Source organism: Scyliorhinus torazame, chromosome 14 (assembly GCF_047496885.1).
Source record: "Scyliorhinus torazame isolate Kashiwa2021f chromosome 14, sScyTor2.1, whole genome shotgun sequence".
Taxonomy (NCBI): domain Eukaryota; kingdom Metazoa; phylum Chordata; class Chondrichthyes; order Carcharhiniformes; family Scyliorhinidae; genus Scyliorhinus; species Scyliorhinus torazame.
This window is the reverse complement of record NC_092720.1, coordinates 200386247-200457958: the sequence shown is the minus strand read 5'-3', so window position 1 is coordinate 200457958 and position 71712 is coordinate 200386247. Positions and strand designations below refer to the sequence as shown.

The window sequence follows — 71712 nt, the reverse complement described above, 5'->3', positions numbered from 1 at the left end:
CTGTAATTCACACCTTGATGGTTCTTATTCAGGATTAACCATTGGAATCACTTTATAATGTTTATTTGTAACTCACTCCCACAGACCCAATATTCCATCAAATTATTGAGCCGGCAGTGAGCTGTTATTATTTGTTAGTCGTACTGGATGCAAATTGTTTTCCTCTATCCCAGTGGACAGAGACCGGGAAACTGGGATTGTAAACGTTGTTTATTCCGTTCTGTATTCAATCTGTTCCAGGCTGAAGTTGACAGACTGAGAAATGAAATCAACAGTGAATTTGAAAAGATGCACAAGTTCCTGGTTGAGAAGGAGGAGCTGCTGAAAGCAGAGTTGGAGAGAAAAAGCAATAAAATAATAGAGGAAATGGAGCAGAACTTAACCAAAACCATGGCTGAAATGTCTTCTCTTGAAGGAGCAATAAGAGATCTAAAATCGAGGCTGGAGGTACAAGAGGCCCCAAAGTTCCTCAAGGTACAAAATCTCTTTGTCTTGTCCAGTGAAACATTCCAGAGACTGAGGGCGGGCACTCTGACCTTTAACCTCTGGGATTGGGCAAGGCCTCAGTCTGATTGGTTGGGTGATTGTTTCTTTCTGCTGTCTGTAAGGGTCCAATGGGGAATGAGGTGAGACAATCTCAGTGTGATTCCTATACTCAGTGTAACCACGGCACTGATTGATGATTGGACTCAGAGAGAGCTGGGCTGGGAACTGGAGACGTTTACACTGCTGCCCATGGAGTTCTACTGAGGTCGGGGTTAAGATGCGTTGTTAAAGTGGAGTCGGTAGATCTTTATTGAGTTGTGGGTTTTGCTGTTCCTGATCCTGCGAACGCTGGATTCAAATGAAGCCTCAGCCAGCAATAGTGTTGGGATTAATATTGGGGATGGACAAGAGACACAAATTAGAGGATGTCTCGGAGGGTTGTGGAGCTGGAGGAGATTACAGAGATAGGGAGGAGTGAGGCCATGGAGGAATTTGAAAACAAGGATGAGAATTTTCAACATCAATACGTTGTTGAACCGGGAGCCAATGTAGTTCACCAACCACAGGGGTGATGGGGGCTACGGTTAGAGAGATAAGAGTGGGAACTGGTGCGGGCAGAACACCCAGCTGGACAACAGTGAGAGGCGGTGGAGGAGGATGGTGTGATCGACTGTGTCAAAGGTTGCAGACTGATCGAGAATAATGAGGAGGTGAGAGGGGTGAAGATGTGGATTTAAAGGAGAGACAATCCCAGCTAACATGGGGACCAGCAGGGGAGTTTGGGAGATCAGTAATTTGGGGAAGAGGATGGAGGGGATGACCATCTGATGACCAGGATGAGTTCAGAGAGGGAATGAAAGGAAAAAGTAAAAGTTATTTTCTATCTGATTCCTTGTCTCGATTCTGTCCCTCTTCATAATTTCTACTCGGGATTTACAGCAACAAGAACTCTTTAATCTGACTCAATCATATCTATTCTGTTTCTTTCCCCTCAGGATATTCAGGACCTGTTGATGAGGTAAGCAGGTTTAAAGAAACAGTTTTGTGATGTGATCACTGCTGTCTCTCTAACACACACTGATTTCCAGACCTGTTTTTACAGGAGTCAGATGGAGTTTGGCAAGCCTGGAACTGTCTCCACTCAGTTACCTGCGGATATCGCTGGTGAACCAGTCAAATACATCAATGTGTGGAGGGAAATGAGGGCAGTGATTTCTCCAGGTATCATTCTCTGTATATTACCGTCTCCCTGCTGTTATCCAAGTGATTAATGAGGTTTGACACACTGATGAAATGATCAGAAGGAATAAGAACAGGAGTGGTCCAGCCCAGTGAACCTGCTCTGATTTTTGATCAGATCATGTCTGATCGAATTGTGGCCTTTACTCCACTTTCCTGCCTGTCCCAGATGACCCTTAACCCCCTTGTTTTTAAAAAAATATATATTTTTATTCTCCTCCATTTTTCACGTTTTCTCCCACATTTACATCCATCAACAATAAACAATAATCAGCAAGATATGTCAGTCCCCATAATAACAACGATCCCATCCGCCCACCAACCCCCAAACCTCAACCCGCCTGTTTACATAAACAAACGACAAAAAGAAATCAGGGATTACCCGTAGTCACCCTTAATCTTACACAGCTCCCACCCCCCCCCTCCCCCCCACCCCCCTCTCCCCCCCCCACCGCAGGTCTCCAGCTCCTCCCGTCCACTGCCTCTTGTTAAACTCCTCCTCCCAACCTTGGTTCCTTCCCCCCAACTTTCCACCCCGGCTAGACCACTCGGACCCTGCTCTGCCAGGCACCGATGGCCGCAGCCCCTCCCCCCACCTCCCGTTCACTGGCCGGCTTAAACCGGCCAGCATGGAGGCCCCCGCCCGGGTCCCTTTCCCACTTGCCCGGCCCCAGGAAAGCCCAAAGATCCCCTTTTTGCACACAAACCCCGCATATCCACCTACACCCCAAAGAACTCTCATTTCGAGTGAAAGTCCCGTCCCTTCCGTTGTCCAAATACCACTTTGGCTCCTTTAATCTCTACACCCGCGTACTACTACTCCAGTGATACAAAAAAGAAGAAAATACAGTCATGAGGTTACATCGGCACATTGTCATTCCTCAATTTGTCAGTTCTGCCACAGTCTTTCTGCTTTCGCAAACTCCTCCGCTGCTTCCGCCGTTCCAAAATAAAAGTCCCTGAGCTTGTAAGTCACCCTCAGCTTAGCTGGATATACAATGCCGCACCACACCTTGCTAATGTACAGTGCCCTCTTCACCCGGTTGAAGGCAGCCCGCCTCCTTGCCAGCTCCACCGTAAAGTCCTGGTATACACTTATACCAGCTCCAGCCCACTGCACCACCCGCTTCTGCTTGGCCCAACTCAGGACCTTCTCCTTCACCCTGTACCTACGGAAGCACCTTGGCGGCTCACTCGCCTTTGGTACAGGCCTCCACGACCGATGAGCCCAATCCAGTTCATATCGGGAGGAATCCTCCCCCTCCCCCAATAGTTTCGCCAGCATCGCGGCAAAATACTCAGTCAGCTTCGGTCCTTCAACTCCTTCGGGCAGCCCCACAATCCTCAAATTCTGTCGCCTGGATCTGTTTTCCAGGTCTTCCATTTTTCCTCACAGATACTTGTTAATGTCCATCACCTTCCGCATCTCTTTCCCCATCGAGGCAAGTTGATCACCGTGCTGCAATACCGTCTCCTCCACTTCCTTCAGCGCCTCCCCTTGCTCTCGCACCTCCGCCACTGCGCTCGCCACCTCCGTCCTCACCGGGGAAACCGCCTCCTCCACCAGCACACTCAAAACCTCCCTCATCTCCTTCCTCACCGTCTCCATGCATTTCGCAATCTGCGCCAACTACTTTTCAAATTCCGCAGCCATCGCCTTAGTTATTTCTTCAGCCGTAAGCAGTGGGGCCTTCCCTGGTGCTCCAGCCTCCATTTTTCCTGGTGACCCCGCGGTGACCTTTCCACTCCCCGACGGACCTCCAGCTGTTTTTTTTCCGGCCGTTTTCTTTCTCACCCTCGACATTTTTCTTTGTTCTTTTTTTCCTCCTGTGTCTTCACTGTGCCTCCTCTGTGCCTTCTCCCTGCTTCTGCCGCCTCCGCGGACCCTGGGACCGGGCTTAAAGCCCCGAAAATGCCGTTGCCGAACGGGAGCACTCCATTGTGCGGCCGCCTCCCGCCCGCCATCACCGCAAGTCCCTTAACCCCCTTGTTGATCAACAATCTATCAAACTCGGTCATGAATCAATGACCCAGCCTCTGCTGGTCTCTGTGGTAGAGAATTCCAAAGACTAATAACCCTCTCCGAGAAGGAATTCCTCCTCATCTCTGTCTTCAGTAGAGGCCCCTTCATTTGATGCTGTGTCACCAACACCTCGCTTACCCCAGAGATCAAACATCCTCCCAGCATCTACCCTGACGAAGGAATCCCCTCAGAATGTTATGTTTCAATAAGATAACCTCTTATTCTTCTAAACTCCAGTGAGTACAGACCAACCTGCTCAACCTTTCCTCATAGAATAATCCCTTCACCAGGAATCAGCCCAGTGAACCTTCTCTGAACTGTGTCCAATGAGAGTCTCTCCCTCCTGATGTAAGGAGATCAGACCTGAACACAGTACTCAAGCTGCAGTCTCACCAATCCCCTGTAAAGTTGTAGCAAGTCTTCCCTACTCTACACTCCATCCCTTTTCCAATAAAGGCCAACATTCCATTTGTTTTCCTCATTCCTTGCTGTACCTGGACATTAACTTTTAGTGATTCATGGTCAAGGTCCCCCAGATCCCTCTGTACTACAGCATTCTGAGTCTCTTTCTATTGAAATAAATTGCTGCTTTTTCTATTCTTCCTGCCAAGGTGGACAACCTCACATTTTCCCACTTTATACTCCGTCTGCTAAATCTTTGTCCACTCACTCAACTGGTCTATATCCCTCCGCAGAACCTTTGTATCCTCCTCACAACTTCAAGACCTAACTTTGTGGCATCAGACAATTTAGCTCCAGTATATTCGGTTTCTTCATCCAATCAGGAATATTGATCATAAATAGTTGTATCCCCATCATTGATCAGTAATCTCGGGAATTTGCAAAGATTACAACCAATGCATCCACTTTCTCTCCAGCCCCTCCTTTAAAATCCTGGGATGCAGGACATCAGGTCCAGGGGACAAGTTGCATTAAATCCCATTAGTTTTCCAGATACTTTTTCTCTGGTGATCATGATTGTTTTATGTTTATCCCTCCCTTTTCCCTCCTGCTTTTCCCCAACACTGGACGACCCCAAGTGTTATTCTCTGTATATTGTTGGGTATTTTTCTTTCCCCAGGTTATAAGAAAACATTTATTTAACGATATTCTGTAATTTCTAAGGGACATTGCCAGACCTCCGCACAGAGCGCTGATTGGTCCCCACATGCCCTGTTGTCAACACTGATACACTCGGGCAACACGATGGCACAGTGGTTAGCATTGCTGCCTGACGGCGCCGAGGTCCCAGGTTCGATCCCGGCTCTCGGTCACTGTCCGCGTGGAGTTTTTACATTCTCCCAGTGTTTGCATGGGTTTCGCCCCCACAACCCAAAATATGTGCAGGGTAGGTGGATTGGCTACGCTAAATTGCCCCTCAATAAAAAAAACAAAAAACACTGATACACTTCCCCTCACTCCGTATACCAATCACCATGACTACATTCTGTCCCCTTCTGTGACCAAGGACAGGAACTCCCAACTTAGGCAGACTTCACCTTCTGTCTCTTCCTCAGGATTTTGTCTTGTCGTAAATGGAATTTGGATCAGAGAAGTGTGAGGTTAATGTATTGGGAGGGGGAAGATCTGGCAAGGGAATAGACAGTAAGTGGTAAGGTAGTAAGAGGTGTGGAGGAACCGGGGGAGCTTTGAGTTTATGTCCACAGGTTCAGGACAGGTGGATAAAGTTGTGAAGATAACACAACGGATATTTTCCTCTACTGACCTCGGAATAGAAAATAAGAGCAGAGAGGTAATGTAGGAACTTTATTAAACACTAGTTAGTCTACAACTAGAGTACTTTGTATCTTTCTGGTCAGTGTGCTGGAGAGGTTACCGAGGAGATTTATGATGGTGTTGGATGGGTCAGAGAACTTGAGTTCTGCGTTATGATTGGATGGATTGGGATTGTTTTCATTGGATCAGAGAAGGCTGAGGGGAGATTTAATTGATGTGTATAAAATTAGGAATGTCCTGATTGGAAAAGCCCCGAGTTCCATTGTCTCGGTGTCCATGATCATAGAGAGTAGATACAGGGTAAGAGGGAGGAGGGTGAAAGGGGATTATTTTCACTCAGGGTGTGGTCTGGATCTGGGAAAGGAAGAGTGAGGCAGAAACCCTCGTCACATTTATAAAGTAATCAGATCAACACTCCAGGTGCCGTAACCGACAGGGTTACGGAGCAGGAACTGGAAACCGGGATTGGGCTGGAGAATTCATTTGCAGCCGAATCAGGTTGGTCTGGAATGGTCTCTTTCTGTGAATCCCAGAATGTTTACAAAACAGGAGGAAACCAATCGGCCCATTGTGTTCCTGCTAGCTCGTTGCAAGATCAACTCCCCAGGGCCGTTCCTTCACCTTTTCTCTGTAACTCTGCAGATTATATAGATACATAGATACATAGAAGATAGGAGCAGGAGGAGGCCTTTTGGCCCTTCAAGCCTGCTCCGCCATTCATCACGATCATGGCTGATCATCCAACTCAATAGCCTAATCCTGCTTTCTCCCCATCGCCTTTGAACCCATTATCCTCAAGTGCTATATCCAGCCGCCTCTTGAATATATTCAATATTTTAGCATCAATTACTTCCTGTGGTAATGAATTCCACAGGCTCACCACTCTGGGTGAAGAATTGTCTCCTTAGCCATGTCCGAAATGATTTATCCTGAATCTTCAGACTGTGGCCCCTGGTTCTGGACACACCCATCATTGGTAACATCTTCCCTGCATCTACCCTGTCTAGTCCTGTTCGAATTTTATAAGTCTCTATGAGATCCCCCCTCATTCTTCTGAACTCCAGCGAAAACAATCCCAACCTCGTCAATCCCTCCTCATATGACAGTCCCGCCATCCCTGAAATCAGTCTGGTAAACCTTTGTTACACTCCCTCGAGACCAGAACATCCTACCTCAAAGAAGACCAAAACTGCACACAATACCCAGGTGTGGCCTCACCAAGGCCCTGTACAATTGCAGCAACACATCCCTGCTTCTGTACTCGAAATCTCTCGCAATGAAGGCCAACATACCATTAGCCTTCTTTACCGCCTGCTGTACCTGCATGCTTACCTTCAGCGACTGGTGCACAAGGACATCCAGGTCCCGCTGCACACTCCCCTCTCCCAATTTACAAGCATTCAGGGAGTAATCTGCCTTCCTGTTTTTGCTTCCAAAGTGAATAACATCAGACATATCCAAATTACACTCCATCTGCCATTGATTTGCCCATTTGCCCAACCTGTCCAGATCTTGCTGTAGCATCCCTGAATCGTCGTCACAGTTCACAGTTTGAAGAATAAAGGGTTATGGTGTTTGGGTGGAAAATTGGAGCTGAGTCCACAAAAGATCAGCCATGATCTCATTGAATAACGGAGCAGGCTCGAAGGGCCAGGTGGCCTACTCCTGCTCCTAGTTCTTATGTTATGTTCACCCTCCCACCCAACTTGATATTGTCTTGAAACTTTGAGATGTTACATTTTGTTCCCTCATCTAAATCATTCATATATATTGTGAATAGCTGCGATCCCAGCACCGATCCCTGTGGTACCCCAGGAGTTACTGCCTGCCAATTTGAAAAGGACCCATTAATCCCCACTCTTTGTTTCCTCACTGCCAACCAGTTTTCTATCCACGTCAATAGATTTCCCCCAATCCCATGCGCTTTAATTTTGCACAATAAACTCTTATACGGGACTTTGTCAAACGCCTTCTGAAAGTCCAAATGTACCACATCAACTGCCTCCCCCTTGTCAACTGTACTGGTTACATCTTCAAAGAATTCCAGTAGATTTGTCAAGCATGATTTTCCCTTCATAACTCCACGCTGACTCTGCCTGATCCTGACGTTGATTGTTCCTCTTCAGTTAATGATTCAATTCCATATGAAAGCTGTGATTCAATCTGATTCCATCACAGTACATTCCTGACCCTAAACACTCGCTGTGTGAAAAGGTTTTCCCTCACGCTAAAAGGGCTACTTTTTGTTGATCTGCTTAAATTCTGTGTCCTCTGGTTCTCTTCTCTCAGTGGAACCACCTCAGCTTCACTAATCTGTGTCCGTAACTGAAGTTCCTCCTCCCAGGAATCATTGTGGTGAATGTTCCCTGCACTCTCTCTAATGCCCTCACATCCTCCCTCAAGTGTGTTGCCCAGAACAGAGTTGAGGATTAACCAGTGTTTTGTACAGATATAATTTTGTCACTCTATTCTGCGTTAATAAAGCCTAAGATGCTGCATTCTTATTAATCGCTCTCTCAACTTGTTCTGTCACCCGCTAATTGTGAACTGATGTTCTGTACATTAAGGTTTAGGTCATTAAGTTACACAGGAAGAGTCAGGGTGTGAACACTGACCCCTGTGAACACTAATGTATATCTATGTCCAGTCTGAACAACCAACAACTGTCATTCACCCCATTCCATATCCATGTTGCTACTGTCCTCGTTATTCTGGACATTTTCTAGGTTTCTGTCTGTTAGGGCCATGTTGCCATGGAGACAGGGAACATACGAGGAGATTAAAGAACAAAACCGTGCATTGAGATAACTGAAGTAACTTCTCCGTCATTTAGATGTGAATTTTCCACTGGGATCACTCCTTCCGACTGTGAATGGAATTCCCAGTGGGAATGTTGTCCGTGTTATCCCATCACTGAGTCAGAAAGCTGTAGATTTCTGTCCCATGCCAGAATCTGGAGCAGAAATATATATTGGGGCAGCACGGTAGCATTGTGGTTAGCACAATTGCTTCACAGCTCCAGGGTCCCAGGTTCGATTCCGGCTTGGGTCACTGTCTGTGCGGAGTCTGCACATCCTCCCCGTGTGTGCGTGGGTTTCCTCCGGGTGCTCCGGTTTCCTCCCACAGTCCAAAGATGTGCCGGTTAGGTGGATTGGCCATGATAAATTGCCCTTAGTGTCCAAAATTGCCCTTAGTGTTGGGTGGGGTTACTGGGTTATGGGGACAGGGTGGAGGTGTTGACCTTGGGTAGGGTGCTCTTTCCAAGAGCCGGTGCAGACTCGATGGGCCGAATGGCCTCCTTCTGCACTGTAAATTCTATGATAATCTATGAAAGTGCAGACTGACAATCCCAGCGCGGTACTGAGGAAGTGCTGCAGTGTTGGAGGAGCCTCTTTCAGGTGAGACTTTACCCCTTCTCAGCTGGGGGTCAATGATTCCGTGGCAGGAGTTTGAAGAGGAGGAGGAGAGCTCACCCCCTTGTCCTGACTGAGATCTCGGAGGGGGTTGTAGGGCTGGAGGAGGAGAGCTCACCCCCTTGTCCTGACTGAGATCTCGGAGGGGGTTGTAGGGCTGGAGGAGGAGAGTCACCCCCTTGTCCTGACTGAGATCTCGGAGGGGGTTGTAGGGTTGAAGGAGGTGACAGACGTACAGAGTGTGGGGAGGCCGTGTAGACATTTAATTTTGAGACATCCCTGTGTCAGAAGCCGATGAGGGTCAGTGAGAGTGCGCTCGGGGGAGTGGGAAAGGTGAGGGGGGGCACGTGTGGTTGGTGATGGGTGTCTGGGTCTTGGTGGAAGTTAGACGGTGGGCACAGAATTTGGATGAGCTCGAGTTTCCGTTTCTGGTTCTGCGTTGAAAATAAATGAACATCTGGACTCCCCCTTGACTGATGTGTACAGGAATGTGAGAGAGTTAATGCTTCAATCCCATTCACACGTTGAAAAATGCGTCAACACTGTCCACAAAAGTTCACAACAGGCTGGACTCAGAGCGGTGACCGAGTTCCCACAACTTGTCTTAACCGAGGTCTTGTATTGGAGAGAGATCTTTATTCTCAGTGAATTGATGCTGATCTGAGCCGAGTGAATGGAGCTGAGGGAAGGGGGAGAAATTTCTTCACACACTCTGTCCCTGAGCTTCCACAGTTCCTGGGCTGAGGAAAGTGGTGATGTCCCATCACCGTCTGTACACGTCTCGTCATTCACTCCTGTTTTTCTCACAGTAACAGCTTCCCAATCATGTTTTCTTCCAGTTCCAGCATCTCTCACCCTGGACCCGGTGACAGCAAACAACCAGCTCATCATTTCCCAGGATCTGACTATTGTGAAGTTCGGAAATGAACAGCAAAGTCGATTTTATAATCCGGAAAGATTTAGTACATATATGTATGTGTTGAGCTCCCAGAGTTTCACATCAGGGAGACACTACTGGGAGGTGGGTCTTGGACACAAGCCTTACTGGGTTGTGGGTGTCTGCAGAGAGTCTGTCAACAGGAAAGCAAACATCACACATTCACCTGAGAATGGATTCTGGGTCATCGCCCGGTTGGCAGACTGCAAATCATTGAAAATCCCGGATGTCATCACCCAGCGGAAAGTGAAACCCCGGAAGTTGGGAATTTACCTGGATTATGAGGGTGGACAGGTGTCATTTTACGATGCTGAGGACATGTCTCACCTGTACACCTTCACTGACACATTCACCGAGAAACTCTACCCCGCCTTCAATCCCTGTCGTAATAACTCTGACCCACTGACCCTGCTCACTGGGTAACACAGTGGGACACGTTTTGGGAGGTCGGAGTTTTAGTGAGAAGCCTGATTCACTGTCTGAACAGCTCATGTTGTCCTGATTCTCTGCTGTGTGCTGTCAGGGGGTGAGTGTGTTTCTGTATTGTTTATTCTGTAAATTTAACTCAGATTCTCCACCCATCCCACTGTCCCTCTCTGAATCTAATGGGACCCATAAACACTGGACTGGTATAGAATGAAGCAAAATCTCCTGAATTGTGGTAACTGTGCCCAGCTCTCGAACAATTCATTGTGAATCTTTATTTTGTTTCCTCCCTTGAATAAATATTTTATTTGAAGACGGGACTGACACCTGGTGTGATGATTATTGATCCAGTGAATGAGCAGAAAGGATGTTTTCTCTCCTGTCTGGGATGTGGATGTCGCTGGCTGAGCCCTCGTTGCCCATCCCTAATTGCCCTTGAGAAGGTGGTGTAGGTACACCCACAGTGCTGTTAGGGAGGGAGTTCCAGGATTCTGACCCAGTGACAGTGAAGGAACGGCCGATATGTTTCCCAGTCGGGATGGTGAGTGACTGGAAGGGAACCTCCAGGTGGTGGTATCAGGAATGAGAATATCAGAATAGGTTCCGGAGTAGGACATGTGACCATTCAGTAAGATCCTGTCTGAACATCAACACCGACTCCACTTTCCCCTCCTATCCCTTCATTCTCTTTGCACTCATGAATATACCGATCTCTGTGTGGAATATACTCACTGACATCTCGCCGAGGGAGAGAATCCCAAAGATTCACAACTCTCTCTGAGGGAAGGAATTTCTCCTCATCTCAGTCTTAAATGGACGACCCTTTATCCTGATTCTGTGACCCCCTCGTTCTAGACCAGTGTCAGCATCTATCCTTAGAGAATTGTATATGTTTCAATAAGATCACCCATTATTCTTTTAAACCTCAAAGAATATAGATCGATCCAACTCAATCCTTCCTCATATCAGAAAACCCTTTCATCCCAAGTATCAATTCCGAGAACCTTCATTGCTCCCTCTAAGGTAAGTACATGTTTCCTCAGGTATGGAGACTAAAACTGTCCAAAATCCTCCAGCTGTGACCACACTCAATCCCTGTTACTTTGCAGCAAGACTTATAGTCTTATACTTCAGCCCCGTTGTAGTAAAGGCTAAGATACCATTTACCTTCCTAATAGTTCACTGTATCTGCTTGCTAACTTTCTCTGTTTCAGCTAATTTAGGGGGGTTGCCTTTTAGGGTAGGTAGGGATAGGTTTAGGTATCTGGGGGTCCAGGTGACAGGGGAGTGGGCGACACTGCATAAGTGGAACTTAACAAAGTTGGTGGAGTAGATAAAGGAGGACTTTAGGAGGTGGGATACACAGATGATGGCGGGAGGGGTCCAAGTGGTTAAGATGAATGTCTTGCCAAGGTTTTTATTTGTATTTCAGATGCTCCCGATTATTATTCCGAAGGCCTTCTTCCGGAATTTGGTCAACGTAATTTCGGAGTTTATTCGGGCGGGGAAGGTGAAAGGGGGAAGTGGGCTGTGATACAGAGGCAGGGAGAGAAAGGGGACTTGGCGTTACCGCACCTGCTGCACTATTACCTCATACGCTGCAGGAAAGGATGTCCCAAAGCGTGGTACATTGGCGAGACCATGCAGACGCTGCGACAACGAATGAACGGACATCGTGCAACAATCACCAGGCAGGAATGTTCCCTTCCAGCCGGGGAACACTTCAGCAGTCAAGGGCATTCAGCCTCTGATCTCCGGGTAAGCGTTCTCCAAGGCGGCCTTCAGGACGCACGACAACGCAGAATCGCTGAGCAGAAGCTTATAGCCAAGTTCCGCACACATGAGTGCGTCCTCAACCGGGAGCTGGGATTCATGTCGCATTACATTCATCCCCCACCACCTGGCCTGCAAAATCCTACCAACTGTCCTGGCTTGACACAATTCACACCTCTTTAACCTGGGGTTACCCCATCTCTGGATCTGTAAAGATTTAATCACCTGCTAATGCTCGCATTCCAAGCATTGTCTGGCATCTTTGAATCTGTCTATATATATGTTTCTGGAACATACTTCTTCATTCATCTGAGGAAGGAGCAGCGCTCCGAAAATTAGTGACATCGAAACAAACCTGTTGGACTTTAACCTGGTGTTGTAAAAATTCTTACTGCACTATTATTGGGTGGTGAATGTGGAGAAAGTGAGGTGATAGTGGGAGGGAGAGAGGCCAGAATGGGTTAGGGTGGAGGAGGAGTCCTGTCGGGGGCCCAGATTCAGGGCCATGGTAACGGTGGCACTACCATTGTTACCGAGGAGATATATGGAGAGCCCGGTTGTACAGTCCACGGTTAGGGTGTGGAACCAGCTGAGGAGACAGTTTCGGATGGAGGGGATGTCGGTGCTAACATTGTTGTGTGTGAACCACGGATTCAAACCGGGGGAGACGGATGGCATGTACAGGAGGTGGAGAGAGGTGGGGTTGATGAGGGCCAGGGATTTATATTTGGAGGAGAGGTTTGCCAGTCTGGAAGAGCTGCGGGAGATGGGAGAGCTCCCGAGGGGAGTGATTTTAGGTATCTACAAGTGAGTGACTTTGCACGGATGGTGTGTAAAGGGTTCTCGAGGCTGCCGAAGTATGTCCCATTGGAACGGCTGCTGCTTCCGGACATGGAGGAGGAGGGTAGGATTGGGGACATCTCCGGGTGGCTGGGGAAGCAGGGGGAATGCACGTGATGAGGATTCAGGAGAAATGGGAGGAGGAGTTGGGGGAGAGATACGGTGGAGAGTGAGGCGCTGGGCGGGGTGAATTTGACCTCTTGTGCGAGACTGAGTTTGATACAGTTAAAGGTGGGATGGGATACAATGAGTTACAGACTGGAATCTAATCGAGGGGTTCAGATGGTTTATATATAGAATAATGGATACCTGGGAGTGAGTTACAGACTGGAATCTAATCGAGGGGTTCAGATGGTTTATATATAGAATAATGGATACCCGGGAGTGAGTTACAGACTGGAATCCAATCGAAGGGTTCAGATGGTTTATATATAGAATAATGGATACCTGGGAGTGAGTTACAGACTGGAATCTAATCGAGGGGTTCAGATGGTTTATATATAGAATAATGGATACCTGGGAGTGAGATACAGACTGGAATCTAATCGAGGGGTTCAGGTGGTTTATATATAGAATAATGGATACCTGGGAGTGAGTTACAGACTGGAATCTAATCGAGGGGTTCAGATGGTTTATATATAGAATAATGGACACCTGGGAGTGAGTTACAGACTGGAATCTAATCGAGGGGTTCAGATGGTTTATATATAGAATAATGGATACCAGGGAGTGACTTACAGACTAGAATCTAATCGAGGGGTTCAGATGGTTTGTATAGAGAATAGTGGGCAGCACTGTAGCACAGTGGTTAGCACTGTTGCTACACAGCTCCAGGGTCCCAGGTGCGATTCCCTGCTTGGGGCACTGTCTGGCACATTCTCCCTGTGTCGGTGTGGGTTTCCTCCGGGTGCTCCGGTTTCTTCCCACAAGTCCCGAAAGATGTGCTGTTAGTTAATTTGGATATTCTGAATTCTCCCTCTGTGTACCCGAACAGGTGCCGGAATGTGGCGATAAGGGGCTTTTCACAGTAACTTCATTGCAGTGTTAATGTAAGCCGACTTGTGACAATAATAAAGATTATTATTATTATATTTATGGCCTCACTCAATCCGGTCTCCAACTGAAAGGCAGCTGACTGTGCAAGTGGACAGTCACTGTACTGCCAGCAGATGGTGGCGCTGCTCCATGTCAAGCCCTTCCAGCCAACATGGGGAAAGTGTGGGTCAGGATGAGAGAGATCAAGGGGGGATTTCAGGAAGCGCTTCTTCACACAAAGGTTACAAAACCAAGGTGAGTAAATGTTGGTCAGATACAGATCAGCTATGAGCTGACTGAATGGTGGAACAGGCTGGAGGGGCTCAATACCCAACATGTTCTGTAAAATTATCACTTTGACATGAGGATCTCAGGATATCTTTAAAAGATGAGAGACTGATAAATATTGGGAGTCAGAAGGATTTTTGTATCCATGAAGTAGAAAAAGTTTTTTTAATGTATTTTATTCCAAATAAATTAAATAATACAAAAACATCAGCAACCTGGGGAACATTCTCCCCAGCACACAATGTTACACTCTGGACAAATGTTTCCATTTTACACATTCCCCCCGCGCGACGGACAATTCCTCAAACGTGGCCACCGACGGTCCCCACCGTGTGGGGATCAGAATCCCCTCAGATATGGGAGTCACTGAGAAATCCAATCGGGAATTCAGGAGAAACATCTTTACCCAGAGAGTGATTACAATGAGGAGGTCACTTTGTTCACTGAGAACAGGGCAGGGGACGCGGTTCAAATAGAGGGAGTGTGTCCTTGCCCACCAGTTCAGGGCTGGACTCACTCTGACTGGGTTTGGGGATGGAGACGAGGCCCTTGTTTCAGGTGAAGCAATATTTTAAATCCAGGCTCGATGTACTCACAGTGACTCCCAGTGGGATTCAATGGAAAGGGATATTGTCCAGAGTGTTCAACAAGAGGCTGATTCACTGTCTCCCATTGAGTGCTGCCACCCCAGTCGAATATCCTTTTCATGAGCATCACTGTCTCAGTAACAAGTCTTGTGAGGCAATAGCAGAATCAGCTTCACGATTTGTTCAAGCTAACAGAAGATTAACAAGCGGATGGAGCAGGAGGTGAACAGGAATTTAAAGATGTTATTGTGCAGTCGATGTCCCAGTTCCAGATGTGTAAATGTGATCTAGTGACTGACGGAGCCTGTCCCTTCATCACTCTCCAGTAAATGGAAGCTCTGCCTAGGTAGGGTGTGTCTGTGTGTGTGAGTGTGTCTCTGTGGGTGTCTGTGTGAGTCTGTCTATCTGAGTGTGTGTGTCTCTCTGAATGTGAGTTCTGGTGTTGTAAGACTTCGTACTGTGCTCACCCCAACCTGGTGCTAACCTGGTGTTGTAAGACTTCGTACTGTGCTCACCCCAGTCCAACGCCGGCATCTCCACATCTCTGAATGTGTGTGTATATGTGTGTGCCTGTCTGTATGTGTGTCTGTCTGTGTGTTTCTATGTGTGTCTGGGTCTGTGTGTGTATTTGCGTGTGTGTCTGTCTGTCAGGGTCTCTGACTGGGACTGAAGACCCCCCTCAGGACAGTTTCCAGCACAAACACTTTGATTCAGTCAGAGGCAACAACAAATTACATTTATATAGCGCCTTCAGTGCAGTGAAACATCCAAAGGGACTCGACAGCAGCGTAAATCAGACAACATTGAGACTGAATCTGTTGTTCGAGACGCTTCTCCCCACAGGCAGAGAATGTGCAGCATCTGAGAAATGAGCAGCTCCAACACAGCATTGTTCCTCTTCACTCCAGTTACACAAACTCGGCACCAACTTTCCATCTTCCTGTCCAGAAGCTGATCGGAGAGGTTCAGGCAGGATTGAGGGGGGAAAGATGGGCCCGGATTTGGGAGAGAGAGAGACTCTCCAGGAATTTGGGGAACAAGGGGGAGGTTGGAGGTGGGGGTGGACATTTTCAAAAAGATGTTTTTTGTAAGAATGAGGGTCAGGTGGAGACAGGGTGGAGAGAGGATAAGGAGGGGCTCAGGGGTGAGGGAGGGGCTCCAGACACAATAATGGGGTCAGTTTGATTTAATTCCAAAGTTCCTGACACTGAGATGTGTCACTGATCACGTGAAGTGAAATCCAGGAAGTGCAGCCCTGAACAGGAATTGAAAGTGAAAGAGCTGGAACAGGGAAGGAGAGAGAGACTCTGAGCACTGGGATGGCGTCTCCAGATCTCACACAGGAACTAATCTGTCCCATCTGTCTGGAGATATTCACCCAGCCGGTGTCTCTGGAATGTGGACATCATTTCTGCAGCTCCTGCATCTCTCAGAGTTGGCAGAAGGTCCCGGGCGATGTTTCCTGCCCCCAGTGTCGACAGGTCTTCACCCAGAGCAACGTCAGGCCCGCTCTGACCCTGATTAACATAGTGGAGAAGTTCAGAGAGCTGAAGGTGAAGGTGACACAGCCACAGGAGGAGTTTTACTGTCAGGAACACGAGGAGAAGCTGAAACTCTTCTGTGAAGATGAACACAAAGCGATCTGTGTGGTGTGTGGGGTGTCCAGAGCTCATAAGACGCACAGTGTGATCCCAATAAAGGAGGCAGCCCAGATATACAAGGTACTGCATCACTGTTACTGACACAGGTAGATGGGGAAGAGGGACAGGGTGTAAGTAATAGAGAGAGAGAGTGTTTGTAGAATGTGGGGAGGGGAAGAGAGGGCAGGAGAGAAAGGGGTAGGGAAGGGGAGAGGAGTGTAAAGAGGAGAGTGTTGGAACGAGGAAAGGATTGATTGAGGAGGGGAATTAACCTGGAGGAGGATAATTGTAACAAACAGAATTAACCCACAGCTTCTACTTTGTTTATTGAGTGTCAATCCTGAGAATATCTCCTTCTCTACCTCACTAGTCTCACTCTATTTAAAACAGCAAACTCCTCCAGAATGTGACAATGATTGTTTCCTTTGACAAACCCCTTTGTGTCCTTTCTGTCTCAGAACAACTTAGAAACATCATTGGAAACTCTGCAGAAGCAAATGGACCTCAGTCTCCACAGTAAAAAGGAACGCGAGGATGGGATTTTACACATGAAGGTAGGAGAGTGTCCTTTAGGCTTTGTGTAAACTTCCCTGTGTTTGTTATTGAGAGTGAGTGAGCTTCTCACACAGTCAGAGAGAGAGTTTTACTGAATAAAATGCTGCTGCTCCAAAGTACACTGCGAGCTGCTCCCCGAACTGCAATACAATGGAGCGTCTGTAAACTGCAGATCATTATGACAATGTGAAAATGTCTTATTTTCTCTCTCAAATCAATCACATCAATTGATTAAATAAATCTTGTCTGTAACTCACTCCCGTGTATCCATTATTCTATGTATAAACCATCTGAACCCCTCGATTAGATTCCATTCCGTAAGTCACTCCCAGGTATCCATTATTCTATATATAAACCATCTGAACCCCTCGATTAGATTCCAGTCTGTAACTCACTCCCAGGTATCCATTATTCTATATATAAACCATCTGAACCCCTCGATTAGATTCCAATCTGTAACTCACTCTCAGGTATCCATTATTCTATATATAAACCATCTGATCCCCTCGATTAGATTCCAGTCTGTAACTCACTCTCAGGTATCCATTATTCTATATACAAACCATCTGAACCCCTCGATTAGATTCCATTCCGTAACTCACCCCCAGGTATCCATTATTCTATATATAAACCATCTGAACCCCTCGATTAGATTCCAGTCTGTAAGTCACTCCCAGGTATCCATTATTCTATATATAAACCATCTGAACCCCTCGATTAGATTCCAGTGTGTAACTCACTCCCAGGTATCCATTATTCTATATATAAACCATCTGAACCCCTCGATTAGATTCCAGTCTGTAACTCACTCCCAGGTATCCATTATTCTATATATAAACCATCTGAACCCCTCGATTAGATTCCAGTCTGTAACTCACTCCCAGGTATGCATTATTCCATATATAAACCATCTGAAACCCTCGATTAAATTCCAGTCTGTAATTCACACCTTGATGGTTCTTATTTAGGATTAACCGTTGGAATCACTTTATAATGTTTGTTTGTGACTCACTCCCACAGACCCAATATTCCATCAAATTATTGAGCCGGTAGTGAGCTGTTATTATTTGTTAGTTGTACTGGATGCAAATTGTTTTCCTATATCCCAGTGGACAGAGACCAGGGACACTGGGATTATAAACGTTGTTTATTCCGTTCTGTATTCAATCTGTTCCAGGCTGAAGTTGACAGACTGAGAAATGAAATCAACAGTGAATTTGAAAAGATGCACAAGTTCCTGTTTGAGAAGGAGGAGCTGCTGAAAGCAGAGTTGGAGAGAAAAAGCAATAAAGTGTTCGAGGAAATGGAGAGCAATTTAACCAAAACCATGGATGAATTGTCTTCTGTTGAAGGAGCAATAAGAGATCTAAAATCGAGGCTGGCGGTACAAGAGGCCCCAGAGTTCCTCAAGGTACAAAGTCTCTTTGTCTTGTCCAGTGAAACATTCCAGAGACTGAGGGCGGGCACTCTGACCTTTAACCTCTGGGATTGGGCAAGGCCTCAGTCTGATTGGTTGGGTGATTGTTTCTTTCTGCTGTCAGTAACGCTCCAATGGGAAATGAGGTGAGATAATCTCAGTGTGATTCCGATACTCAGTGTAACCACGGCACTGATTGATGGTTGGACTCAGAGAGAGCTGGGCTGGGAACTGGAGACGTTTACACTGCTGCAGGTCGAGTTCTACTGGTGTGGGCAGAACACCCAGCTGGACAACAGTGAGAGGCGGTGGAGGAGGATGGTGTGATCGACCGTGTCAAAGGTTGCAGACTGATCGAGAATAATGAGGAGGCGAGAAGGGGTGAAAATGTAGATTTCTACTCGGGATTTACATCAACAAGAACTCTTTAATCTGACTCGATCATATCTATTCTGTTTCTTTCCCCTCAGGATATTCAGGACCTGTTGATGAGGTAAGCAGGTTTAAAGAAACAGTTTTGTGATGTGATCACTGCTGTCTCTCTAACACACACTGATTTCCAGACCTGTTTTTACAGGAGTCAGATGGTGTTTCACAAGCCTGGAACTGTCTCCACTCAGTTACCTGTGGATATCGCTGGTGAACCAGCCAAATACATCAAAGTGTGGAGGGAAATGAGAGCAGCGATTTCTCCAGGTATCATTCTCTGTATATTACCGTCTCCCTGCTGTTATCCACGTGATTAATGAGGTTTGACACACTGATGAAATGATCATAAGATCAGAAGGAATAAGAACAGGAGTGGTCCAGCCCAGTGAACCTGCTCTGATTTTTGATAAGATCATGTCTGATCGAATTGTGGCCTTTACTCCACTTTCCTGCCTGTCCCAGATGACCCTTAACCCCCTTGTTGATCAACAATCTATCGAACTCGGTCATGAATCAATGACCCAGCCTCTGCTGGTCTCTGTGGTAGAGAATTCCAAAGACTAATAACCCTCTCCTAGATGGAATTCCTCATCTAACACAGGAATAGTCCTGGAGGATTGCGAATGTGATGCCGTTGTTTCAGAAAGGGGCAAAGGTTAACCCAGGAAAGTACAGACCTGTCAGTTTGACATCAGCAGTGGGAAAACTGATAGAGGCGATAATATGAGATGAGAAAAATATGCACTTCGAGAAAAATTAATTAATATTAGCCAGTCCTCATGGCTTTGTCAAGGGCAGGCCATGTCTGCCAAATGTAATTGAGTTATTTGACAAGGTGACACAGGTAGTGGATGAGGGTAGTGCTGTGGATGTTGTATATTTGTACTTTGAGAAAGCATTTGATACAGTGCCACATGGCAGGTTGGTTAGCAGATTAAAAATGTTTGGGATTGAAGGGTCCTGGGCTGCATGGATTGGAAATTGGCTAAAAGATAGGAGACAGAGGGTAGGTATAGATGGCCATTTCTCAGACTGGAGACGAGTTGCAAGTGGTGTTCCCCAGGGCTCAGTGTTGGGACACTTGCTTTTTACGATTGATATAAATGATTTAGAGTTGCGTGTTGAGGGTAAAATCTCTAAATTTGTAGATGACACTAAGCTCGGGAGAATACCGAATTGTGACGATGACGCTGGGCGACTTCAGAGGGACATTGACAAGTTGGCCAATGGGTAGATACCTGGCAGATGAATTTCAATGCAGTGAAATGTGAGGTAATGCATTTTAGTAGAAGAATCATGGGGAGACAATATAGGCTCAATGGTACAACTTTGAGGGGAGTACAGGAGCAGAGGGACCTCAGGATTCAAGTGCATAATTCTCTGAAGGGCGTTTGGCAAGTTGAAAGAGTTGTTAAGAAGGCTAAATGGATCCTTGGGTTTATAAATAGAGGCACAGAGTATAAAAGCAAAGATGTGATGCTACACCACTACAAATCATTGGTCGAGTATTGTGTTCAGTTCTGGGCACATTATTTAAGGAAAGATGTTAAAGCCCTTGAGAGAGTGCAAAGGAGATTTACTAGGATGATACCAGCAGTGAGGAATTTTAGATACAAGGAAATATTGGGGAAACTTGGGCTTGTTCTCCAGAGCAGAGAAGATTAAGAAGTGACCTTATTGAGGTGTTCAAAATTATCAACAGTTTTGACAAGGAGACTCTGTTTCCACTGGTTGGTAAGTCAGTGACTAGGAGTCACAATTTCAAGATGGCCAGCAAGAGAGCTAGGAATGAGGTGAGGAGAAACTTCTTTACTCAGAGAGTTGTTGGGAATTGGAATGTGGTACATGGGAGAGTGGTGGAGGCGGATTCCACAGGAGGTTTCAAAAGAGAGCTGGATATATATTTGAATGTGCCGAATTTAGGGGACCACGGAGACAGGGCTGGAGAATGGGACTAGCTGGGCCGCTCTTTTGGGAGCTGGTACGGACATGATGGGCCAAATGGCATCCTTCTGTGCTGTAAATAGCAACATCTCTGTCTTAAATAGAGGCCCCTTCATTTGATGCTGTGTCGCCTACACCTCGCTTACCCCAGAGATCAAACATCCTCCCAGCATCTACCCTGACGAAGGAATCCCTCAGAATGTTATGCTTCAATAAGATAACCTTTTATTCTTCTAAACTCCAGTGAGTACAGACCAACCTGTTCAACCTTTCCACATAAGGAAATCCCTTCATCCCAGGAATCAGCAAAGTGAATCTTCTCTGAACTGTGTCCAATGAGAGTCTCTCCCTCCTGATGTAAGGAGATCAGATCTGAACACAGTACTCAAGCTGCAGTCTCACCAATCCCCTGTACAGTTGCAGCACGTCTTCCCTACTCTGCACTCCATCCCTTTTCCAATAAAGGCCAACATTCCATCCGCCTTCCTCATTCCTTGCTGTACCTGGACACTAACTTTTAGTGATTGATGTACAAGGTCCCCCAGATCCCTCTGTACTGCAGCATTCTGCCGTCTCTTTCTGTTGAAGGGACTGTTTAGCACAGGGCTAAATTGCTGGCTTTGTAAGCAGACCAAGGCATGCCAGCAGCACGGTTCGGTTCCCGTAACAGCCTCCCCGAACAGGCGCAGGAATGTGGCGACTCGGGGCTTTTCATTTGAAGCCTACTTGTGACAATAAGCGATTTTCATTTCATTTTCATTTCATCTTCATTTCAAATCATTTGCTGATTTTCTATTCTTTCTGCCAAGGGGGACCACCTCACATTTTCCCACTTTATACTCCATCTGCTAAATCTTTGTCCACTCACTTAACCGGTCTATATCCCTCCGCAGATGCTTTGTATCCTCCTCACAACTTCCCAACCAAACTTTCTGTCATCAGTAAATTTGGCTCCAGATTTGGTCTCTTCATCCAATCACTAATATAGATCAGAAACAATTGTGTCCCCATCACTGATCCGTGTGTCACTCCACTAGTCACAGTTTGCCAACCTGAAAATGAACCATTTATATTGGCTATGCCAGGTAGTTTGCCAATCCTCTATCCAACACCATGAACTCTTATATTGTGCAGTAATATTTTACATGAGGACATGTCGTTTGGAAATCCAAATACACAACATCTACTGGTTCACCTTTATCTACCCTGCTGGTCCCATACTCAGAAAGCTCTGATAAATGTCTCAAAAACAATCTTCATTTAACAAAACCGTGTGGACTCAGCCAGATTGTATGAAGATTTTCTAAATGTCTTGTGACTCCCTCCTTCACAATGGCATCGAGAGTTTCCAAATAACAGATTTGGCCCAAATCTTCCTGCTTTGTCTCCCTCCTTTTTTGAAACATTTCCAAACCGCTGGGACTTGTCCAGAATGGGGGGAATTTGGAAAGATTACAACCAATGCATCCACTTTCTCCAAAACCACTGCTTTAAAATCCTGGGTTGCAGGACATCAGGTCCAGGGGACAAGTTGCCTTTCATCCCAATAGTTTTCCAGATACTTTCTCTTTGGTGACCATGATTGATTTTAAGTTCCTCCCTCCCTTTTTCCCTCCTGCCTCTGTCCTGGGTCAGAAGCAGATGAGGGTCAACTTGTCTTAACCGAGGTCTTGTCCTGGAGAGAGATGTTTATTCTCAGTGAATTGATGCTGATCTATGCTGAGTGAATGGAGCTGAAGGAATGGGGAGAAATGTCTTCACACACTCTGGGCCCCCTCCCCCGCAGGCCGTCGCCCTTCAACGCTGCGTTTCGGCCGGCTGAGAGCCGGTGTGGGCGGCGCCGGTGGGACTCGGCGTTTCCACGACGGCCGCTCGGCCCCTCCCGGCCCGAGAATCGGCGGGCCTGCCGCAGAGAGCGGCTCGCGACCGATGCCGAGCCAACCACGCCAGCGCCGCTCAGCAGAGAATCGCGTGCCGGCGTCAGGGGGGCGTGGCGCGATTCGCACCGCTCCCGGGGATTGTCCGGCCAGGCCCCGGGCTGAGAGAATCCCGTCCTCTGTCCCTGAGCTTCCACAGTTCCTGGGCTGAGGAAAGTGGTGATGTCCCATCACCGTCTGTACACGTCTCGTCATTCACTCCTGTTTTTCTCACAGTAACAGCTTCCCAATCATGTTCTCTTCCAGTTCCAGCATCTCTCACCCTGGACCCGGAGACGGCAAACAACCGACTCATCATTTCCCAGGATCTGACTAGTGTGAGGTTCGGAAATGAGGAGCAAGATCTCCCTGATCATCCGGGAAGATTTAATGAATACTTGTATGTTTTGAGCTCCCAGAGTTTCACATCAGGGAGACACTACTGGGAGGTGGGTCTTGGACACAAGCCTTACTGGATTGTGGGTGTCTGCAGAGAGTCTGTCAACAGGAAAGGAGAGATCACAGAGTCACCTGAGAATGGATTCTGGGTCATCACCCGGTATCCTAACTGCAAATCATCGAAAATCCCGGATGTCATCACCCAGCGGAAAGTGAAACCCCGGAAGTTGGGAATTTACCTGGATTATGAGGGAGGACAGGTGTCATTTTACGATGCTGAGGACATGTCTCACCTGTACACCTTCACTGACACATTCACCGAGAAACTCTACCCCATCTTTAACCCTTGTAATCACCCTGACCCACTCACACTGCTCACTGGGTAACACAGTGGGACACGTTTTGGGAGGTCGGAGTTTTAGTGAGAAGCCTGATTCACTGTCTGAACAGCTCATGTTGTCCTGATTCTCTGCTGTGTGCTGTCAGGGGGTAAGTGTGTTTCTGTATTGTTTATTCTGTAAATTTAACTCAGATTCTCCACCCATCCCACTGTCCCTCTCTGAATATAATGGGACCCAGAAACACTGGGCTGGTATAGAATGAAGCAAAATCTCCTGAATTGTGGTAACTGTGCCCAGCTCTCGAACAATTCATTGTGAATCTTTATTTTGTTTCCTCCCTTGAATAAATATTTTATTTGAAGACGGGACTGACACCTGGTGTGATGATTACTGATTCAGTGAATGAGCAGAAAGAATGTTTTCTCTCCTGTCTGGGATGTGGATGTCGCTGGCTGAGCCCTCGTTACCCATCCCTAATTGCCCTTGAGAAGGTGGTGTAGGTACACCCACAGTGCAGTTAGGGAGGGAGTTCCAGGATTCTGACCCAGTGACAGTGAAGGAACGGCCGATGTGTTTCCCAGTCGGGATGGTGAGTGACTGGAAGGGAAACTCCAGGTGGTGGTATCAGGAATGAGAATATCAGAATAGGTTCCGGAGTAGGACATGTGACCATTCAGTAAGATCCTGTCTGATCATCAACACCGACTCCACTTTCCCATCCTATCCCTTCATTCTCTTTGCACTCAGGAATATGTCGATCTCTGTGTGGAATATACTCACTGACATCTCACCGAGAGAGAGAATTCCAAAGATTCACAACTCTCTCTGAGGGAAGGAATTTCTCCTCATCTCAGTCTTAAATGGACAACCCCTTATCCTGATTCTGTGACCCCCTCGTTCTGGACGAGTCTCAGCAACTACCCTGTCACGATCTCTGAGAATTGTACATGTTTCAATAAGAAACCTGTTATTCTTCTAAACTTCAAACAATATTGATCCATCCAACTCAATCCTTCCTCATATTGGAAAACCCTTTCATCCCAAGAATCAATTCCGTGAACCTTCATTGCTCCCTCTAAGGTAAGTACATGTTTCCTCAGGTACGGAGACTAAAACTGTCCACAGTCATCCAGCTGTGACCACACTCAATCCCTGTTACATTGCAGCAAGACTTATAGTCTTATACTTCAGCCCCGTTGTAATAAAGGCTAAGATACCATTTACCTTCCTAATAGTTCACTGTATCTGCTTGTTAACTTTTATTGGGTGGTGAATGTGGAGAAAGTGAGGTGATAGTGGGAGGGAGAGAGACCGGAATGGGTTAGGATGGAGGAGGAGTCCTGTAGGGGGCCCAGCTTCAGGGCCATGGTAACGGTGGCACTACCGTTGTCACCGAGGAGATATATGGAGAGCCCGGTTGTACAGTCCACGGTTAGGGTGTGGAACCAGCTGAGGAGACAGTTTCGGACGGAGGGGATGTCGGTGCTAACATTGTTGTGTGTGAACCACGGATTCAAACCGGGGGAGACGGATGGCATGTACAGGAGGTGGAGAGAGGTGGGGTTGATGAGGGCCAGGGATTTATATTTGGAGGAGAGGTTTGCCAGTCTGGAAGAGCTGCGGGAGATGGGAGAGCTCCCGAGGGGGGAGTGATTTTAGGTATCTACAAGTGAGTGACTTTGCACGGATGGTGTGTAAAGGGTTCCCCAGGCTGCCGAAGTATGTCCCATTGGAACGGCTGCTGCTTCCAGACATGGAGGAGGAGGGTAGGATTGGGGACATATACGGGTGGCTGGGGAAGCAGGGGGAATGCACGTGATGAGGATTCAGGAGAAATGGGAGGAGGAGTTGGGGGAGAGATTAGGTGGAGAGTGAGGTGCTGGGTGGGGTGAATTTGACCTCTTGTGCGAGACTGAGTTTGATACAGTTAAAGGTGGGATGGGATACAGTGAGTTACACACTGGAATCTAATCGAGGGGTTCAGATGGTTTATATATAGAATAATGGATACCTGGGAGTGAGTTACAGACTGGAATCTAATCGAGGGGTTCAGATGGTTTAGAGATAGAATAATGGATACCTGGGAGTGAGTTACAGACTGGAATCTAATCGAGGGGTTCAGATGGTTTATATATAGAATAATGGATACCTGGGACTGAGTTACAGACTGGAATCTAATCGAGGGGTTCAGATGGTTTGGATATAGAATAATGGATACCTGGGAGTGAGTTACAGACTGGAATCTAATTGAGGGATTCAGATGGTTTATATATAGAATAATAGATACCTGGGAGTGAGTTACACACTGGAATCTAATCGAGGGGTTTAGGTGGTTTATATATCGAATAATGGATATCTGGAAGTGAGTTACAGACTGGAATCTAATCGAGGGGTTCAGGTGATTTATATATAGAATAATGAATACCTGGCAGTGAGTTACAGACCGGAATCTAATCGAGGGGTTCAGATGGTTTATAAAAAGAATAATGGATACCTGGGAGTGAGTTACAGACTGGAATCTAATCGAGGGGTTCAGATGGTTTATATATAGAATAATGGATACCCGGGAGTGAGTCACAGACTGGAATCAAATCGAGGGGTTCAGATGGTTTATATATGGAATAATGGATACCCGGGAGTGAGTTACAGACTGGAATCAAATCGAGGGGTTCAGATGGTTTATATACAACATAATGGATACCTGGGAGTGAGTTACAGACTGGAATCTAATCGGGGGGTTCAGATGGTTTATATATAGAATAATGGATACCTGGGAGTGAGTTACAGACTGGAAACTAATCGAGGGGTTCAGATGGTTTATATATAGAATAATGGATACCCGGGAGTGAGTCACAGACTGGAATCAAATCGAGGGGTTCAGATGGTTTATATATAGAATAATGGATACCCGGGAGTGAGTTACAGACTGGAATCAAATCGAGGGGTTCAGATGGTTTATATATAGAATAATGGATATCTGGGAGTGAGTTACAGACTGGAATCTAATTGAGGGGTTCAGATGGTTTATATACAGAATAATGGATACCCGGGAGTGAGTCACAGACTGGAATCTAATCGAGGGGTTCAGATGGTTCATATAGAGAATAGTGGGCAGCACTGTAGCACAGTGGTTAGCACTGTTGCTACACAGCTCCAGGGTCCCTGGAGCGATTCCCTAGTGGGCCACTGTCTGTGTGGATCCACAGGTTCTCCCTGTGTCGGTGTGGGTGTCCTCCGGCTGCTCCGGTTTCCTCCCACAAGTCCCGAAAGATGTGCTGTTAGGTAATTTGGATATTCTGAATTCTCCCTCTGTGTACCCGAACAGGCGCCGGAATGTGGCGATAAGGGGCTTTTCACAGTAACTTCATTGCAGTGTTAATGTAAGCCGACTTGTGACAATAATAAAGATTATTATTCTTATATTTATTATGGCCTCACTCAATGATCTCCAACTGAAAGGCAGCTGACTGTGCAAGTGGTCATTCACAGTACTGCCAGCAGATGGCGGCGCTGCTCCATGTCAAGCCCTTCCAGCCAACCTGGGGAAAGTGTGGGTCAGGATGAGAGAGATCAAGGGGGGATTTCAGGAAACGCTTCTTCACACAAAGATTATAAAACCAAGGTGAGTAAATGTGGTTCAGATACAGATCAGCTATGAGCTGACTGAATGGTGGAACAGGCTGGAGGGGCTCAATACCCAACATGTTCTGTAAAATTATCCACTTTGACATGAGGATCTCAGGATATCTTTAAAAGATGAGAGACTGATAAATATTGGGAGACAGAAGGATTTGTGTATCCATGAAGTAGGAAAAGTTTTTTTTAATGTATTTTATTCCAAATAAATTAAATAATACAAAAACATCAGCAACCTGGGGAACATTCTCCCCAGCACACAATGTTACAATCTGGACAAATGTTTCCATTTTACACATTCCCGCCCGCGCGACGGACTATTCCTCAAACGTGGCCACCGACGATCCCCACCGTGTGGGGATCAGAATCCCCTCAGATATGGGAGTCACTGGGAAATCCAATCGGGAATTCAGGAGAAACATCTTTACCCAGAGAGTGATTACAATGAGGAGGTCACTGCCCTTCACTGAGAACAGGGCAGGGGACGCGGTTCAAATAGAGGGAGTGTGTCCTTGCCCAGCAGCTCAGGGCTGGACTCACTCTGACTGGGTTTGGGGATGGAGACGAGGCCCTTGTTTCAGGTGAAGCAATATTTTAAATCCGGGCTCGATGTACTCACAGTGACTCCCAGTGGGATTCAATGGAAAGGGATATTGTCCAGATAGTTCAACAAGACGCTGATTCACTGTCTCCCATTGAGTGCTGCCACCCCAGTCGAATATCCTTTAATGAGCATCACTGTCTCAGTGACATGTCTTGTGAGGCAATAGCAGAATCAGCTTCACAATTTGTTCAAACTAACAGAAGATTAACAAGCGGATGGAGCAGGAGGTGAACAGGAATTTAAAGATGTTATTGTGCAGTCGATGTCCCAGTTCCTGATGTGTAAATGTGATCTAGTGACTGACAGAGCCTGTCCCTTCATCACTCTCCAGTAAATGGAAGCTCTGCCTAGGTAGGGTGTGTCTGTGTGTGTGAGTGTGTCTCTGTGGGTGTCTGTCTGTCTATCTGAGTGTGTGTGTCTCTCTGAGAGTGTGTGTATATGTGTGTGCCTGTCTGTGTGTGTCTATGTGTGTCTGGGTCTGTGTGTGTATTTGCGTGTGTGTCTGTCTGTCAGGGTCTCTGACTGGGACTGAAGACCCCCCCCCCCCCCCCTCAGGACAGTTTCCAGCACAAATTACATTTATATAGCGCCTTCAATGCAGTAAAACATCCAAAGGGACTCGACAGCAGCGTGAATCAGACAACATTGAGACTGAATCTGTTGTTCGAGACGCTTCTCCCCACAGGCAGAGAATGTGCAGCATCTGAGAAATGAGCAGCTCCAACACAGCGTTGTTCCTCTTCACTCCAGTTACACAAACTAGGCACCAACTTTCCATCTTCCTGTCCAAAAGCTGATCGGAGAGGTTCAGGCAGGATTGAGGGGGGAAAGATGGGCCCGGATTTGGGAGAGAGAAAGAGACTCTCCAGGAATTTGGGGAACAAGGGGGAGGTTGGAGATGGGGGTGGACATTTTCAAAAAGATGTTTTTTGTAAGAATGAGGGTCAGGTGGAGACAGGGTGGAGAGAGAATAAGGAGGGGCTCAGGGGTGAGGGAGGGGCTCCAGACACAATAAAGGGGTCAGTTTGATTTAATTCTAAAGTTCCTGACACTGAGGGTGTCACTGATCACGTGAAGTGAAATCCAGGAAGTGCAGCCCTGAACAGGAATTGAAAGTGACAGAGCTGGAACAGGGAAGGAGTGAGAGACTCTGAGCACTGGGATGGCGTCTCCAGATCTCACACAGGAACTAACCTGTCCCATCTGTCTGGAGATATTCACCCAGCCGGTGTTTCTGGAATGTGGACATCATTTCTGCAGCTCCTGCATCTCTCAGAGTTGGCAGAAGGTCCCGGGCGATGTTTCCTGCCCCCAGTGTCGACAGGTCTTCACCCAGAGGAACGTCAGGCCCGCTCGGACCCTGATTAACATCGTGGAGAAGTTCAGAGGGCAGAAGGTGAAGGTGACACAGCCACAGGAGGAGTTTTACTGTCAGGAACACGAGGAGAAGCTGAAACTCTTCTGTGAAGATGAACACAAAGCGATCTGTCTGGTGTGTGGGATGTCCAGAGATCATAAGACGCACAGTGTGATCCCAATAAAGGAGGCAGCCCAGATATACAAGGTACTGGATCACTGTTACTGACACAGGTAGATGGGGAAGAGGGACAGGGTGTAAGTAATAGAGAGAGAGAGTGTTTGTAGAATGTGGGGAGGGGAAGAGAGGGCAGGAGAGAAAGGGGTAGGGAAGGAGAGAGGAATGTAAAGAGGAGAGGGTTGGAACGAGGAAAGGATTGATTGAGGAGGGGAATTAACCTGGAGGAGGATAATTGTAACAAACAGAATTAACCCACAGCTTCTACTTTGTTTATTGAGTGTCAATCCTGAGAATATCTCCTTCTCTACCTCACTAGTCTCACTCGATTTAAAACAGCAAACTCCTCCCGAATGTGACAATGATTGTTTCCTTTGACAAACCCCTTTGTGTCCTTTCTGTCTCAGAACAAGTTAGAAACATCATTGGAAACTCTGCAGAAGCAAATGGACCTCAGTCTCCACAGTAAAAGGGAACGCGGGGATGGGATTTTACACATGAAGGTAGGAGACTGGCCTTTAGGCTTTGTGTAAACTTCCCTGTGTTTGTTATTGAGAGTGAGTGAGCCTCTCACACAGTCAGAGAGAGAGTTTTACTGAATAAAATGCTGCTGCTCCAACGTACACTGCGAGCTGCTCCCCGAACTGCAATATAAGGGAGCGTCTGTAAACTGCAGATCATTATGACAATGTGAAAATGTCTTATTTTCTCTCTCAAATCAATCACATCAATTGATTAAATAAATCTTGTCTGTAACTCACTCCCGTGTATCCATTATTCTATATATAAACCATCTGAACCCCTCGATTAGATTCCAGACTGTAACTCACACCCCGGTTTCCATTATTCTATATACAAACCATCTGAACCCCTCGATTAGATTCCAGTCTGTAACTCACTCCCAGGTATCCATTATTCTATATATAAACCATCTGAACCCCTCGATTAGATTCCAATCTGTAACTCACCCCCAGGTATCCATTATTCTATATATAAACCATCTGAACCCCTCGATTAGATTCCATTCCGTAAGTCACTCCCAGGTATCCATTATTCTATATATAAACCATCTGATCCCCTCGATTAGATTCCAGTCTGTAACTCACTCCCAGGAATCCATTATTCTATATATAAACCATCTGAACCCCTCGATTAGATTCCAGTCTGTAACTCACTCCCAGGTATCCATTATTCTATAAATAAACCATCTGAACCCCTCAATTAGATTGCAATCTGTAACTCACTCCCAGGTATCCATTATTCTGTGTATAAACCATCTGATCCCCTCGATTAGATTCCAGTCTGTAACTCACTCCCAGGAATCCATTATTCTATATATAAACCATCTGAACCCCTCGATTAGATTCCAGTCTGTAACTCACTCCCAGGTATCCATTATTCTATATATAAACCATCTGAACCCCTCGATTAGATTCCAGTCTGTAACTCACTCCCAGGAATCCATTATTCTATACATGAACCATCTGAACCCCTCGAACAGATTCCAGTCTGTAACTCACTCCCAGGTATGCATTATTCCATATATAAACCATCTGAAACCCTCGATTAAATTCCAGTCTGTAATTCACACCTTGATGGTTCTTATTTAGGATTAACCGTTGGAATCACTTTGTAATGTTTGTTTGTGACTCACTCCCACAGACCCAATATTCCATCAAATTATTGAGCCGGTAGTGAGCTGTTATTATTTGTTAGTTGTACTGGATGCAAATTGTTTTCCTATATCCCAGTGGACAGAGACCAGGGACACTGGGATTATAAACGTTTTTTATTCCGTTCTGTATTCAATCTGTTCCAGGCTGAAGTTGACAGACTGAGAAATGAAATCAACAGTGAATTTGAAAAGATGCACAAGTTCCTGTTTGAGAAGGAGGAGCTGATGAAAGCAGAGTTGGAGAGAAAAAGCAATAAAGTGTTCGAGGAAATGGAGAGCAATTTAACCAAAACCATGGCTGAAATGTCTTCTCTTGAAGGAGCAATAAGAGATCTAAAATCGAGGCTGGAGATACAAGAGGCCCCAGAGTTCCTCAAGGTACAAAATCTCTTTGTCTTGTCCAGTGAAACATTCCAGAGACTGAGGGCGGGCACTCTGACCTTTAACCTCTGGGATTGGGCAAGGCCTCAGTCTGATTGGTTGGGTGATTGTTTCTTTCTGCTGTCAGTAAGGGTCCAATGGGGAATGAGGTGAGAGAATCTCAGTGTGATTCCGATACTCAGTGTAACCACGGCACTGATTGATGATTGGACTCAGAGAGAGCTGGGCTGGGAACTGGAGACGTTTACACTGCTGCACATGGAGTTCTACTGAGGACGGGGTTAAGATGCGTTGTTAAAGTGGAGTTGGTGGATCTTTATTGAGCTGTGGGTTTGCTGTTCCTGATCCTGCGAATGCTGGATTCAAATGAAGCCTCAGCCAGCAATAGTGTTGGGATTAATATCGGGGATGGACAAGAGACACAAATTAGAGGATGTCTCGGAGGGTTGTGGAGCTGGAGGAGGTTACAGAGATCGGGAGGAGTGAGGCCATGGAGGAGTTTGAAAACAAGGATGAGAATTTTCAACATCAATACGTTGTTGAACCGGGAGCCAATGTAGTTCACCAACCACAGGGGTGATGGGGGCTACGGTTAGAGAGATAAGAGTGGGAACTGGTGCGGGCAGAACACCCAGCTGGACAACAGTGGAGAGGCGGTGGAGGAGGATGGTGTGATCGACCGTGTCAAAGGTTGCAGACTGATCGAGAATAATGAGGAGGCGAGAGGGGTGAAGATGTAGATTTAAAGGAGAGACAATCCCGCTAACATGGGGACCAGGAGGGGAGTTTGGGAGATCAGTAGTTTTGGGGAAGAGGATGGAGGGGACAGGAGGTGGGTCTGATGACCAGGATGAGCTCAGAGAGGGAATGAAAGGAAAAAGTAAAAGTTATTTTCTATCTGATTCCTTGTCTCGATTCTGTCCCTCTTAATTTCTACTCGGGATTTACAGCAACAAGAACTTTTTAATCTGACTCTATCATATCTATTCTGTTTCTTTCCCCTCAGGATATTCAGGACCTGTTGATGAGGTAAGCAGATTTAAAGAAACAGTTTTGTGATGCGATCACTCCTGTCTCTCTAACACACACTGATTTCCAGACCTGTTTTTACAGGAGTCAGATGGAGTTTCACAAGCCTGGAACTGTCTCCACTCAGTTACCTGTGGATATCGCTGTTGAACCATTCAAATACATCAAAGTGTGGAGGGAAATGAGAGCAGTGATTTCTCCAGGTATCATTCTCTGTATATTACCGTCTCCCTGCTGTTATCCACGTGATTAATGAGGTTTGACGCACTGATGAAATGATCATCAGAAATAAGAGTCGGACTCGCCCATTGAGCCTGCTCTGCCATTCAACAAGATAATAGTTAATCCTATTGTGGCCTCAACCCGGTGCTTCTGCCCATCCCCGATAACCCTTAACTCACCTGTCCATCAACATCTGTCTGACTCAGCCTTGAACATATTCAATGACCCATGTCCCTAACTCTCTGTGGGAGAGAATTCCAGAGACCGATGACCCTCGGAGAAGAAATTCCTCCTCGTCTCCATCTTAAATGAGAGGTCGCTTATTTTTAAACGGTGACACCTCGTTGTAGATTCCTATTGATTAAACATCCTCTCAGCATCGGTCCTGTCAATCCTGCTCTGAGTCCTGGATGCTTCACGAAGATCACCTTTCATTCTTCTAAACTCCAATGAGTATCGTTCCAACCGGTTCAACCTTTCCCCATAAAACAACCCCTTCATCCCGGAATGAGCCCAGTGAAGCTTCTCGGAATTGTTTCCAATGCAATTATATCCCTTAGGTAAGTGGACCAAAACTGTAGACAATACTCCAGATGTAATTATTTATGTTTCATTCTTTTTATTGTAACGAGTATGGATCCCCTGAGCACACAGGTGAGTCTTTCAAACAGCCCACCTTGCCATTTGGTTGCCCCTGTAGCTGCCTCCACGTTGTTGCTCGGGGTGACTGGCCGGACTCACTATGCACACGGCCTCCTACAGCGGAAATGCCGTGGCTCAGGGCAGATTCCCCCGAGCTGGTTTTGCAAAGTAACAAAACTATCCACCCCGCCCACCCAACTTGGGAATGAAATTCCGTGTCTCTGTGTCCTCCTCACAACATACTTTGCTACCTCTATCTGTCACCATCAAATTTACTTACAATACACATGGTCCCTTCATACAAGGCAGGCCATGGTAAGAGAGGAGGAAACCCTGTCACTGGAAGGCTTCAACATGGACAAGTTATTGGATTATCATAGAATTTACAGCGCAGAAGGAGGCCATTCAGCCCATCTGCACCGGCTCTTGGAAAGAGCACCCTACCCAAGGTCAACACTTCCACCCTATCCCCATAACCCAGTAACCCCACCCAACACTAAGGGCAATTTTGGACACTAAGGGCAATTTTAGCTTGGCCAATCCACCTAACCTGCACATCTTTGGACTGTGGGAGGAAACCGGAGCACCCGGAGGAAACCCACGCACACACGGGGAGGATGTGCAGACTCCGCACAGACAGTGACCCAAGCCGGAATCGAACCTGGGACCCTGGAGCTGTGAAGCAATTGTGCTATCCACAATGCTACCGGGCTGCCCATGAACTGTCACAAACGTTGACAAGGCGTTGACAGTGGAAATTGCAGTGTCACTGACCATAATGCTCCATCTTCTCTCGACTCAGGCGAGGTGCCAGAGGACTGGACAATTTCAGGCCTTACTACCTGTTTCATAGATGATTGTAAGGGGAAGTCATGTTTAAATAACTTTCTGGGGTTTTTTAAACTGATAACACAAAGTGTCAATGAGGATAATGGTGCATGTGGATTTTCAGAAGAGATTCGATACAGTGCCACAGAACAGACTTGTGAAAAAAGTCATAGCTTACGGACTAAAAGGGACAACAGCAACATGGAACAAAATTGGCATTTGAATAAGAGGAAGCATAGAGAGTTCATGGATATTTTTTGGGCTGGAGGAATGTTCGGAGTGGTGTTACCCAGGTGTCTTTATTAGAACTTCTTCCCTCCCTGATTTATAATAATGATCTAGATCTTGGTGTGCAGGGGGAAATTTCAACGTTTGAAGATTATATAAAACTTGGAAGTCTTGTCAACTGTGAGGAGGATAGTGTTGAACTTCAGAGGGATATAGACAAGTTGGTGTAAGATGCAGATAGGTGGCAGATGAAGTTCAATGCGGAGAAGGGAGAGGTGGTGTATTTAGTTAGAAACAACATGAAGAGACAATATAAAATAAGTGACACAACTTTAATGAGTGAGCAGGAGCAGAGGAACCTGATGTGTATGTGTATAAGTTATTAAAAGTAGCAGGACAGGTGGAGAGAACAGTTAATAAAGTATAAAGTATTCTGGTCTTTACTAATAGAGGCAAAGTGTACAAGTTATTCATGCCGAACATGTACACGTCACTAGTTAGTTCTGGAGCTGTGAAGCAGTTGTGCTATCCACAATGCTACCGTGCTGCCCCAGGTGTCAGAGATAGGGTGCGGACAGTAAGAATTTTAAGTTCGAGGTGTTGCTGGGTTCAAAGCTGATGAGGGTCAGTGAGCACTGGGGGGGCTGAAATTATCAACGTTGGTGTCAGATTCCAGTAGATTGAGTTCAGGGCGATGACCGACTTCCTACAACTCGTCTTAACCGAGGTCTTGTACTGGAGAGAGATCTTTATTCCCAGTGAATTGATGCTGATCTGAGCCGAGTGAATGGAGCTGAGGGAATGGGGAGACATTTCTTCAGATCTCCTGGGCTGGATTCTCCGTTCCTGCATCTTAAATGCTGACACCAACGATCCACGGTCTTTGACGACGGAAACATCGGTTGCGCACACGCACCGATTCCGTTACCAGTGAGGGGCTAGCACCGGCATTGCGTGAAACATCCGCGGAACACACGGAAAATGGTGGGAGAATCGGCGGGTCCGCGCTGGACACGCGCAGGGCTGACAAGCTGCAGCTGTGCGGACGCCTACACCCCCCACACGCACACGCACCGATCGCACAGAAACGATGACACCGGTTGTCCTGGACCATGAGCCCGTCCACCCCGACCCCACAGCCCTGGCAGAAGCCCCCCTCCCCCAATCCCTGGCAGAAGCCCCCCCCCGGCCAGCGGCCCGGCTCTCGGCGCAGTATGGTGGCGCTGGACACTGTCCGCATGCCCACTCTCTCTCCGCAGCCGCCACGCCAGGCTCGCGAATGCTGAGACCACGCGTGGCCGCATCGTCGGGAACTCGGCCCATCGGAGGCAGAACATCACAGGTGGGCCCGATAATTATATTCAAACTTCGTGGCGAATGCGCGGGCGCGGGTCTCGGTGACGCTGATTTGGAGGGGGCGGAGCACCGTGACCCACGGCAAACCAGCGCGTGCCGTGGTTTCGGCACGGGGAAACAGAGATTCCGGCCCCCTGTCTCTCAGCTTCCACAGTTCCTGGGCTGAGGAAAGTGGTGATGTTCCATCACCGTCTGTACACGTCTCGGCATTCACTCCTGTTTTTCTCACAGTAACAGCTTCCCAATCATGTTCTCTTCCAGTTCCAGCATCTCTCACCCTGGACCCAGAGACGGCAAACAACCAGCTCATCATTTCCCAGGATCTGACTAGTGTGAGGTTCGGAAATGAGGAGCAAGATCTCCCTGATCATCCGGGAAGATTTAATAAACACTTGTATGTTTTGAGCTCCCAGAGTTTCACATCAGGGAGACACTACTGGGAGGTGGGTCTTGGAAACAAGCCTTACTGGGTTGTGGGTGTCTGCAGAGAGTCTGTCAACAGGAAAGCAAACATCACACATTCACCTGAGAATGGATTCTGGGTCATTGCCCGGTCTCCTCACTGCAAATCATTGAAAATCCCAGATGTCATCACCCAGCGGAAAGTGAAGCCCCGGAAGTTGGGAATTTACCTGGATTATGAGGGAGGACAGGTGTCATTTTACGATGCTGAGGACATGTCTCACCTGTACACCTTCACTGACACATTCACCGAGAAACTCTACCCCATCGTTAATCCTTGTAATGATAAGCCTGGTGATAACCCTGACCCACTCACACTGCTCACTGGCTAACACAGTGGGACACGTTTTGGGAGGTCGGAGTTTTAGTGAGAAGCCTGATTCACTGTCTGAACAGCTCATGTTGTCCTGATTCTCTGCTGTGTGCTGTCAGGGGGTGAGTGTGTTTCTGTATTGTTTATTCTGTAAATTTAACTCAGATTCTCCACCCATCCCACTGTCCCTCTCTGAATATAATGGGACCCAGAAACACTGGGCTGGTATAGAATGAAGCAAAATCTCCTGAATTGTGGTAACTGTGCCCAGCTCTCGAACAATTCATTGTGAATCTTTATTTTATTTCCTCCCTTGAATAAATGTTTCATTTGAAGACGGGACTGACACCTGGTGTGATGATTATCGATTCAGTGAATGAGCAGAAAGAATGTTTTCTCTCCTGTCTGGGATGTGGATGTCGCTGGCTGAGCCCTCGTTACCCATCCCTAATTGCCCTTGAGAAGATGGTGTAGGTACACCCACAGTGCTGTTAGGGAGGGAGTTCCAGGATTCTGACCGAGTCACAGTGAAGGAACGGCCGATATGTTTCCCAGTCGGGATGGTGAGTGACTGGAAGGGAACCTCCAGGTGGTGGCATCAGGAATGAGAATATCAGAATAGGTTCCGGAGTAGGACATGTGACCATTCAGTAAGATCCTGTCTGAACATCGACACCGACTCCATATTCCCATCCTATCCCTTCATTCTCTTTGTACTCAGGAATATATCGATCTCTGTGTGGAATATACTCACTGACATCTCACCGAGAGAGAGAATCCCAAAGATTCACAACTCTCTCTGAGGGAAGGAATTTCTCCTCATCTCAGTCTTAAATGGACAACCCCTTATCCTGATTCTGTGACCCCCTCGTTCTGGACGAGTCTCAGCAACTACCCTGTCACGATCTCTGAGAATTGTACATGTTTCAATAAGAAACCTGTTATTCTTCTAAACTTCAAACAATATTGATCCATCCAACTCAATCCTTCCGCATATTGGAAAACCCTTTCATCCCAAGAATCAATTCCGTGAACCTTCATTGCTCCCTCTAAGGTAAGTACATGTTTCCTCAGGTACGGAGACTAAAACTGTCCACAGTCATCCAGCTGTGACCACACTCAATCCCTGTTACATTGCAGCAAGACTTATAGTCTTATACTTCAGCCCCGTTGTAATAAAGGCTAAGATACATTTACCTTCCTAATAGTTCACTGTATCTGCATGTTAACTTTTATTGGGTGGTGAATGTGGAGAAAGTGAGGTGATAGTGGGAGGGAGAGAGACCGGAATGGGTTAGGATGGAGGAGGAGTCCTGTAGGGGGCCCAGCTTCAGGGCCATGGTAACGGTGGCACTACCGTTGTCACCGAGGAGATATATGGAGAGCCCGGTTGTACAGTCCACGGTTAGGGTGTGGAACCAGCTGAGGAGACAGTTTCGGATGGAGGGGATGTCGGTGCTAACACTGTTGTGTGTGAACCACGGATTCAAACCGGGGGAGACGGATGGCATGTACAGGAGGTGGAGAGAGGTGGGGTTGATGAGGGCCAGGGATTTATATTTGGAGGAGAGGTTTGCCAGTCTGGAAGAGCTGCGGGAGATGGGAGAGCTCCCGAGGGGGGAGTGATTTTAGGTATCTACAAGTGAGTGACTTTGCACGGATGGTGTGTAAAGGGTTCCCCAGGCTGCCGAAGTATGTCCCATTGGAACGGCTGCTGCTTCCAGACATGGAGGAGGAGGGTAGGATTGGGGACCGATACGGGTGGCTGGGGAAGCAGGGGGAATGCACGTGATGAGGATTCAGGAGAAATGGGAGGAGGAGTTGGGGGAGAGATTAGGTGGAGAGTGAGGTGCTGGGTGGGGTGAATTTGATACAGTTAAAGGTGGGATGGGATACAGTGAGTTACACACTGGAATCTAATCGAGGGGTTCAGATGGTTTATATATAGAATAATGGATACCTGGGAGTGAGTTACAGACTGTAATCTAATCGAGGGGTTCAGATGGTTTATATATAGAATAATGGATGCCTGGGGGTGAGTTACAGACTGGAATCTAATCGAGGGGTTCAGATGGTTTAGAGATAGAATAATGGATACCTGGGAGTGAGTTACAGACTGGAATCTAATCGAGGGGTTCAGATGGTTTATATATAGAATAATGAATACCTGGGACTGAGTTACAGACTGGAATCTAATCGAGGGGTTCAGATGGTTTGGATATAGAATAATGAATACCTGGGAGTGAGTTACAGACTGGAATCTAATTGAGGGGTTCAGATGGTTTATATATAGAATAATAGATACCTGGGAGTGAGTTACACACTGGAATCTAATCGAGGGGTTTAGGTGGTTTATATATCGAATAATGGATATCTGGAAGTGAGTTACAGACTGGAATCTAATCGAGGGGTTCAGATGGTTTATATATAGAATAATGGATACCTGGCAGTGACTTACAGACTGGAATCTAATCGAGGGGTTCAGATGGTTTATAAAAAGAATAATGGATACCTGGGAGTGAGTTACAGACTGGAATCTAATCGAGGGGTTCAGATGGTTTATATATAGAATAATGGATACCCGGGAGTGAGTCACAGACTGGAATCTAATCGAGGGGTTCAGATGGTTTATATACAGAATAATGGATACCCGGGAGTGAGTCACAGACTGGAATCTAATCGAGGGGTTCAGATGGTTCATATAGAGAATAGTGGGCAGCACTGTAGCACAGTGGTTAGCACTGTTGCTACACAGCTCCAGGGTCCCTGGAGCGATTCCCTACTTGGGCCACTGTCTGTGTGGATCCACAGGTTCTCCCTGTGTCTGTGGTGGGTTTCCTCCGGGTGCTCCGCCTCCCACAAGTCCCGAAAGATGTGCTGTTAGTTAATTTGGATATTCTGAATTCTCCCTCTGTGTACCCGAACAGGCGCCGGAATGTGGCGATAAGGGGCTTTTCACAGTAACTTCATTGCAGTGTTAATGTAAGCCGACTTGTGACAATAATAAAGATTATTATTCTTATATTTATTATGGCCTCACTCAATGATCTCCAACTGAAAGGCAGCTGACAGTGCAAGTGGTCATTCACAGTACCGCCAGCAGATGGCGGCGCTGCTCCATGTAAAGCCCTTCCAGCCAACCTGGGGAAAGTGTGGGTCAGGATGAGAGAGATCAAGGGGGGATTTCAGGAAGCGCTTCTTCACACAAAGATTATAAAACCAAGGTGAGTAAATGTGGTTCAGATACAGATCAGCTATGAGCTGACTGAATGGTGGAACAGGCTGGAGGGGCTCAATACCCAACATGTTCTGTAGAATTATCCACTTTGACATGAGGATCTCGGATATCTTTAAAAGATGAGAGACTGATAAATATTGGGAGACAGAAGGATTTTTGTATCCATGAAGTAGGAAAAGTTTTTTTAATGTATTTTATTCCAAATAAATTAAATAATACAAAAACATCAGCAACCTGGGGAACATCCTCCCCCGCACACAATGTTACAATCTGTACAAATGTTTCCATTTTACACATTCCCGCCCGCGCGACGGACAATTCCTCAAACGTGGCCACCGACGGTCCCCACCGTGTGGGGATCAGAATCCCCTCAGATATGGGAGTCACTGGGAAATCCAATCGGGAATTCAGGAGAAACATCTTTACCCAGAGAGTGATTAGAATGAGGAGGTCACTGCCGTTCACTGAGAACAGGGCAGGGGACGCGGTTCAAATAGAGGGAGTGTGTCCTTGCCCAGCAGCTCAGGGCTGGACTCACTCTGACTGGGTTTGGGGATGGAGACGAGGCCCTTGTTTCAGGTGAAGCAATATTTTAAATCCGGGCTCGATGTACTCACAGTGACTCCCAGTGGGATTCAATGAAAAGGGATATTGTCCAGAATGTTCAACAAGAGGCTGATTCACTGTCTCCCATTGAGTGCTGCCACCCCAGTCGAATATCCTTGAATGAGCATCACTGTCTCAGTAACATGTCTCGTGAGATGATCACAAACTGCGGGTGAAGCAATAGCAGAATCAGCTTCACGATTTGTTCAAACTAACAGAAGATTAACAAGCGGATGGAGTTGGAGGTGAACAGGAATTTAAAGATGTTATTGTGCAGTCGATGTCCCAGTTCCTGATGTGTAAATGTGATCTAGTGACTGACAGAGCCTGACCCTTCATCACTCTCCAGTAAATGGAAGCTCTGCCGAGGTAGGGTGTGTCTGTGTGTGTGAGTATGTCTCTGTGGGTGTCTGTCTGTCTATCTGAGTGTGTGTGTCTCTCTGAGAGTGTGTGTATATGTGTGTGCCTGTCTGTGTGTGTCTGGGTCTGTGTGTGTATTTGCGTGTGTGTCTGTGTGTGTGTCTGTCTGTCAGGGTCTCTGACTGGGACTGAAGACCCCCCTCAGGACAGTTTCCAGCACAAACACTTTGATTCAGTCAGAGGCAACAACAAATTACATTTATATAGCGCCTTCAATGCAGTAAAACATCCAAAGGGACCCGACAGCAGCGTAAATCAGACAATATTGAGACTGAATCTGTTGTTCGAGACGCTTCTCCCCACAGGCAGAGAATGTGCAGCATCTGAGAAATGAGCAGCTCCAACACAGCGTTGTTCCTCTTCACTCCAGTTACACAAACTCGGCACCAACTTTCCATCTTCCTGTCCAGAAGCTGATCGGAGAGGTTCAGGCAGGATTGAGGGGGGAAAGATGGGCCCGGATTTGGGAGAGAGAAAGAGACTCTCCAGGAATTTGGGGAACAAGGGGGAGGTTGGAGATGGGGGTGGACATTTTCAAAAAGATGTTTTTTGTAAGAATGAGGGTTAGGTGGAGACAGGGTGGAGAGAGGATAAGGAGGGGCTCAGGGATGAGGGAGGGGCTCCAAACACAATAAAGGGGTCAGTTTGATTTAATTCCAAAGTTCCTGACACTGAGATGTGTCACTGATCACGTGAAGTGAAATCCAGGAAGTGCAGCCCTGAACAGGAATTGAAAGTGAAAGAGCTGGAACAGGGAAGGAGAGAGAGACTGAGCACTGGGATGGCGTCTCCAGATCTCACTCAGGAACTAACCTGTCCCATCTGTCTGGAGATATTCACCCAGCCGGTGTCTCTGGATTGTGGACATCATTTCTGCAGCTCCTGCATCTCTCAGAGTTGGCAGAAGGTCCCGGGAGATGTTTCCTGCCCCCAGTGTCGACAGGTCTTCACCCAGAGGAACGTCAGGCCCGCTCTCACCCTGATTAACATCGTGGAGAGGTTCAGAGAGCAGAAGGTGAAGGTGACACAGCCACAGGAGGAGTTTTACTGTCAGGAACACGAAGAGAAGCTGAAACTCTTCTGTGAAGATGAACACAAAGCGATCTGTCTGGTGTGTGGGATGTCCAGAGCTCATAAGACGCACAGTGTGATCCCAATAAAGGAGGCAGCCCAGATATACAAGGTACTGCATCACTGTTACTGACACAGGTAGATGGGGAAGAGGGACAGGGTGTAAGTAATAGAGAGAGCGAGTGTTTGTAGAATGTGGGAAGGGGAAGAGAGGGCAGGAGAGAAAGGGGTAGGGAAGGGGAGAGGAATGTAAAGAGGAGAGTGTTGGAACGAGGAAAGGATTGATTGAGGAGGGGAATTAACCTGGAGGAGGATAATTGCAACAAACAGAATTAACCCACAGCTTCTACTTTGTTTATTGAGTGTCAATCCTGAGAATATCTCCTTCTCTACCTCACTAGTCTCACTCGATTTAAAACAGCAAACTCATCCAGAATGTGACAATGATTGTTTCCTTTGACAAACCCCTTTGTGTCCTTTCTGTCTCAGAACAAGTTAGAAACATCATTGGAAACTCTGCAGAAGCAAATGGACCTCAGTCTCCACAGTAAAAGGGAACGCGAGGATGGGATTTTACACATGAAGGTAGGAGACTGGCCTTTAGGCTTTGTGTAAACTTCCCTGTGTTTGTTATTGAGAGTGAGTGAGCCTCTCACACAGTCAGAGAGAGAGTTTTACTGAATAAAATGCTGCTGCTCCAAAGTACACTGTGGGCTGCTCCCCGAACTGCAAGATAAGGGAGCGTCTGCAAATTGCAGATTATTATGACAGTGTGAAAATGTCTTATTTTCTCTCTCAAACCAATCCCATCAATTGATTAAATAAATCTTGTCTGTAACTCACTCCCGTGTATCCATTATTCTATATATAAACCATCTGAACCCCTCGATTAGATTCCAGTGTGTAACTCACTCCCAGGTATCCATTATTCAATATATAAACCATCTGAACCCCTCGATTAGATTCCAGTCTGTAACTCACTCACAGGTATCCATTATTCTGTATATAAAGCATCTGAAACCCCTCGATTAGATTCCAGTCTGTTACTCACTCCCAGGTATCCATTATTCTATATATAAATCATCTGCATTCCGCGATTAGATTCCACTCGGTGATTCAGTCCTTGATGTCTGTTATTTAATGATAAACTATTGGAATCACTGAATCATGTTTGTAACTCACTCCCACACAGCCAAAGTTCCATCAAACTGTTCAGCAGGCAGTGAGCTGTTATTATTTGTTATCCTTGCTGGATATCAATTTTTTACCCCAGGGTCACTGGGATTATAAACGTTGTTTATTCCGTTCTGTATTCAATCTGTTCCAGGCTGAAGTTGACAGACTGAGAAATGAAATCAACAGTGAATTTGAAAAGATGCACAAGTTCCTGTTTGAGAAGGAGGAGCTGCTGAAAGCAGAGTTGGAGAGAAAAAGCAATAAAGTGTTCGAGGAAATAGAGAGCAATTTAACCAAAACCATGGATGAATTGTCTTCTCTTGAAGGAGCAATAAGAGATCTAAAATCGAGGCTGGAGGTACAAGAGGCCCCAGAGTTCCTCAAGGTACAAAATCTCTTTGTCTTGTCCAGTGAAACATTCCAGAGACTGAGGGCGGGCACTCTGACCTTTAACCTCTGGGATTGGGCAAGGCCTCAGTCTGATTGGTTGGGTGATTGTTTCTTTCTGCTGTCAGTAAGGGTCCAATGGGAAATGAGGTGAGATAATCTCAGTGTGATTCCGATACTCAGTGTAACCACGGCACTGATTGATGATTGGACTCAGAGAGAGCTGGGCTGGGAACTGGAGACGTTTACACTGCTGCAGATGGAGTTCTACTGAGGACGGGGTTGAGATGCGTTGTTAAAGTGGAGTCGGTAGATCTTTATTGAGTTGTGGGTTTGCTGTTCCTGATCCTGCGAACGCTGGATTCAAATGAAGCCTCAGCCAACAATAGTGTTGGGATTAATATCGGGGATGGACAAGAGAGACAAATTAGAGGATGTCTCGGAGGGTTGTGGAGCTGGAGGAGATTACAGAGATAGGGAGGAGTGAGGCCATGGAGGAATTTGAAAACAAGGATGAGAATTTTCAACATCAATACGTTGTTGAACCGGGAGCTAATGTAGTTCACCAACCACAGGGGTGATGGGGGCTACGGTTAGAGAGATAAGAGTGGGAACTGGTGCGGGCAGAACACCCAGCTGGACAACAGTGGAGAGGCAGTGGAGGAGGATGGTGTGATCGACCGTGTCAAAGGTTGCAGACTGATCGAGAATAATGAGGAGGCGAGAGGGGTGAAGATGTAGATTTAAAGGAGAGACAATCCCGCTAACATGGGGACCAGGAGGGGAGGTTGGGAGATCAGTAGTTTTGGGGAAGAGGATGGAGGGGACAGGAGGTGGGTCTGATGACTAGGATGAGCTCAGAGAGGGAATGAAAGGAAAAAGTAAAAGTTATTTTCTATCTGATTCCTTGTCGCGATTCTGTCCCTCTTCAAAATTTCTACTCGGGATTGACATCAACAAGAACTCTTTAATCTGGCTCGATCATATCTATTCTCTTTCTTTCCCCTCAGGATATTCAGGACCTGTTGATGAGGTGAGCAGATTTAAAGAAACAGTTTTGTGATGCGATCACTGCTGTCTCTCTAACACACACTGATTTCCAGACCTGTTTTTACAGGAGTCAGATGGAGTTTCACAAGCCTGGAACTGTCTCCACTCAGTTACCTGCGGATATCGCTGGTGAACCAGTCAAATACATCAAAGTGTGGAGGGAAATGAGAGCAGCGATTTCTCCAGGTATCATTCTCTGTATATTACCGTCTCCATGCTGTTATCCACGTGATTAATGAGGTTTGACACACTGATGAAATGATCATAAGATCAGAAGGAATAAGAACAGGAGTGGTCCAGCCCAGTGAACCTGCTCTGATTTTTGATAAGATCATGTCTGATCGAATTGTGGCCTTTAGTCCACTTTCCTGCCTGCCCCAGATGACCCTTAACCCCCTTGTTGGTCAACAAACTATCGAACTCGGTCATGAATCAATGACCCAGCCTCTGCTGCTCTCTGTGGTAGAGAATTCCAAAGACTAATAACCCTCTCCGAGAAGGAATTCCTCCTCATCTCTGTCTTAAGTAGAGGCCCCTTCATTTGATGCTGTGTCACCAACACCTCGCTTACCCCAGAGAATAAACATCCTCCCAGCATCTACCCTGACGAAGGAATCCCCTCAGAATGTTATGTTTCGATAAGATAACCTCTTATTCTTCTAAACTCCAGTGAGTACAGACCAACCTGCTCAACCTTTCCTCATAAAATGATCCCTTCACCAGGAATCAGTCCAGTGAATCTTCTCTGAACTGTGTCCAATGAGAGTCTCTCCCTCTTGATGTTAGGAGATCAGATCTGAATACAGTACTCAAGCTGCAGTCTCACCAATCCCCTGTAAAGTTGTAGCAAATCTTCCCTACTCTACACTCCATCCCTTTTCCAATAAAGGCCAACATTCCATTTGTTTTCCTCATTCCTTGCTGTACCTGGACACTAACATTTAGTGATTCATGGTCAAGGTCCCCCAGATCCCTCTGTACTACAGCATTCTGCCGTCTCTATTGAAATAATTTGCTGCTTTTTCTATTCTTCCTGCCAAGGTGGACAACCTCCCATTTTCCCACTTTATACTCCATCTGCTAAATCTTTGTCCACTCACTCAACTGGTCTATATCCCTCCGCAGAACCTTTGTATCCTCCTCACAACTTCAAGACCTAACTTTGTGGCATCAGAAAATTTAGCTCCAGTACATTCGGTTTCTTCATCCAATCAGGAATATTGATCATAAATAGTTGCATCCCCATCATTGATCAGTAATCTCGGGAATTTGCAAAGATTACAACCAATGCATCCACTTTCTCTCCAGCCCCTCCTTTAAAATCCTGGGATGCAGGACATCAGGTCCAGGGGACAAGTTGCCTTAAATCCCATTAGTTCTCCAGGTATTTTTTTCTGGTGATCATGATTGATTTAAGTTCTCCCTCCATTTTTTTCTCCTGCCTCTGTCCTGGGTAAGAAGCCGATGAGGGTCAACTTGTCTTTCCCGAGGTCTTGTCCTGGAGAGAGATCTTTATTCTCAGTGAATTGATGCTGATCTGTGCTGAGTGTATGGAGCTGAGGGAAAGGGGAGAAATTTCTTCAGACACTCTGTCCCTGAGCTTCCACAGTTCCTGGGCTGAGGAAAGTGGTGATGTCCCATCACCGTCTGTACACGTCTCGTCATTCACTCCTGTTTTTCTCACAGTAACAGCTTCCCTATCATGTTCTCTTCCAGTTCCAGCATCTCTCACCCTGGACCCGGAGACGGCAAACAACCGACTCATCATTTCCCAGGATCTGACTAGTGTGAGGTTTGTCAACAGGATCCTTATTGTCCTTCCCAATAAACCAGGGAGATTTGATTACTTGTATGTTTTGAGCTCCCAGAGTTTCACATCAGGGAGACATTACTGGGAGGTGGGTCTTGGACACAAGCCTGACTGGATTGTGGGTGTCTGCAGAGAGTCTGTCAACAGGAAAGGAAAGATCATTCATTCAACTGAGAATGGATTCTGGGTCATCGGCCAGTGTACTGACTGCAAATCATTGAAAATCCCGGATGTCATCTCCCAGCGGAAAGTGAAACCCCGGAAGTTGGGAATTTACCTGGATTATGAGGGAGGACAGGTGTCATTTTACGATGCTGAGGACATGTCTCACCTGTACACCTTCACTGACACATTCACCGAGAAACTCTACCCCATCTTTAATCCTTGTAATGATAAGACTGGTGATAACCCTGACCCACTCACACTGCTCACTGGGTAACACAGTGGGACACGTTTTGGGAGGTTGGAGTTTTAGTGAGAAGCCTGATTCACTGTCTGAACAGCTCATGTTGTCCTGATTCTCTGCTGTGTGCTGTCAGGGGGTGAGTGTGTTTCTGTATTGTTTATTCTGTAAATTTAACTCAGATTCTCCACCCATCCCACTGTCCCTCTCTGAATATAATGGGACCCATAAACACTGGGCTGGTATAGAATGAAGCAAAATCTCCTGAATTGTGGTAACTGTGCCCAGCTCTCGAACAATTCATTCTGAACCTTTATTTTGTTTCCTCCCTTGAATAAATATTTTATTTGAAGACGGGACTGACACCTGGTGTGATGATTACTGATTCAGTGAATGAGCAGAAAGAATGTTTTAAATTAATTTACCAGAATGTGGGTGTTGCTGCTGGGCCAGCATTTATTCCCCATCCCTAATTGCCCTTAAGAAGGTGGTGGTGAGCTGCCTTCGTGAACCCGCTGCAGTCCCTGTTGTGTAGGTACATCCACAGTGCTGTTAGGGAGGGAGTTCCAGGATTCTGACCCAGTGACAGTGAAGGAACGGCCGATATGTTTCCCAGTCGGGATGGTGAGTGACTGGAAGGGAACCTCCAGGTGGTGGTATCAGGAATGAGAATATCAGAATAGGTTCCGGAGTCGGACATGTGACCATTCAGTAAGATCCTGTCTGATCATCAACACCGACTCCACTGTCCCCTCCTATCCCTTAATTCTCTTTGCACTCAGGAATATACCGATCTCTGTGTGGAATATACTCACTATCATCTCACCGAGAGAGAGAATCACAAAGATTCACAACTCTCTCTGAGGGAAGGAATTTCTCCTCATCTCTGTCTGAAATGGACGACCACTTATCCTGATTCTGTGACCCCTCGTTCTAGACCAGTCTCAGCATCGACCCTGTCAGGCTCTGTGAGAATTGTATATGTTTCAATAAGATCACCTCTTATTCTTCTAAACTTGAAAGAATATAGAGCCATCCAACTCAATCCCACCTCATATCAGAAAACCCTTTCATCCCAAGTATCAATTCCGAGAACCTTCATTGCTCCCTCTAAGGTAAGTACATGTTTCCTCAGGTACGGAGACTAAAACTGTCCACAGTCCTCCAGCTGTGACCACACTCAATCCCTGTTACTTTGCAGCAAGACTTATAGTCTTATACTTCAGCCCCGTTGTAATAAAGGCTAAGATACCATTTACCTTCCTAATAGTTCACTGTATCTGCTTGCTAACTTTCTCTGTTTCAGCTTATTTAGGGGGGTTGCCATTTAGGGTAGGTAGGGATAGGTTTAGGTATCTGGGGGTCCAGGTGACAGGGGAGTGGGCGAGACTGCATAAGTGGAACTTAACAAAGTTGGTGGAGTAGATAAAGGAGGACTTTAGGAGGTGGGATACACAGCACCTGATGCTGGCGGGAGGGGTCCAAGTGGTGAAGATGAATGTCTTGCCTAGGTTTTTATTTGTATTTCAGATGCTCCCTATTTGTATTCGGAAGGCCTTCTTCTGGAATTTGGTCAACGTAATTTGGGAGTTTATTTGGGTGGGGAAGGTGCCAAGGGGGAAGTGGGCTGTGATACAGAGGCAGGGAGAGAAAGGGGACTTGGCGTTACCGAACCTGCTGTACTATTATTGGGTGGTGAATGTGGAGAAAGTGAGGTGATAGTGGGAGGGAGAGAGACCGGAATGGGTTAGGATGGATGAGGAGTCCTGTAGGGGGCCCAGATTCAGGGCCATGGTAACGGTGGCACTACCGTTGTCACCGAGGAGATATATGGAGAGCCCGGTTGTACAGTCCACGGTTAGGGTGTGGAACCAGCTGAGGAGACAGTTTCGGACGGAGGGGATGTCGGTGCAAACACTGTTGTGTGTGAACCACGGATTCAAACCGGGGGAGACGGATGGCATGTACAGGAGGTGGAGAGAGGTGGGGTTGATGAGGGCCAGGGATTTATATTTGGAGGAGAGGTTTGCCAGTCTGGAAGAGCTGCGGGAGAGGGGAGAGCTCCCGAGGGGAGTGATTTTAGGTATCTACAAGTGAGTGACTTCGCACAGAAGGTGTGGAAAGAGTTCCCCAGGCTGCCGAAGTATGTCCCATTGGAACGGCTGCTGCTTCCGGACATGGAGGAGGAGGGTAGAATTGGGGACATCTCCGGGTGGCTGGGGAAGCAGGGGGAATGCACGTGATGAGGATTCAGGAGAAATGGGAGGAGGAGTTGGGGGATAGGTTGGGGAGTGGGGAATGAGTCGCTGGGCGGGGTGAATTTGATCTCTTGTGCGTGGATGTTACAGACTGGAATCAAATCGAGGGGTTCAGATGGTTTATATATAGAATAATGGATACCCAGAAGTGACTTACAGACTGGAATCTAATCGAGGGGTTCAGATGGTTTATATATAGAATAATGGATACCTGGGAGTGAGTTACAGACTGGAATCTATTCGAGGGGTTCAGATGGTTTATATATAGAATAATGGATACCTGGGAGTGAGTTACAGACTGGAATCTAATCGAGGGGTTCAGATGGTTTATATGTAGAATGATGGATACCTGGGAGTGAGTTACAGACTGGAATCTAATCGAGGGGTTCAGATGGTTTATATATAGAATAATGGATACCTGGGAGTGAGTTACAGACTGGAATCAAATCGAGGGGTTCAGATGGTTGAAAAATAGAATAATGGATACCTGGGAGTGAGATACAGACTGGAATCTAATCGAGGGGTTCAGATGGTTTATATATAGAATAATGGATACCTGGGAGTGAGTTACAGACTGGCATCTATTCGAGGAGTTCAGATGGTTTATATATAGAATAATGGATACCTGGGAGAGAGTTACAGACTGGAATCTAATCGAGGGGTTCAGATGGTTTATATGTAGAATAATGGATACCTGGGAGTGAGTTACAGACTGGAATCTAATCGAGGGGTTCAGATGGTTTTCTATAGAATAATGGATACCTGGGAGTGAATTACAGACTGGAATCAAATCGAGGAGTTCAGATGGTTTATATATAGAATAATGGATACCTGGGAGTGAGTTACAGACTGGAATCTAATCGAGGAGTTCAGATGGTTTATATATAGAATAATGGATACCTGGGAGTGAGTTACAGACTGGAATCTAATCGAGGAGTTCAGATGGTTTATATATAGAATAATGGATACCTGGGAGTGAGTTACAGACTGGAATTTAATCGAGGAGTTCAGATGGTTTATATATAGAATAATGGATACCTGGGAGTGAGTAACAGACTGGAATCAAATCGAGGGGTTCAGATGGTTTCTATCGAGAATAATGGATACCTGGGAGTGAGTTACAGACTGGAATCAAATCGAGGAGTTCAGATGGTTTATATATAGAATAATGGATACGTGGGAGTGAGTTACAGACTGGAATCAAATCGAGGAGTTCAGATGGTTTATATATAGAATAATGGATACCTGGGAGTGAGTTACAGACTGGAATCAAATCCAGGGGTTCAGATGGTTTCTATCGAGAATAATGGATACCTGGGAGTGAGTTACAGACTGGAATCTAATCGAATGGTTCAGATGGTTTATATGTAGAATAATGGATACCTGGGAGTGAGTTACAGACTGGAATCTAATCGAATGGTTCAGATGGTTAAAATATAGAATAATGGATACCTGGGAGTGAGTTACAGACTGGAATCTAATCGAGGGGTTCAGATGGTTTATATATACAATAATGGATACCTGGGAGTGAGTTACAGATTGGTATCTAATCGAGGGGTTGAGATGATTTATATATAGAATAGTGGGCAGCACTGTAGCACAGTGGTTAGCACTGTTGCTACACAGTTCCAGGGTCCCAGGTACGATTCCCTGCTTGGGGCACTGTCTGTGTGGAGTCCACACGTTATCCCCGTGTCTGTGTGGGTTTCCTGCGGGTGCTCCGATTTCCTCCCACAAGCCCCGAAAGACGTGCAGTTCGGTAATTTGGACATTCTGATTCTTCCTCTGTGTTCCCGAACAGGTGCCGGAATGTGGTGACTAGGGGCTTTTCACAGTAAACTTCATTGCAGTGTTAATGTAAGCTGACTTGTGACAATAATAAAGATTATTATTATTATTATAATAATTACATGGCTGCTCCATGTCAAGCCCTTCCAGCCAACCTGGGGAAAGTGTGGGTCAGGATGAGAGAGATCAAGGGGGGATTTCAGGAAGCGCTTCTTCACACAAAGGTTATAAAACCAAGGTGAGTAAATGTGGTTCAGGTACAGACCAGCTTTGAGCTCGATGACAGCATTTGTACTCCCAGTGACTCCCAGTGGGGGCCAATGGAAAGGGATATTGTCCAGAGTGTTCAACAAGAGGCTGATTCACTGTCTCCCATTGAGTGCTGCCACCCCAGTCGAATATCTGTTCAATGAGCATCACTGTCTCAGTGACATGTCTTGTGAGATGATCACAAACTGTGGGTGAGGCAATAGCAGAATCAGCTTCACGATTTGTTCAAACTAACAGAAGATTAACAAGCGGATGGAGCAGGAGGTGAACAGGAATTTAAAGATGTTATTGTGCAGTCGATGTCCCAGTTCCAGATGTGTAAATGTGATCTAGTGACTGACAGAGCCTGTCCCTTCATCACTCTCCAGTAAATGGAAGCTCTGCCTAGGTAGGGTGTGTGTGTGTGTGTCTGTCTGTGTGTGTGTCTGTGTCTGTCTGTGTGTGTCTGTCTGTGTGTGTGTGTCAGGGTCTGTTTGCTTGTGTATGTCTGCCTGTGTGTGTCCGTGTCTGTCTGTGTGAGGGTGTGTGTCAGGGTCACTGGCTGGGACGGCAGACCCCCCTCAGGACAGTTTCCAGCACAAACACTTTGATTCAGTCAGAGGCAACAACAAATTACATTTATATAGCGCCTTCAATGCAGTGAAACATCCAAAGGGACCCGACAGCAGCGTAAATCGGACAACAACATTGAGACTGAATCTGTTGTTCGAGACGCTTCTCCCCACAGGCAGAGAATGTGCAGCATCTGAGAAATGAGCAGCTCCAACACAGCGTTGTTCCTCTTCACTCCAGTTACACAAACTCGGCACCAACTTTCCATCTTCCTGTCCAGAAGCTGATCGGAGAGGTTCAGGCAGGATTGAGGGGGGAAAGATGGGCCCGGATTTGGGAGAGAGAAAGAGACTCTCCAGGAATTTGTGGAACAAGGGGGAGGTTGGAGATGGGGGTGGACATTTTCAAAAAGATGTTTTTTGTAAGAATGAGGGTCAGCTGGAGACAGGGTGGAGAGAGAATAAGGAGGGGCTCAGGGATGAGGGAGGGGCTCCAGACACAATTCTGGGGTCAGTTTGATTTAGTTCCAAAGTTCCTGACACTGAGATGTGTCACTGATCACGTGAAGTGAAATCCAGGAAGTGCAGCCCTGAACAGGAATTGAAAGTGACAGAGCTGGAACAGGGAAGGAGAGAGAGACTCTGAGCACTGGGATGGCGTCTCCAGATCTCACACAGGAACTAACCTGTCCCATCTGTCTGGAGATATTCACCCAGCCGGTGTCTCTGGAATGTGGACATCATTTCTGCAGCTCCTGCATCTCTCAGAGTTGGCAGGAGGTCCCGGGCGATGTTTCCTGCCCCCAGTGTCGACAGGTCTTCACCCAGAGGAACGTCAGGCCCGCTCTCACCCTGAATAACATCGTGGAGAGGTTCAGGGGGCAGAAGGTGAAGGTGACACAGCCACAGGAGGAGTTTTACTGTCAGGAACACGAAGAGAAGCTGAAACTCTTCTGTGAAGATGAACACAAAGCGATCTGTCTGGTGTGTGGGATGTCCAGCGCACATAAGACGCACAGGGTGATCCCAATAAAGGAGGCAGCCCAGATATACAAGGTACTGGATCACTGCTATTGACACAGGTAGATGGGGAAGAGGGACAGGGTGTAAGTAATAGAGAGAGAGAGTGTTTGTAGAATGTGGGGAGGGGAAGAAAGGGCAGGAGAGACAGGGGTAGGGAAGGGGAGAGGAATGTCGAAAGAGAGAGGGAGCGAGGAAAGGATTGATTGAGGAGGGGTATTAACCTGGAGGAGGATAATTGTAACAAACAGAATTAACCCACAGCTTCTACTTTGTTTATTGAGTGTCAATCCTGAGAATATCTCCTTCTCTACCTCACTAGTCTCACTCTATGTAAAACAGCAAACTCCTCCAGAAGGTGACAATGATTGTTTCCTTTGACAAACCCCTTTGTGTCCTTTCTGTCTCAGAACAAGTTAGAAACATCATTGGAAACTCTGCAGAAGCAAATGGACCTCAGTCTCCACAGTAAAAGAGAACGCGAGGATGGGATTTTACACATGAAGGTAGGAGAGTGTCCTTTAGGCTTTGTGTAAACTTCCCTGTGTTTGTTATTGAGAGTGAGTGAGCTTCTCACACAGTCAGAGAGAGAGTTTTACTGAATAAAATGCTGCTGCTCCAAAGTAAACTGCGGGCTGGTCCCTGAACGGAAAGAAAGGGAGTGTCTGCAAACTGCAGATTATTATGACAATGTGAAAATGTCTTATTTTCTCTCTCAAATCAGTCACAACAATTCATTAAATAAATCTTGGCTGTAACTCACTCCCGTGTATCCATTATTCTATATATAAACCATCTGAACCCCTCGATTAGCTTCCAGTCTGTAACTCACTCCCAAGTATCCATTATTCTATATTTGAAGCATCTGAACCCCTCGATTAGATTCCAGTCTGTAACTCACCCCCAGTTATCCATTATTCTATATATAAACCATCTGAACCCTCGATTAGATTCCAGTCTGTAACTCACTCCCGTGTATCCATTATTCAATATATAAACCATCTGAACCCCTCGATTAGATTCCAGTCTGGAACTCACCCCCAGTTATCCATTATTCTATATATAAACCATCTGAACCCCTCGATTAGATTCCAGTCTGTAACTCACCCCCAGGTATCCATTATTCTATATATAAAGCATCTATACCCCTCAATTAGATTCCAGTCTGTAACTCACTCCTGGATATCCATTATTCTATATATAAACCATCTGAACCTTTCGATTAGATTCCAGTCTGTAACTCACTCTCAGGTATCCATTATTCTATATATAAACCATCTGAACCCCTTGATTAGATTCCAGTCTGTAACTCACTCCCAGGTATCGATTGTTTTATATATGAACTATCTGAAGCTCTCGATTAGATTCCAGTCTGTAAATCACTCCCAGGTATCCATTATTCTATATATAAACCATCTGAACCTCTCGATTAGATTCCAGTCTGTAATTCACTCCCAGGTATCCATTATTCTATATATAAACCATCTGTACCCCTCGATTAAATTCCAGTCTGTAATTCACACCTTGATGGTTCTTATTGAGGATTAACCATTGGAATCATTTTATAATGTTTGTTTGTAACTCACTCCCACATACTCAATATTCCAACAAATTATTGAGCCAGCAGTGAGCTGTTATTATTTGTTAGTCCTACTGGATGCAAACATTTTTCCTATATCCCAGTGGACAGAGACCAGGGACACTGGTATTATAAACGTTGTTTATTCCGTTCTGTATTCAATCTGTTCCAGGCTGAAGTTGACAGACTGAGAAATGAAATCAACAGTGAATTTGAAAAGATGCACAAGTTCCTGGTTGAGAAGGAGGAGCTGCTGAAAGCAGAGTTGGAGAGAAAAAGCAATAAAGTGTTCGAGGAAATGGAGAGCAATTTAACCAAAACCATGGCTGAAATGTCTTCTGTTGAAGGAGCAATAAGAGATCTAAAATCGAGGCTGGCGGTACAAGAGGCCCCAGAGTTCCTCAAGGTACAAAATCTCTTTGTCTTGTCCAGTGAAACATTCCAGAGACTGAGGGCGGGCACTCTGACCTTTAACCTCTGGGATTGGGCAAGGCCTCAGTCTGATTGGTTGGGTGATTGTTTCTTTCTGCTGTCAGTAAGGGTCCAATGGGAAATGAGGTGAGAGAATCTCAGTGTGATTCCGATACTCAGTGTAACCACGGCACTGATTGATGATTGGACTCAGAGAGAGCTGGGCTGGGAACTGGAGACGTTTACACTGCTGCCCATGGAGTTCTACTGAGGACGGGGTTAAGATGCGTTGTTAAAGTGGAGTCGGTAGATCTTTATTGAGTTGTGGGTTTTGCTGTTCCTGATCCTGCGAACGCTGGATTCAAATGAAGCCTCAGCCAGCAATAGTGTTGGGATTAATATCGGGGATGGACAAGAGACACAAATTAGAGGATGTCTCGGAGGGTTGTGGAGCTGGAGGAGATTACAGAGATCGGGAGGAGTGAGGCCAGGGAGGAATTTGAAAACAAGGATGAGCATTTTCAACATCAATACGTTATTGAACCGGGAGCCAATGTAGTTCACCAACCACAGGGGTGATGGGGGCTACGGTTAGAGAGATAAGAGTGGGAACTGGTGCGGGCAGAACACCCAGCTGGACAACAGTGGAGAGGCGGTGGAGGAGGATGGTGTGATCGACCGTGTCAAAGGTTGCAGACTGATCGAGGATAATGAGGAGGCGAGAGGGGTGAAGATGTAGATTTAAAGGAGAGACAATCCCGCTAACATGGGGACCAGGAGGGGAGTTTGGGTGATCAGTAGTTTTGGGGAAGAGGATGGAGGGGACAGGAGGTGGGTCTGATGACCAAGATGAGCTCAGAGAGGGAATGAAAGGAAAAAGTAAAAGTTATTTTCTATCTGATTCCTTGTCTCGATTCTGTCCCTCTTCATAATTTCTACTCGGGATTTACATCAACAAGAACTTTTTAATCTGACTCGATCATATCTATTCTGTTTCTTTCCCCTCAGGATATTCAGGACCTGTTGATGAGGTGAGCAGGTTTAAAGAAACAGTTTTGTGATGCGATCACTCCTGTCTCTCTAACACACACTGATTTCCAGACCTGTTTTTACAGGAGTCAGATGAAGTTTCACAAGCCTGGAACTGTCTCCACTCAGTTACCTGCGGATATCGCTGGTGAACCAGTCAAATACATCAAAGTGTGGAGGGAAATGAGAGCAGCGATTTCTCCAGGTATCATTCTCTGTATATTACCGTCTCCCTGCTGTTATCCACGTGATTAATGAGGTTTGACACGCTGATGAAATGATCATAAGATCAGAAGGAATAAGGACAGGAGTGGTCCAGCCCAATGATCCTGCTCTGATTTTTGATAAGATCATGTCTGATCGAATTGTGGCCTTTAGTCCACTTTCCTGCCTGTCCCAGATGACCCTTAACCCCGTTGTTGATCAACAATCTATCGAACTCGGTCATGAATCAATGACCCAGCCTCTGCTGGTCTTTGTGGTAGAGAATTCCAAAGACTAATAACCCTCTCCGAGAAGGAATTCCTCCTCATCCCTGTCTTAAGTAGAGGCCCCTTCATTTGATGCTGTGTCACCAACACCTCGCTTACCCCAGAGATCAAACATCCTCCCAGCATCTACCCTGACGAAGGAATCCCCTCAGAATGTTATGTTTCAATAAGATAACCTCTTATTCTTCTAAACTCCAGTGAGTACAGACCAACCTGCTCACCTTTCCTCATAAAATGATCCCTTCACCAGGAATCAGCCCAGTGAACCTTCTCTGAACTGTGTCCAATGAGAGTCTCTCCCTCCTGATGTAAAGAGATCAGAACTGAACACAGTATTCAAGCTGCAGTCTCACCAATCCCCTGTACAGTTGCAGCACATCTTCCCTACTCTACACTCCATCCCTTTTCCAAAAAGGCCAACATTCCATTTGTTTTCCTCATTCCTTGCTGTACCTGGACACTAACCTTTAGTGATTCATGGTCAAGGTCCCCCAGATCCCTCTGTACTGCAGCATTCTGCCGTCTCTATTGAAATAATTTGCTGCTTTTTCTATTCTTCCTGCCAAGGTGGACAACCTCACATTTTCCCACTTTATACTCCGTCTGCTAAATCTTTGTCCACTCACTCACCGGTCTATATCCCTCCGCAGAACCTTTGTATCCTCCTCACAACTTCAAGACCTAACTTTGTGGCATCAGAAAATTTAGCTCCAGTACATTCGGTTTCTTCATCCAATCAGGAATATTGATCATAAATAGTTGTATCCCATCATTGATCAGTAATCTCGGTAATTTGCAAAGATTACAACCAATGCATCCACTTTCTCTCCAGCCCCTCCTTTAAAATCCTGGGATGCAGGACATCAGGTCCAGGGGACAAGTTGCCTTAAATCCCATTAGTTTTCCAGATACTTTTTCTCTGGTGATCATGATTGTTTTATGGTTATCCCTCCCTTTTCCCTCCTGCTTTTCCCCAACACTGGGTGACCCCAAGTGTTATTCTCTGTATATTGTTGGGTATTTTTCTTTCCCCAGGTTAACAGAAAACATTTATTTAACGATATTCTGTCATTTCTAAGGGATATTGCCAGACCTGCGCACAGAGCGCCGATTGGTCCCCACATGCCCCGTTGTCAAGACGGATACACTTCCCCTCACTCCGTATACCAATCACCATGACCACATTCTGTCCCCTTCTGTGACCAAGGACAGGAACTCCCAACTTAGGCAGACTTCACCTTCTGTCTCTTCCTCAGGATTTTGTCTTGTAGCAAATGGAATTTGGATCAGAGAAGTGTGAGGTTAATGTATTGGGAGGGGGAAGATCTGGCAAGGGAATAGACAGTAAGTGGTAAGGTAGTAAGAGGTGTGGAGGAACCGGGGGAGCTTTGAGTTTATGTCCACAGGTTCAGGACAGGGGGATAATGTTGTGAAGATAACACAACGGATATTTTCCTGGACTGAGCACGGAATAGAAACTAGGGGAAGAGATATAATGTATGAACTTTATTAAACACTAGTTAGTCTACAACTAGAGTACTTTGTATCTTTCTGGTCAGTGTGCTGGAGAAGTTACCGAGGAGATTTATGAGGGTGTTGGATGGGTCCACGTACCGTTTCTCCCCGCCCTCCATGCCATCTCCCGCTCGTCCATCCCCTCAAACAATCTCTCGTTCCCCCCTCCACCCTCCCCCCTCCCCCCCCCCCCCCCCCCCCCCCCCCCCCCCAGGGTTGCTGCTGCTGCTGACCGACCTTCTTCTAACCCTCCGCGAGATATTCTAGGAACGGTTGCCACCGCCTGTAAAACCCCTGTGCAGACCCTCTCAAAGCAAACTTAATTCTCTCCAATTTTATGAACCCCGCCATGTCGTTTATCCAGGCCTCCAGGCTAGGGGGCTTCGCCTCCTTCCACAATAGCAAGACCCTTCGCCGGGCTACTAGGGACGCAAAGGCCAGAATTCCGGCCTCTTTCGCCTCCTGCACTCCCGGCTCATCCACTACTCCAAATATTGCTCGTCCCCAGCTTGGCTTGACCCGGACTTTCACCACCTGGGATATTACTCCCGCCACACCTCTCCAGAACCCCTCCAATGCCGGGCATGACCAAAACATATGGACATGGTTCGCCGGGCTCCCAGAACATCTTTCACATCTATCCTCTCGTAATATTTATAAAGTAATCAGATCAACACTCAAGGTGCCGTAACCGACAGGGTTACGGAGCAGGAACTGGAAACCGGGATTGGGCTGGAGAATTCATTTGCAGCCGAATCAGGTTGGTCTGGAATGGTCTCTTTCTGTGAATCCCAGAATGTTTACAAAACAGGAGGAAACCAATCGGCCCATTGTGTTCCTGCTAGCTCGTTGCAAGATCAACTCCCCAGGGCCGTTCCTTCACCTTTTCTCTGTAGCTCTGCAGATTATATGGATACATAGATACATAGAAGATAGGAGCTGGAAGAGGCCTTTTGGTCCTTGGAGCCTGCTCCGCCATTCATCACGATCATGGCTGATCATCCAACTCAATAGCCTGAACCTGCTTTCTCCCCATAGCCTTTGATCCCATTCTCCCCAAGTGCTATATCCAGCCGCTTCTTGAATATATTCAATGTTTTAGCTTCAATTACTCCCTGTGGTAATGAATTCCACAGGCTCACCACTCTCTGGGTGAAGAATTGTCTCCTTAACTCTGTCCGAAATGGTTTATCCTGAATCCTCAGACTGTGACCCTGGTTCTGGACACACCCATCATTGGTAACATCTTCCCTGCATCGACCCTGTCTCGTCCCGTTAAAATTTTATCAGTCTCTATGAGATACCCCCCTCATACGTCTGAACTCCAGCGAGGACAATTCCAACCTCGTCAATCTCTCCTCATATGACAGTCCCGCCATCCCTGGAATCAGTCTGGTAAACCTTCACTGCACTCCCTCGAGAGCAAGAACATCCTTCCTCAGAGAAGGAGACCAAGACTGCACACAATACCCAGGTGTGGCCTCACCAAGGCCCTGTACAATTGCAGCAACACATCCCTGCTTCGATATTCAAAACCTCTCGCAATGAAGGCCAACGTACGTTAAGCCTTCTTTATCGCCTGCTGCACCTCCAGCATGCTTACCTTCAACGACAGATTCAGGACAGGTAGATAAGGTGGTGAAGGCACTGGACATTTTCCTGTACTGACCAAGGAATAGAAAATAAGAGCAGAGAGGTAATGTAGGAACTTTGTTAAACACTAGTTAGTCCATTGCTAGAGTACTTTGTATCTTTCTGGTTGGTGTGCTGGAGAGGATAGCGAGGAGATTAATGAGGGTGTTGGATGGATCAGAACCTTGAGTTCTGAGTTATGATTGGATGGATTGGGGTTGTTTTCATTGGGTCAGAGAAGGCTGAGAGGAGATTTTATTGAGGTGTATAAAATTAGGAGTGTCCGGATAGGGCGGAAAGGAAGCCCCGAGTTCCATTGCCTCGGGGTCCTTGATCAGGAAGAGTAGATACAGAGAAAGAGAGAGGAGGGTGAAAGAGATTATTTTTACTCAGAGTGTGGTTTGGACCTGGGACTCTCTGCCTGAAAGGTTGATAGAGGCAGAAACCCTGATAACATTTGTAAAGTAATCAGATCTACACTGAAAGTGCCGTAACCGACAGGGTTACGGAGCAGGAACATTGTAGTCTATGAACAGCAGTCTCATGTAGGTGTCCTTTTTGTCGAGATGTTCGAGAGTTGATTGTCGGGCCAGGGAGATAGCATCTGCTGTGGCTCGCTTGCCGAGGTAGGTGAACTGCAATGGATCGAGGCCATCTGGGAGGCTGGCAGTGATCCGTCTCATGACTAACCTTCATGATAACAGACGTCAGGGCCACCGGTCGGTAGTCGTTGAGGCAGGCTACCTTGTTCTTCTTTGGTACTGGTATTATGGTGGTCTTCTTGAAGGAGTTGGGGACCCCAGAGCGGAGAAGTGAGGTGTTGAAGATATCTGCGAATGCACTCGCCAGCTGGTCTGCGCAGGCTCTGAGTGCCCGCCCAGGGACTCCGTCGGGCCCGTCGCTTTCAGCGGGTTCACTTTCAAAAAGGCAGCTCTTACCTCCCAGGCTGTAACAGTGGGTAGGGGTGTGTCCAGGGCTGTTTGGGCAGGTGGCACTGATGTATTGGCTGACTGTTCAAAGCGGGCATAGAACTTGTTCAGTTCATTGGGGAGGGATGCTCCAGCCCCAGAGATTCAGCCTGGCCTTGCTTTGTAGCCTGTGGTCTCGTGTCAGCCCTGCCATAGACGCCGTGGGTTTGTGTCGTTGGCCTGGGTCTCTAGTTTGATGCGATATTGTCTTTTTGCTTCCCTGACGGCTTTCCGTACGTCGTACCTGGATTTCTTATATAGGTCAGGGCCGTCAGACTCAAACGCCGGAGTGAGACAGTTAATGCTTCAATCCCATTCACGCATTGAAAAACGTGTCAACACTGTCCACAAAATGTCACAACAGGCTGGACTCAAGGACGGTGACCGAGTTCTTACAACTTGTCTTAACCGAGGTCTTGTATTGGAGAGAGATCTTTATTCTCAGTGAATTGATGCTGATCTGTGCTGAGTAAATGGAGCTGAGGGAAGGGGGAGAAATTTCTTCACACACTCTGTCCCTGAGCTTCCACAGTTCCTGGGCTGAGGAAAGTGGTGATGTCCCATCACCGTCTGTACACGTCTCGTCATTCACTCCTGTTTTTCTCACAGTAACAGCTTCCCAATCATGTTCTCTTCCAGTTCCAGCAAGTCTCACCCTGGACCCAGAGACAGCAAACAACCAGCTCATCATTTCCCAGGATCTGACTAGTGTGAGGCATGGAAATGAGCAGCAAGCTCGACCTGATCATCCGAACAGATTTACTGACAACTTGTATGTGTTGAGCTCACAGAGTTTCACATCAGGGAGACACTACTGGGAGGTGGGTCTTGGAAACAAGCCTTACTGGATTGTGGGTGTCTGCAGAGAGTCTGTCACCAGGAAAGCAAACATCACACGTTCACCTGAGAATGGATTCTGGGTCATCGCCCGGTATCCTAACTGCAAATCATTGAAAATCCCAGATGTCATCTCCCAGCGGAAAGTGAAACCCCGGAAATTAGGAATTTACCTGGATTATGAGGGAGGACAGGTGTCATTTTACGATGCTGAGGACGTGTCTCACCTGTACACCTTCACTGACACATTCACCGAGAAACTCTACCCCATCGTTAATCCTTGTAATCACCCTGACCCACTCACACTGCTCACTGGGTAACACAGTGGGACACGTTTTGGGAGGTCGGAGTTTTAGTGAGAAGCCTGATTCACTGTCTGAACAGCTCATGTTGTCCTGATTCTCTGCTGTGTGCTGTCAGGGGGTGAGTGTGTTTCTGTATTGTTTATTCTGTAAATTTAACTCAGATTCTCCACCCATCCCACTGTCCCTCTCTCAATCTAATGGGACCAGAAACACTGGGCTGGTATAGAATGAAGCATAAGAATGTTTCCTCACTTGAATAAATGTTTTATTTGAAGACGGGACAGACACCTGGTGTGATGATTACTGATTCAGTGAATGAGCAGAAAGAATGTTTTAAATTAATTTACCAGAATGTGGGTGTTGCTGCTGGGCCAGCATTTATTCCCCATCCCCAATTCCCCTTAAGATGGTTCACCAGTCTGGGAGAGCTGTGGAAGAGGGTAGCGCTCCCGAGGGGGGAGTGATTTTAGGTATCTACAAGTGAGTGACTTTGCACGGATGGTGTGTAAAGGGTTCCCCAGGCTGCCGAAGTATGTCCCATTGGAACGGCTGCTGCTTCCGGACATGGAGGAGGGTAGGATTGGGGACATATACGGGTGGCTGGGGAAGCAGGGGGAATGCACATGGTGAGGACTCAGGAGAAATGGGAGGAGGAGTTGGGGGGCGAGATGAGGTGGAGAGTGAGGCGCTGGGCGGGGTGAATTTGACCTCTTGTGCGAGACTGAGTTTGATACAGTTAACGATGGGATCCAGTGAGTTACAGACTGGAATCTAATCGAGGGGTTCAGATGGTTTATACATAGAATAATGGATACCTGGGAGTGAGTTACAGACTGGAATCTAATCGAGGGGTTCAGATGGTTTATATATAGAATAATGGATACCTGGGAGGGAGTTACAGACTGGAATCTAATCGAGGGGTTCAGATGGTTTATATATAGAATAATGGATACCTGGGAGTGAGTTACAGACTGGAATCTAATCGAGGGGTTCAGATGGTTTGTATAGAGAATAGTGGGCAGCACTGTAGCACAGTGGTTAGCACTGTTGCTACACAGCTCCAGGGTCCCAGGTGCGATTCCCTGCTTGGGGCACTGTCTGGCACGTTCTCCCTGTGTCGGTGTGGGTTTCCTCCGGGTGCTCCGCCTCCCACAGGTCCCGAAAGATGTGCTGTTAGGTAATTTGGACATTCTGAATTCTCCCTCTGTGTACCCGAACAGGCGCCGGAATGTGGCGATAAGGGGCTTTTCACAGTAACTTCATTGCAGTGTTAATGTAAGCCGACTTGTGACAATAATAAAGATTATTATTCTTATATTTATTATGGCCTCACTCAATGATCTCCAACTGAAAGGCAGCTGACTGTGCAAGTGGTCATTCACAGTACTGCCAGCAGATGGCGGCGCTGCTCCATGTCAAGCCCTTCCAGCCAACCTGGGGAAAGTGTGGGTCAGGATGAGAGAGATCAAGGGGGGATTTCAGGAAGCGCTTCTTCACACAAAGGTTACAAAACCAAGGTGAGTAAATGGTTCAGATACAGATCAGCTATGAGCTGACTGAATGGTGGAACAGGCTGGAGGGGCTCAATACCCAACATGTTCTGTAAAATTATCCACTTTAAACATGAGGATCTCAGGATATCTTTAAAAGATGAGAGACTGATAAATATTGGGAGACAGAAGGATTTTTGTATCCATGAAGTAGAAAAAGTTTGTTTAATGTATTTTATTCCAAATAAATTAAATAATACAAAAACATAAGCAACCTGGGGAACATCCTCCCCAGCACACAATGTGACAATCTGTACAAATGTTTCCATTTTACACATTCCCGCCCGCGCGACGGACAATTCCTCAAACGTGGCCACCGACGATCCCCACCGTTTGGGGATCAGAATCCCCTCAGATATGGGAGTCACTGGGAAATCCAATCGGGAATTCAGGAGAAACATCTTTACCCAGAGAGTGATTAGAATGAGGAGGTCACTGCCCTTCACTGAGAACAGGGCAGGGGACGCGGTTCAAATAGAGGGAGTGTGTCCTTGCCCACCAGTTCAGGGCTGGACTCACTCTGACTGGGTTTGGGGATGGAGACGAGGCCCTTGTTTCAGGTGAAGCAATATTTTAAATCCAGGCTCGATGTACTCCCAGTGACTCCCAGTGGGATTCAATGGAAAGGGATATTGTCCAGAGTGTTCAACAAGAGGCTGATTCTCTGCCTCCCATTGAGTGCTGCCACCCCAGTCGAATACCGTTTTCATGAGCATCACTGTCTCAGTAACATGTCTTGTGAGATGATCACTAACTGCGGGTGAAGCAATAGCAGAATCAGCTTCACGATTTGTTCAAACTAACAGAAGATTAACAAGCGGATGGAGCAGGAGGTGAACAGGAATTTAAAGATGTTATTGTGCAGTCGATGTCCCAGTTCCTGATGTGTAAATGTGATCTAGTGACTGACAGAGCCTGTCCCTTCATCAACCTCCAGTAAATGGAAGCTCTGCCCAGGTAGGGTGTATGTGTGTGTGAGTGTGTCTCTGAGTGTGTTTGTATATGTGTGTGGCTGTCTGTCTGTCTGTGTGTGTGTCAGGTTCTGGGTCTGTGTGTGTGTTTGCATCTGTCTTTGTGTCTGTGTGCGTGCGTCTGTGTGTGTGTGAGGGTGTGTGTCAGGGTCTCTGACTGGGACTGCAGACTCCCCTCAGGACAGTTTCCAGCACAAACACTTTGATTCAGTCAGAGGCAACAACAAATTACATTTATATAGCGCCTTCAATGCAGTGAAACATCCAAAGGGACTCGACAGCAGCGTAAATCAGACAATATTGAGACTGAATCTGTTGTTCGAGACGCTTCTCCCCACAGGCAGAGAATGTGCAGCATCTGAGAAATGAGCAGCTCCAACACAGCGTTGTTCCTCTTCACTCCAGTTACACAAACTCGGCACCAACTTTCCAACTTCCTGTCCAGAAGCTGATCGGAGAGGTTCAGGCAGGATTGAGGGGGGAAAGATGGGCCCGGATTTGGGAGAGAGAAAGAGACTCTCCAGGAATTTGGGGAACAAGGGGGAGGTTGGAGATGGGGGTGGACATTTTCAAAAAGATGTGTTTTGTAAGAATGAGGGTCAGATGGGGACAGGTTGGAGAGAGGATAAGGAGGGGCTCAGGGGTGAGGGAGGGGCTCCAGACACAATAAAGGGGTAAGTTTAATTTAATTCTAAAGTTCTTGACACTGAGTGTGTCACTGATCAGTTGAAGTGAAATCCAGGAAGTGCAGCCCTGAACAGGAATTGAAAGTGAAAGAGCTGGAACAGGGAAGGAGAGAGAGACTCTGAGCACTGGGATGGCGTCTCCAGATCTCACACAGGAACTAACCTGTCCCATCTGTCTGGAGATATTCACCCAGCCGGTGTCTCTGGAATGTGGACATCATTTCTGCAGCTCCTGCATCTCTCAGAGTTGGCAGAAGGTCCCGGGCGATGTTTCCTGCCCCCAGTGTCGACAGGTCTTCACCCAGAGCAACGTTAGGCCCGCTCTCACCCTGATTAACATCGTGGAGAGGTTCAGGGGGCAGAAGGTGAAGGTGACACAGCCACAGGAGGAGTTTTACTGTCAGGAACACGAAGAGAAGCTGAAACTCTTCTGTGAAGATGAACACAAAACGATCTGTGTGGTGTGTGGGATGTCCAGAGATCATAAGACGCACAGTGTGATCCCAATAAAGGAGGCAGCCCAGATATACAAGGTACTGGATCACTGCGACTGACACATGTAGATGGGGAAGAGGGACAGGGTGTAAGTAATAGAGAGAGCGAGTGTTTGTAGAATGTGGGGAGGGGAAGAGAGGGCAGGAGAGAAAGGGGTAGGGAAGGGGAGAGGAATGTAAAGAGGAGAGGGTTGGAACGAGGAAAGGATTGATTGAGGAGGGGAATTAACCTGGAGGAGGATAATTGTAACAAACAGAATTAACCCACAGCTTCTACTTTGTTTATTGAGTGTCAATCCTGAGAATATCTCCTTCTCTACCTCACTAGTCTCACTCGATTTAAAACAGCAAACTCCTCCAGAAGGTGACAATGATTGTTTCCTTTGACAAACCCCTTTGTGTCCTTTCTGTCTCAGAACAAGTTAGAAACATCATTGGAAACTCTGCAGAAGCAAATGGACCTCAGTCTCCACAGTAAAAGAGAACGCGAGGATGGGATTTTACGCATGAAGGTAGGAGAGTGTCCTTTAGGCTTTGTGTAAACTTCCCTGTGTTTGTTATTGAGAGTGAGTGAGCTTCTCACACAGTCAGAGAGAGAGTTTTACTGAATAAAATGCTGCTGCTCCAACGTACACTGTGGGCTGCTCCCCAAACTGCAATATAACGGACCGTCTGTAAACTGCAGATTATTCTAATAATGTGTAAATGTCTTATTTTTTCTCTCAAACCAATCCCATCAATTGATTAAATACATCTTGTCTGTAACTCACTCCCGTGTATCCATTATTCTATATATAAACCACCTGAACCCCTCGATTAGATTCCAGTCTGTAACTCACTCCCAGGTATCCATTATTCTATATATAAACCATCTGAACCCCTCGATTAGATTCCAGTCTGTAACTCACTCCCAGGTATTCATCATTCTATATATAAACCATCTGGACCCCTTGATTAGATTCCAGTCTGTAATTCATTCCCAGGTATCCATTATTCTATATCTAAACCATCTGGACCCCACGATTAGATTCCAGTCTAAAACTCACCCCCAGGTATCCATTATTCTATATATAAACCATCTGGACCCCTCGATTAGATTCCAGTCTGTAACTCACTCCCAGGTATCCATTATTCGATATATAAACCATCTGGACCCCTCGATTAGATTCCAGTCTACAACTCACCCCCAGGTATCCATTATTCTATATATAAACCATCTGGACCCCTCGATTAGATTCCAGTCTGTAACTCACTCCCAGGTATCCATTATTCGATATATAAACCATCTGGACCCTCGATTAGATTCCAGTCTACAACTCCCCCCCCCCAGGTATCCATTATTCTATATATAAACCATCTGGACCCCTCGATTATATTCCAGTCTGTAACTCACTCCCGTGTATCCATTATTCTATATATAAACCATCTGAACCCCTCGATTAGATTCCAGTCTGTAACACACTCCCAGGTATCCATTATTCTATATATAAACCATCTGAACCCCTCGATTAGATTCCAGTCTGTGACTCACTCCCAGATATCAATTATTCTATATATGAACCATCTGAACCCCTCGATTAGATTCCAATCTGTAACTCACTCTCAGGTATCCATTATTCTATATATAAACCATCTGCATTCCGCGATTAGATTCCACTCGGTGATTCAGTCCTTGATGTCTGTTATTTAATGATAAACTATTGGAATCACTGAATCATGTTTGTAACTCACTCCCACACAGCCAAAGTTCCATCAAACTGTTCAGCAGGCAGTGAGCTGTTATTATTTGTTATCCTTGCTGGATATCAATTTTTATCCCATGGTCACTGGGATTATAAACGTTTTTTATTCCGTTCTGTATTCAATCTGTTCCAGGCTGAAGTTGACAGACTGAGAAATGAAATCAACAGTGAATTTGAAAAGATGCACAAGTTCCTGTTTGAGAAGGAGGAGCTGCTGAAAGCAGAGTTGGAGAGAAAAAGCAATAAAGTGTTCGAGGAAATGGAGAGCAATTTAACCAAAACCATGGCTGAAATGTCTTCTGTTGAAGGAGCAATAAGAGATCTAAAATCGAGGCTGGAGATACAAGAGGCCCCAGAGTTCCTCAAGGTACAAAATCTCTTTGTCTTGTCCAGTGAAACATTCCAGAGACTGAGGGCGGGCACTCTGACCTTTAACCTCTGGGATTGGGCAAGGCCTCAGTCTGATTGGTTGGGTGATTGTTTCTTTCTGCTGTCAGTAAGGGTCCAATGGGAAATGAGGTGAGAGAATCTCAGTGTGATTCCGATACTCAGTGTAACCACGGCACTGATTGATGATTGGACTCAGAGAGAGCTGGGCTGGGAACTGGAGACGTTTACACTGCTGCACATGGAGTTCTACTGAGGACGGGGTTAAGATGCGTTGTTAAAGTGGAGTCGGTAGATCTTTATTGAGTTGTGGGTTTGCTGTTCCTGATTCTGCGAACGCTGGATTCAAATGAAGCCTCAGCCAGCAATAGTGTTGGGATTAATATCGGGGATGGACAAGAGACACAAATTAGAGGATGTCTCGGAGGGTTGTGGAGCAAGAGGAGGTTACAGAGATAGGGAGGAGTGAGGCCATGGAGGAGTTTGAAAACAAGGATGAGTATTTTCAACATCAATACGTTGTTGAACCGGGAGCCAATGTAGTTCACCAAGCACAGGGGTGATGGGGGCTACGGTTAGAGAGATAAGAGTGGGAACTGGTGCGGGCAGAACACCCAGCTGGACAACAGTGGAGAGGCGGTGGGTGAGGATGGTGTGATCGACTGTGTCAAAGGTTGCAGACTGATGGAGAATAATGAGGAGGTGAGAGGGGTGAAGGTGTAGATTTAAAGGAGAGACAATCCCGCTAACATGGGGACCAGGAGGGGAGTTTGGGAGATCAGTAGTTTTGGGGAAGAGGATGGAGGGGACAGGAGGTGGGTCTGATGACCAAGATGAGCTCAGAGAGGGAATGAAAGGAAAAAGTACAAGTTATTTTCTATCTGATTCCTTGTCTCGATTCTGTCCCTCTTCATAATTTCTACTCGGGATTTACATCAACAAGAACTTTTTAATCTGACTCGATCATATCTATTCTGTTTCTTTCCCCTCAGGATATTCAGGACCTGTTGATGAGGTGAGCAGGTTTAAAGAAACAGTTTTGTGATGCGATCACTCCTGTCTCTCTAACACACACTGATTTCCAGACCTGTTTTTACAGGAGTCAGATGGAGTTTCACAAGCCTGGAACTGTCTCCACTCAGTTACCTGCGGATATCGCTGGTGAACCAGTCAAATACATCAAAGTGTGGAGGGAAATGAGAGCAGCGATTTCTCCAGGTATCATTCTCTGTATATTACCGTCTCCCTGCTGTTATCCACGTGATTAATGAGGTTTGACACGCTGATGAAATGATCATAAGATCAGAAGGAATAAGGACAAGAGTGGTCCAGCCCAGTGAACCTGCTCTGATTTTTGATAAGATCATGTCTGATCGAATTGTGGCCTTTAGTCCACTTTCCTGCCTGTCCCAGATGACCCTTAACCCCCTTGTTGATCAACAATCTATCGAACTCGGTCATGAATCAATGACCCAGCCTCTGCTGCCCTCTGTGGTAGAGAATTCCAAAGACTAATAACCCTCTCCGAGAAGGAATTCCTCCTCATCCCTGTCTTAAGTAGAGGCCCCTTCATTTGATGCTGTGTCACCAACACCTCGCTTACCCCAGAGATCAAACATCCTCCCAGCATCTACCCTGACGAAGGAATCCCCTCAGAATGTTAAGTTTCAATAAGATAACCTCTTATTCTTCTAAACTCCAGTGAGTACAGACCAACCTGCTCAACCTTTCTTCATAAAATGATCCCTTCACCAGGAATCAGCCTAGTGAACCTTCTCTGAACTGTGTCCAATGAGAGTCTCTCCCTCCTGATGTAAAGAGATCAGAACTGAACACAGTACTCAAGCTGCAGTCTCACCAATCCCCTGTAAAGTTGTAGCAAGTCTTCCCTACTCTACACTCCATCCCTTTTCTAATAAAGGCCAACATTCCATTTGTTTTCCTCATTCCTTGCTGTACCTGGACACTAACCTTTAGTGATTCATGGTCAAGGTCCCCCAGATCCCTCTGTACTGCAGCATTCTGCCGTCTCTATTGAAATAACTTGCTGCTTTTTCTATTCTTCCTGCCAAGGTGGACAACCTCACATTTTCCCACTTTATACTCCATCTGCTAAATCTTTGTCCACTCACTCAACCGGTCTATATCCCTCCGCAGAACCTTTGTATCCTCCTCGCAACTTCAAGACCTAACATTGTGGCATCAGAAACTTTAGCTACAGTACATTCGGTTTCTTCATCCAATCAGGAATATTGATCATAAATAGTTGTATCCCCATCATTGATCAGTAATCTCGGGAATTTGCAAAGATTACAACCAATGCATCCACTTTCTCTCCAGCCCCTCCTTTAAAATCCTGGGATGCAGGACATCAGGTCCAGGGGACAAGTTGCCTTAAATCCCATTAGTTTTCCAGATACGTTTTCTCTGGTGATCATGATTGTTTTATGTTTATCCCTCCCTTTTCCCTTCTGGCTTTTCCCCAACACTGGATGACCCTAAGTGTTATCCTCAGTATATTGTTGGGTATTTTTCTTTCCCCAGGTTAACAGAAAACATTTATTTAACGATATTCTGTCATTTCTAAGGGACATTGCCAGATCTCCGAACAGAGCGGCGATTGGTCCCCACATGCCCCGTTGTCAAGACGGATACACTTCCCCTCACTCCATATACCAGTTACCATGACTACATTCTGTCCCCTTCCGTGACCAAGGCCAGGAACTCCCAACTTAGGCAGACTTCACCTTCTGTCTCTTCCTCAGGATTTTGTCTTGTAGCAAATGGAATTTGGATCAGAGAAGTGTGAGGTTAATGTATTGGGAGGGGGAAGATCTGGCAAGGGAATAGACAGTAAGTGGTAAGATAGTAAGAGGTGTGGAGGAACAGGGGGAGCTTTGAGTTTATGTCCACAAATTCAGGACAGGGGGATAAAGTTGTGAAGATAACACAACGGATATTTTCCTGGACTGAGCACGGAATAGAAAATAGGAGCAGAGAGATAATGTAGGAACTTTATTAAACACTAGTTAGTCTACAACTAGAGTACTTTGTATCTTTCTGGTCAATGTGCTGGAAAGGTTACCGAGGAGATTTATGAGGGTGGTGGATGGATCAGAGAACTTGAATTCTGAGTTATGATTGGATGGATTGGGATTGTTTTCATTGGATCAGAGAAGGCTGAGAGGAGATTTAATTGATGTGTTTAAAATTAGGAATGTCCTGATTGGAAAGGAAATCCCGAATTCCATTGTCTCGGGGTCCATGATCATGGAGAGTAGATACAGGGTAAGAGGGAGGAGGGTGAAAGGGGATTATTTTCACTCAGGGTGTGGTCTGGATCTGGGAAAGGAAGATTGAGGCAGAAACCCTCGTAATACACCCTCCAGGGTTGCTGCTGCTGCTGACCGACCTTCTAACGCTCCGCGAGATATTCTAGGAACGGTTGCCACTGCCTGTAAAACCTCTGTGCAGACCCTCTCAAAGCAAACTTAATTCTCTCCAATTTTATGAACCCCGCCATGTCGTTAATCCAGGCTAGGGGGCTTCGCCTCCTTCCACAATAGCAAGACCCTTCGCCGGGCTACTAGGGACGCAAAGGCCAGAATTCCGGCCTCTTTCGCCTCCTGCACTCCCGGCTCATCCACTACTCCAAATATTGCTCGTCCCCAGCTTGGCTTGACCCGGACTTTCACCACCTGGGATATTACTCCCGCCACACCTCTCCAGTACCCCTCCAATGCTGGACATGACCAAAACATATGGACATGGTTCGCCGGGCTCCCAGAACATCTTTCACATCTATCCTCTCGTAATATTTATAAAGTAATCAGATCAACACTCAAGGTGCCGTAACTGACAGGGTTACGGAGCAGGAACTGGAAACCAGGATTGGGCTGGAGAATTCATTTGCAGCCGAATCAGGTTGGTCTGGAATGATCTCTTTCTGTGAATCCCAGAATGTTTGCAAAACAGGAGGAAACCAATCGGTAGTCGTTGAGGCAGGCTACCTTGTTCTTCTTTGGTACTGGTATTATGGTGGTCTTCTTGAAGGAGTTGGGGACCCCAGAGCGGAGAAGTGAGGTGTTGAAGATATCTGCGAATGCACTCGCCAGCTGGTCTGCGCAGGCTCTGAGTGCCGCCCAGGGACTCCGTCGGGCCCGTCGCTTTCCGCGGGTTCACTTTCAAAAAGGCAGCTCTCACCTCCCAGGCTGTAATAGTGGGTAGGGGTGTGTCCAGGGCTGTTTGGGCGGGTGGCACTGATGTATTGGCTGACTGTTCAAAGCGGGCATAGAACTTGTTCAGTTCATCGGGGAGGGATGCTCCAGCCCCAGAGATTCAGCCTGGCCTTGCTTTGTAGCCTGTGGTCTCGTGTCAGCCCTGCCATAGACGCCGTGGGTTTGTGTCGTTGGCCTGGGTCTCCAGTTTGATGCGATATTGTCTTTTTGCATCCCTGACGGCTTTCCGTACGTCGTACCTGGATTTCTTATATAGGTCAGGGCCGTCAGACTCAAACGCCGGAGTGAGACAGTTAATGCTTCAATCCCATTCACACATTGAAAAACGTGTCAACACTGTCCACAAAATGTCACAACAGGCTGGACTCAAGGACGGTGACCGAGTTCTTACAACTTGTCTTAACCGAGGTCTTGTATTGGAGAGTGATCTTTATTCTCAGTGAATTGATGCTGATCTGTGCTGAGTGAATGGAGCTGAGGGAAGGGGGAGAAAT

At 46.5% G+C, this 71712-nt stretch overlaps 3 protein-coding genes and 1 pseudogene across 3 annotated transcripts; all 4 read left to right on the top strand.

Moving 5' to 3' along the window:
- The first annotated feature begins 16103 nt into the window (after positions 1-16103).
- Positions 16104-23786, top strand: LOC140389124 (E3 ubiquitin-protein ligase TRIM39-like). The gene is made up of 6 exons (XM_072473280.1): positions 16104-16505; positions 16883-16978; positions 18157-18390; positions 18867-18889; positions 18974-19092; positions 22800-23786. Exons 1-6 carry the CDS (start codon positions 16104-16106, stop codon positions 23468-23470), a joined length of 1545 nt encoding a protein of 514 aa, XP_072329381.1. The 3' UTR covers positions 23471-23786.
- Positions 23787-28790: 5004 nt separating this feature from the next.
- On the top strand, positions 28791-36670 carry LOC140390345 (zinc-binding protein A33-like). The gene is made up of 6 exons (XM_072475417.1): positions 28791-29229; positions 29607-29702; positions 31019-31252; positions 32262-32284; positions 32369-32487; positions 35822-36670. The coding sequence occupies exons 1-6, from the start codon at positions 28828-28830 to the stop codon at positions 36352-36354; spliced, it is 1407 nt and encodes a 468-aa protein (XP_072331518.1). The 5' UTR covers positions 28791-28827; the 3' UTR covers positions 36355-36670.
- A 4620-nt stretch (positions 36671-41290) lies between these two features.
- Positions 41291-61424, top strand: LOC140389122 (E3 ubiquitin-protein ligase TRIM39-like; the record flags this gene model as incomplete). The annotated part of the gene is made up of 10 exons (XM_072473278.1): positions 41291-41782; positions 42160-42255; positions 42998-43231; positions 44244-44266; positions 44351-44469; positions 51962-52419; positions 52794-52889; positions 54135-54393; positions 55413-55607; positions 60648-61424. Coding segments are annotated over 10 exons (2490 nt in total), but the record flags the coding sequence as incomplete, so codon positions are not given.
- LOC140390344 (E3 ubiquitin-protein ligase TRIM39 pseudogene) lies at positions 44551-46848 on the top strand (annotated as a pseudogene).
- Positions 61425-71712: the final 10288 nt, after the last annotated feature.

What these genes read in the sequence shown, in the direction of transcription:
- LOC140390345 (XM_072475417.1), top strand. Translation starts at nt 28,828, where the DNA reads ATGGCGTCTCCAGATCTCACACAGGAACTAACCTGTCCCATCTGTCTG. An exon ending in AGGCAGCCCAGATATACAAG is followed by an intron (nt 29,230 to 29,606) that starts GTACTGGATCAC and finishes TTTCTGTCTCAG; the next exon opens with AACAAGTTAGAAACATCATT. An exon ending in ATTCAGGACCTGTTGATGAG is followed by an intron (nt 32,285 to 32,368) that starts GTAAGCAGATTT and finishes CTGTTTTTACAG; the next exon opens with GAGTCAGATGGAGTTTCACA.
- LOC140389124 (XM_072473280.1), top strand. Translation starts at nt 16,104, where the DNA reads ATGGCGTCTCCAGATCTCACACAGGAACTAATCTGTCCCATCTGTCTG. An exon ending in AGGCAGCCCAGATATACAAG is followed by an intron (nt 16,506 to 16,882) that starts GTACTGCATCAC and finishes TTTCTGTCTCAG; the next exon opens with AACAACTTAGAAACATCATT. An exon ending in ATGGGATTTTACACATGAAG is followed by an intron (nt 16,979 to 18,156) that starts GTAGGAGAGTGT and finishes AATCTGTTCCAG; the next exon opens with GCTGAAGTTGACAGACTGAG.